Here is a 72,089-nt window from a genome sequence, read left to right on the forward strand (position 1 = left end):
ATCATTCGTATAAATTAGATCTGACACATGAAAGAGGGATTTTCTAAATCCTTCATTCTTCTCTACTGCATGATTCTGCAAGTTTCAATTGATTGAAAAAGACTGGGAAGAAGAAAGTTCAAACAACAGATAAAGTAGATGAGATCATGAGAAGTGAGGATAAGTCTTGGTGGAAATTGTGGGAAAGAAAGAGAGAGATCAAAAGAGAGGAGAAGAGTTTGTGGATCTATGTGCTTAAAAGTAAAATATATATATATATATATATATATATATATATATCACTTTCTCTAATTGCAGGGCATATTGTTTTCAGGAAACAATGAAAACGTCAAAAAGTCATTTCCCATATTTATTCATAGTTCTTGAATTGTTTCCTAAAATTTCTTTTCCTTGTTTTTCAAATTTAATGCACCGAACGCAAATTACATAAGTTTTTGAATTCGTAAAACAAAAAAAAGTATCGCAAAATGATACCGAACAGACCCTAAAACTTTTAAACTGTGAATTCAATTGAAGAAGAGTCCTTATTATCAGAAGATAAGGATGAGGACGTTGGTTTAACATAACTCATAATAATTCATAATAGACCATGCTTCATTTTGTGAAGGAGGGTACTATGCTCCATTTTCTTGCCCCTTCTCATTTTCCCATCCCTGTACGTTAGCTTTAAGAACCTAGCTTTCCTCCCAGATTAGTCCATCACCACAATATTTCTCAAGTCACAAACTCAAAATTTATTATCATTAAAAAAAAAAAAAGACCATGAGTTTTGGAGTTACAAATCAGAATTTAGCATATGCGGTTTTACTATAAAAAAAAATAATAAAAAAACAAAAAAAAATGTTTGCAACGCATACGACTTGAGTCTGAGTTTTCCGACTTTTACGTCTTCAAAGCCTCTTGAGCGCATTTTCTGCGCCTTCACACCTATCTATCAAAACCCACTCATTTCTACTGCAGATTTGCGCCTTTAACGCCCCAATATACGCCCTTTTAAGACATTGGTGCCTATATTAATTGGAGGCCTAATCGGATGAGTGGTCGAAAGTGGGCTCAACTCTGGGGCCTAAGCTTGACAAGGCTGATGGGCTTCTAATCTATTGGTTTTCATATATGGGATTCAGGTGGATTACATTTTGTCAAGTTACTTCTTATTGGAGTGTTTCTTGCTAGCAGTAGATGGTTTGTTGGAATAAGTGAGCATTGATGTCGAATGAGTGGTACTATCTTACGTACAATATTGCTTCTTATTTGCTTTACCTTGGTCTTTAACAACGGAACCGTATGTCATGTGCTGTTCTGACCTAAATTTTGAAAGATTAAATAGAATGACTTTTACTTAAAAAAAAAAAAGATGCAGAAAATATAAGTATAGGCTCCATATATTGTCACTCTACTATTTTCTTAATTCACTCTACAAACATTTGAATGATTAACAAATTATATTACCCAAATGCAAAATGACTAATAAGTACACTAATTTTTTAAAATTCAAATCTGTAAGGAAAATTATATACATAATCAATTAATTAAATACAAGAACTACTTAAATGCAAAATGACTGATAAATATATTAATTTTTCTAAAATCCAAATCTATAAAGAAAATTATATACATAATCAATTAATTAAGTACAAGGACTACTTACTTTCTTATTGGATAACATTAATTTTCATATTTTCCATCAAATTTGAATTTGTTACAACTTTTTGTTGCCTCTTCATCGTTAATTTGATATTTAATTCAAAAAGTCATTAGTGTTAACTTTATCAAAATCAACCACGTGGTGTGGTGTGTTGGTCGAGCGGCCTAGTCTGGAACCCCCAGGTCTAGCGTTCGATTTCCAGCTCCATCCCGTGGCCAGTAGATTTGAGGGACCTTGGTTGGATAAAACACCAAAGGTTCGTGCGTCTGCGGTGCACTGATTAGTCTGGCTAAGTTGGGATACACTGCATGGGTGTGTGTTGGTTCTATTGACCTCTTCCGCTTAAAAAAAAAAAAAACATTATCAAAATCTTTGCAATACCCCTTGTGAACACCGAAATTAAAAATCTAAAACACAAAAAAAAAAAAAAAGGGATCTCTTCTTCATTGCTTATAGTTGTTAAACTACTAGTTTTTTTTTATATGGATTGGAATAGACGAACGTTGAAACTGAAAGAAAAAATTAAGGAACTAGGGGTAAATCTGATTATTGTTTAAGCAAAACTGAATTGGGAAAGAATTGAATCGTGCTTTCATTGATAATAGAGGCCTCTTTATATAGAGGATCACAAGGCATAGAATCAGAGTTGTACAAGGAAAGATAGTCATACAATTAATCGGATATCTATGAATATCTCCGAGAATATCTCTAATTCAAAACCCTATTACAACTAGGTCAAGTAACATAGAGTTTAGGTCAGACACATATTCTGGATTTACTTAAACACTCCCCCTTGTGTCACCTAAACATGGTGCTCATCTCGTTGCCTCATTAAAAACCTTGCCGAGTAACAAAAACCCAGTGGGACAAAAAAACCTTGGTCGTAGAGGAAAAAAAGCATAACACACCATTCACATTTCGAGACCATACATGTAGACATCTCCCCCGGATGTATGCATCTCCCTCTGCTGACTACGGTCATAGGAGTTCAGATAACTTCCGGAAACGATGCTACCAATATGTTTCTCGAAAGTGGAATTTAGGCAATGACTTAGTAAGCAAGTCTGCCACACTATCATCAGATTGAACCTAGTTCACTTTGATCTTGAGGAGAGTCTATTGTTGCTGATTATCCTTGGTGTTGTCGCTATTGATGTAGCCTTACTTCATTTGTTCAAAACAAGCAGCATTATCCTAAATGCTTGTAGGCTCATATGTGGTAGACTTCAAACCACAATTGTTCGAACATGTGTAATTATGGATCCAATCCATATACATTCACGAACTACTTCATGAAGAGCAATAATCTCTGCATTGTTCGAAGATATAGGGACTAGGGTCTGTTCTGTAGACCTCCAAGATATCGTGGTCTTACCCATGGTGAACACTTAACTAGTTTAGGAATGACCTTTGTGTGGGTCAGAGAGATACCCAACATCAGCAAAACCTTACAAAACAAATGTCGTTTTGGGATGGGGATAGAGGATGCAGGCTAGTGTTGGCGATGTTCCTGGTGTATGATGTGTCCGATTCCATCGTCTCTCTGTAGGAATAGAATAAGCCCATATCAATCGTACATCTCAAGTACCGAAAGATATCTTTTACATCAATCCAATGGCGTCGTGTTGGCTCAAAGCTATATCTAGCTAACAAGTTCCCAACGTATGAGATGTCCGGTCTTATGCATTGAGCTAAGTACTATAATGCGCCTATTGTACTTATGTAGGGCACTTCCGCCCCTAGCACATCTTCGTCATCATCCTTCGAACGAAAAGGATCCTTTTCAGGATTAAGACTACGGACGATCATAGGGGTGCTTGAAGGCTTGACCTTGTCAAAATGCCTAAGCATCTATTAACACTATGCTCAAGTTCTAAACTGAGACATAATCGTGTTCTCCCAAAATCGTTTATCTCAAAATCGGATTTCAAATGTTCAGCGGTTTCCCTTAACTCTTTAATGGCTTCCAATAAAGATTATGTCCAACATGAACAACGATAAAATCCAAAACTTGTTATGGAAATGCGTGGGCATATCCCTTCCCAATCAAGTAGTCATTTTAGTGAGCGTTTCAACCTCTTTGTAAAATGTGTTCCGTGGTCTAGAGCCACTTGACTTGGGTATATGAAGTTCACCATGAACCTTCATGTATATTCCTTATCTAGATCCCCATAGAGACATTTGTAAGCTGCATGTTCAATTATTCGGAAACTACCAAACTGACAGAGTAGTGGAGTGCAATAACATCCATTACAAGAGAATATGTCTCATCGTAGTTGATTCAAGGGCGTTTTGTGAGAAGCCTTGCTCCATAAGTCAAGATTACCATCTCTTTTTCTCAAGACGCTTTCTAACGAAGACCTATTAGTCAATATTCAATAGGTTTTATGTCAGGAGTTGTTGGCATCATTGGCTCAAAAACCTTCCTCTTTGTTAGAGAATCCAACTTAACCTGGATTACATCTTTCCATTTAGGCCAAACTTCTCAACGTTGGCATTCATTCATCAACAGAGCGTGGTTCGATATCATCGGACTCAACAAACTCATGTGCAACGAAATGCACAACTACATCATCAATTATGATGAAGTTTCTATCCCACGTCTCATGTACACTAGTGTAATTTTCATAGAGCTCTATATTCTCATGAATAGGTTCTGACGTTGAGGCGTCCTCCGATAACCATAATCTAGAAGATTCTCATGAGATGAATTTTGAGTGTTGATGATCAAAGGATTGGAATGTGCCAAAATATCCTTTGAACCCATGGGCCTCCCTCGCATCCTAGTTGGGGCCATGTCCTATAACGCTAGAGTGTCACTTTCTTTGGCATTGGCGCCATGCCTACCTCCATGTAGGGTGGCGCTACGTCCTCTCGTAGGGATGTTCATCCTTGCAGACATATTTGTAGCAAATATGTGTGATCTCGTCACTTTAACAGGGATCGAGATGAGACATAGTGGGGACAAATCACGACAATTCCTGTCGTTTCTGCTAAACATTCGTGACTGTCTCATCAAAGTGACAATCCACAAGACATGCGGTAAAGAGATTGCCTAGCAAGGGCATTAAGTGGTGAATGATTGTTGGAATCTCAAATCCAACGTAGTTGCCAATTCGTCTGTAAGGACCCATAATAGAGAGTTGTGGCGGCGCAATTGACACATAAATGACACACTCAAATATGCGTAAGTACGATACTTGTACCTAGTCACTAGTTGTAACACAGAAGTAGATTGAGTGGCAGTAAGTCGTAGACTGTAGATACCTACTAGCATGACTAGTTTGCTATCTCACCAAGCATAAGTAACACCCTCTTTGGGACATCCACAAGCCATGGTGAGGCCCAACCGCTACTTGCATCTTGTAGCCCTATGTTCAAGCTATGCTACGGTATCCGGAAGTCGCAAATCCGTCGCCGGGAAGCCACCTTTCCGGCCTTGCTAAGTTGCCCTCACAAATAGGCTTTCTAGACTAGAATAGTGATTTTAGTCATCCCACATCTAAGAAAATGTAAAGGAGAAGCATTCCTTCACCTATAAAAGGAATGCCTCCTCCCACAACTCGGACAATCCCATTACATCTTTTGTAATCCCCTTTGGGTCGCAAGGCTCAATACACTAGTGTAACATTCAAGTGGACGTAGTTTCCCGCTAAGGCGGGAAGTGAACCACTATACATCTCGTGTCACTCTCTCTCTTAAGCTAACTAGAGATCCCACGGATCACTAACTTTAATATTGGCGCCGTCTGTGGGAAGCCAACACATTGGCTTCTTCACCTACCATGAGCTAAGTCTGCTTAGCAGAACTCAAAGAAATTCTTCCCTCCTTCTTTGAGCCATTTCAAATTCATTGGTCAATCATTTCTCTTTAGTCATTCTTGAGTCTTCATTGGTTCCCAGTGAGTTCATGTTTGAATTTGTGTTTCTTTGCGGCAACTTTTGCCAAGGCATGATCAAACACTACTCCAGCGGTACAATTAGAGTAGAAATGTGCAGAAACTTACACCTTGAGGGCCGGTCAAGGTTGGTTCACGCCCATTAGGGTCAGTCAACGCAGTTCAAGGTTGGTCAGCGCCCAACTCAAATGGTCTCCGCTGAAACCACTCAAGTTTGGTGGAAAATCTTCTCTGGACACCCAGAGATTTGCTCTGGACACCGGCCACCTCCAAGCATCATCCTCCGCCAGCTCCAATTGACAGCTCGCTGCCATGGCACCCAGGCACCTCCGCTAGCAAGCTTCGCTGCACCATTAAGCAGCCAGACCAGGTCACCGTCGGACCGCCAGCCCAGCCCAGCGCCGGCATGCCAGCGCCAGCTGCAAGCACTGCCTCCGTTGAGCTCACAACCATCACTGACTAACAGCAGCTACCGCCGGTCAAAGCACCACCAACAAAACCTCCGCTGAGCTCTAACCTTCGCTGAACTCAAAACCTCCGCTGAGCTCCGAGTTCCGCCGTCCATGCTCCGCTGATGATTCAAAGCTCCATCATCACTGCCCTCCTCTACTAGCCAAGAAAGCTGCTGACAAGCTCCACCGCTAGCCAAACCTCACCGCCGATCACAACCAGCGGCTAAACCTCCGCTAGGCACGGCCAAAGCTTCACTGGCACCACCAGCAAACTTCATTGACACCGCTTCACTACCACCGCCGACCTCCGTCCGGCAAAGCTTCCGCTGAGCTCCGTGTTTCCACCGAGCACCATGCTCCGCTGGACATCACCACCCATCAACTCTGGGCATTCAAACATCAACGAGCGGCTTGGGGCTCATTCCTATATTCTCCGTGCATCCACTCTGAATCTCGTTGCTTGGCACTGTGGTTTCACCATGGATTTCATCTGCACTCACAGACCAAACGAGCTAAGTCTACTGATGCTCTGCTCTTCTCCTACCTTTATTGATAAGCATGCATTGGAATTATAGTTGTACACCACGTGCTTATATGTGAAAAAGCATGACTATTTTACTGCCACATATCAGCAGCATGATGCACTAGGTTCTCCTTACCATGTGTTTATAGCGATGTACGTGTAGCTTGGAACACCACATGTCACGCCCCTAATTTTACACACATGAAAATCGATATATATAACCCCATAATTATATATGCGTGAACGTCCAGTCATCAATACGAAATACCTGAAATCTTTTTCCCTTAAACTTACACACATATTGATGTCCTGAACCCTCAAAGTTAATATACACTCGCATCCAAAGACTTATATATTACACAAGCTTACGAATTAAATTGTTAACAACAAAATAAAACGTAAAGGCTGCTCAGAGTAACTATACAACGGAAGTCCTTATCAAAGGTAAAGTCACAAAGATGGCTTCCTACCGTAAAGCTGCTAGCTCGCTGCCTCAACCTAGATTTTCCTAACCTGCAGGATTAACCCCTACACCGTTTGAATAGTGTACCGGGTTGCCACACAACAAACCCGGTAAGCTTTTGCAAGCCCGTATGAGTAACTCAAAACACACATGCACAACTCAAGCCAAAAACGAGGAAAACCTTTCAACTCGCAAATAAAGAAAACATACCATGCTTCCAAAAACAATACTCTTTTCCCAAAAGGAACAACGAAAGTCACACCGTGACAAAATCATATAAATCGTTAACCTAACAATTCAAATATGATAAATCGATCCAACCAGGATAAAACAATAATTAGGTCCAACCTGGACAAAACAGCAAATAGGTCCAACCTGGACAAAGCATCAACACAAATAAATCATACCTATTGTTAACCTAACAAGTAGAATATGATAAATCGATCCAACCTGGATAAAACAATAATTAGGTCCAACCTGGACAAAACAGCAAATAGGTCCAACCTGGACAAAACAGCAAATAGGTCCAACCTGGACAAAATATCAAATCGGTCCAACCTGGACAAAATATCAAATCGGTCCAACCTGGACAAAATAGCAAATAGGTTCAACCTGGACAAAATATCAAATCGGTCCAACCTGGACAAAATAGCAAATCGGTCCAACCTCGACAAAATATCAAATCAGTCCAACCTGGACAAAATATCAAATCGGTCCAACCTGGACAAAATATGTACCCAGGAGTCTTAAGTAACCTACTTAGATCCCTAAAGTACGATGGCAGACAGACTAGAGCTCTAACTGAATCGTAACCTGTCACCCGGCCAAGGTTCAATCTTACGATATAATATTGCCATGAGGATGCAACCTGCAACCCCGGATCCTTAGGCCAACCTGACCCTCAGATCAAAACGTCAAATCAAATCAAAAGGAGAAATCACAACCTGTGACTCTCAAATCCTCAGACCACCGGTCGTCAGATCAAAACGTTAAATCAATTCAAAAGGAGAAATCACAACCTGTGACTCTCAAATCCTCAGACCACTGGTCGTCAGATCAAAACGTTAAATCAATTCAAAAGGAGAAATCACAACCTGTGACTCTCAAATCCTCAAACACTTTTCAAAACAATAGAAATACCATTTCCTACCAATTGTTTTCCAAAAGCCACAACCCAAAACAATAAAAAGCATCGTTTCATGCATATTGTTTCACAAATCCACAACTAATACATGAATACGTATGTATATATATACATCCCATAATATATATTTATATACACACATAGTCATCTACTCAGAAATGTCACTAATACCGTCTACAGTTTGTAGTTAACCAATTAACTCTCAAAACAATAAGGTATTCCCGTTCGTGAATGAACTTCGTGAGATTACTCACCTCAGAATCCCGCTGCGTCTTCAATACAGAACCGAACTAACACTATCACCAACAACTCGTCCAATTCACCTTTTAGAAACACCTATTCACCAATGATCTCAAATCAGTAACAATTCACAAACGATTTAAGTCTGAAACCCTTGTTTTGAACTAAAATCCCCAAAGTGGCGCCAATCGAGGCGAAACCACATCCGAGACCTCCCAAAGTCTCCGGAATACGTCCACGATCGATGTGACCAAACCACAAGTCGATCGGACGCTCAAATCCTCACGGATAGCATAAATTGGTCGGTATGAAACTGCAAAAATCATAACAATTCCAAACGAACTCCAAAACTTGCATATTATATATCGAAACGCTCGTATCAACGAGTAGAACATATATAATAACATAAACAGTTCCTTAAGTGGCCGGAACACGGCTGGAACGCTACCACAGACGGTGGTGCACTGCCGCCGGCCAAAAACACATTATTTCACAAAACTCCCAACATCAAAAAGCTTCATCTAAGCATGCTTGTGAACTTTCATAACTGGATCGAAGTTAGAAAACAAGCTTAAGGGATCGAAAACTACCTCACAAGCGGTGAACAGTAATCCCAACTGAGTTGATCGAAGTTTCACGTGAATCGATCCAAACAACCACCAAGGATCAATCGACGAGGCCGTTCTGAGTTCAACCAAGAAGACTTGAAGCCTCGCCGACGTCGGAACAAGGATTTCCGACCGGGTCCGAAAACGTCAACCTGCACCGCCTTCTACCACCGCCACCATCGAGAATCGGTGCTAGAGGACACCAGAGGGACGACCAAACGGAGGAGACGATCCTATCTGGAAAGTTTCGTCGCCGGAGACCGCCGCAGTTCGCCGGAAAAGTCGGGTCGGATCGACCTGGTCCGGGTCGGGTCAGCCGGATTATTTCGATTCTGAAGGTGCGAATGAGAGAGAAGAGAGAGGAAGGAGCTGGTTTCCGAAAAAGGAAACAAATGAAAATAGTAAGTTTCTCCTTCGGGAAACTTCTATTTATACCAAAATGGAAATTTCTTCCAATGGCCATAACTTCCTCATACGAACTCTGATTCTCGCGTTCCACATGTCCACAAACTCGTATCGACGCGCTCTACAACTTTCGTGAAGGAAGTTTTTGGAGAATCCCTACGAATAAAAAGTCAACCTTTGGCAACCCCCTAAAACCATATTCTTCAATTAATTATTCGCCCGAAACACTTCCGCTCCATCCACGAGCCACGAAACCGTCCAATAGTTATAAAATTAATTCCGGAAAATCCTCGGAAAATAAATACGAATTTCTGGGGCATCACACCACATATATGCCTCTGTTCCACACAAACAAATTATTATTTATGAGTACACCATGATACATACAATACTAGACATCATGATATGCTACCATGGGAAACATAATTAAGTGGCATGTGGCCCTGATTTCTCTTAGCTCAAGTGCATGCATCAACTTTATCTCTACAGCAAAACCAAGCATCAACTTTATTTGACTAAACTATGTCAGATATATGCATGTACTCTTGCCTAAACTAACTAGGCTATACATGGGCACCGACAATCCACCTATATAGCTACATAATATATTTGCTCATCCCCCAGCAAAGGTTCGTAAACACGTTTAGTCGGTACTTGCCTCGTTTGCCTCCATGATGCATATACCCAAATCACATTTGTCTGTTAGCATGTTTATTGATATTGATGGCAGCCCCACTTCCATTAACTCTCGCCACATATACATATATTGATTGAGATTGGTATATGGGTGCTTTCAAAATGGAATAATGCCAAAGATTATCTCAGTAGCTCACATGTGCACTACACTAGCTTGCAAAGCTCAGGCGGCATGTTTACATAGTCAACATGTTTCAATTGCCATTCCAGTTTAAATTATGCATGAGTTATGCATGTGGTTGTCAAAATATGTGTGCTTACTCCAAATATTCAAATATTATCTCACCATTGATAAGTGGTCAGACTTTGAAAATGCATTTTTGCATAACTTTTGACCAATTTCATCAAGTGCTAGCATTCTAGCAACTGGGTATTCACTGATGCTTTGACGCAAATGCAGATGCATCTGATGCTTCTCATAATTCAACCCTTCATCTACACATGCTTATAAATGTCCATGTACTTAATGCCATGCATATATACAAAGCAACAAGATCACTATGGTTACCGGCCACCATGACATTCTAAAACATGCATGTGTACATTAAATATCTATGGCATATATATATTTAATCAATTCAATTATATGGAAAGAGTACTAATCACTTACTCTATCTTATGTTAAGGAGATATAATCACCGATCACATTTTCAATTACCGAAATCATCACCTTTCGACTAAGGTCCTTTGCCGGAGCAATGGAGCGTCATGCTTGGATAACTCCGCTAGCCACCAAATCGGCATAAGATAAGTCACTATATCTTATCTCTTGTGCTCTTGCAATTAGAGTCTTTGCCATGACTACATGTCTCCATGACACTTAAGGCATATCTACAAAAATGCAAAAATGATATTAGCATCCACATTACAAGTACATGCTATTCACATATGCCATGCTTCTATTTTAATTGCAACTCAATTAGATAAATATGGGTCACTCAAACAAAATTTTATTACTTGCTCTATTTGTTTGTCATGTTTCATTACAAGTACAAACTTTACGAGTCTGTGGTCACCACCAGGCGGTAAGGCAACGACTCATAATGACAATGACCGCTACGCGACATTGCAGTCAAGTTTCTCCTCCGAGAAATAGTAAAGGGACTAGTTAACACAGCCCACGGCAGCCATTGATCCGGCAGTTAACCCCGACGCTTGGGTACCAAAGATTGGGCTCGCTACCCAACACCCTCTGCTCCGTGCAGCTCCCCCTCAACAAACAATTTACCGACCATCCGGAGGTCCGTTGTGGCTGGGGAGTGGGAGACTCCCTGGCGGGCCTAGCAGGGGCCCAGCCGAAAGGGCAAAAGCGTTCGCTCCAACCAATTATAGATGGACGATGCACTCGCACTAATTATGCTTGATATACGGCACAAAGCTACGCTTTGGTATCAATCCGTGAGAACACCCTCCTTGATTGGGGACTTCGGGGACTTGTACATACAGCCCAGCATAATTAGCAACGGTCACGCTCATGCCTTAGGGCATCACCTTCGAGCTACCCGTTAAAGCCTCAGCGGCATCCACGAGCTCTCACGCTCTCGTCGCAGCGGTACCGCCGAGATGTCATGCTCTCGGCTCAGCGGTACCTCCGAGATGTCATGCTCTCTGCTCAGCGGCAACCTCGAGCTCTCACGCTCTCGCCGCAGCGGTACGGCCGAGATGTCATGCTCTCGGCTCAGCGGCATCCTCGAGCTCTCGCGCTCGTGCCTCAGCGACACCGCCGACTTTCGCCCTCGTGCATTCGCAGCACCCTTGAGCTTCCCCTCGCGAGCGTTCCGTTCACGCTTTCGCGGCACCCTTGAGCTTCCGCTCACGAGCTTTCCGCTCGCGAGCTTACCGCTCACGCCTTCGCGGCACTCTTGAGCTTCCGCTCCCGAGCTTACCGCTCATGCCTTCACGGTACCCTTGAGCTTCCACTCACGAGCTTTCCGCTCACAAGCTTACCGCTCACGCCTTCGCGGCACCCTTGAGCTTCCGCTCACGAGCTTTCCGCTCGCGAGCTTACCGCTCACACCTTCGAGGCACCCTTGAGCTTCCGCTCGCGAGCTTACCGCTCACGCCTTTGCGGCACCCTTGAGCTTCCGATCGCGAGCTTACCGCTCACGCCTTCGTGGTACCCTTGAGCTTCCGCTCGCGAGCTTACCGCTCACGCCTTCGCGGTACCCTTGAGCTTCAGCTCACGAGCTTACCGCTCACGCCTTCGCGGCACCCTTGAGCTTCCGCTCACGAGCTTTCCGCTCGCGAACTTACCGCTCACGCCTTCCCGGCAACCCACGAGCTTCCACTCACGCCTTCGCGGCACCCTTGAGGTTCCGCTCACGAGCTTACCGCTCATGCCTTCCCGGCACCCCCGAGCTTCTGCTCATGCCTTCGCGGCACCCTTGAGCTTCCGCTCACGAGCTTACCTCTCATGCCTTCCCGGCACCCCCGAGCTTACCGCTCATGCCTTCCCGGCACCCCCGATCTTATCACTCATGCCTTCCCGGCACCCCCGAGCTTACCGCTCATGCCTTCCAAGCACCCCCGAGCTTACCGCTCATGCCTTCTCTGCACCCCCGAGCTACCGCTCATGCCTTCCCGGCACCCCCGAGCTTCCGCTCATGCCTTCCCGGAACCCCCGAGCTTCCGCACATGCCTTCCCGGAACCCTCGAGCTTCCCGCTCATGCCTTCCCGGCAACCCACGAGCTTCCGCTCATGCCTTCCCGGCACCCCCGAGCTTACCGCTTATGCCTTCCCGGCACCCCCGAGCTTACCGCTCATGCCTTCCCGGCACCCCCGAGCTTCCGCTCATGCCTTCCCGGCACCCTCGAGCTTACCGCTCATGCCTTCCCGGCAACCCTCGAACTCCCGCTCATGCCTTCCCGGCACCCCCGAGCTTGCTGCTCATGCCTTCCCGGCAATCCTTGAGCTTTACACTCATGTCTACTCGACACACTACACGTTAATGGAACATTGAATTTTTCTACCATTTGTCGTTTACCGATTGCGACAAATCAAATTCTTTTCGGGTTCCATTAATACGAGCGACAACCAAACAAACACAACCATACGCGCGGTCATCGTTCACGAATTACAAACGTTTACCTTCGCAGCGCTCATGCAACTTACATTTATCATATGCAATCCATATGCTTACAGGCCCATACGCGTTCTCATGTTTATATGTCATAATCAATCGTACTCGGCACCATTCGCGTGTATACATCAACATGTATCACGGACCCCATACGTTCATATATGCCAACACATATCAATGCAACTCACATTTGTTGCCCAATGCAACGAGCATTCTACATATGCCTGTTTTTTGTCTTTGTTGTGCAGGTTAACAAGTCCCTTCTTGCTTACGGAGTTCGGGGACTTGTAGGGGCTCCGTGCCGCCCGATTACTTATGCTTGATGACTTCATGATTATAACTCCCCAACCAAGAAGCTCCTCTTACTTAGGGACTTCACCTACTAGCATGACTAGTTTGCTATCTCACCAAGCATAAGTAACACCCTCTTTGGGACACCCACAAGCCATGGTGAGGCCCAACTGCTACTTGCATCTTGTAGCCCTATGTTCAAGCTACGCTACGGTATCCGGAAGTCGCAAATCTGTCGCCGGGAAGCCACCTTTCCGGCCTTGCCAAGTTGCCCTCACAAATAGGCTTTCTAGACTAGAATAGTGATTTTAGTCATCCCACATCTAAGAAAATGTAAAGGAGAAGCATTCCTTCACCTATAAAAGGAATGCCTCCTCCCACAACTCGGACAATCCCATTACATCTTTTGTAATCCCCTTTGGGCCGCAAGGCTCAACACACTAGTGTAACATTCAAGTGGACGTAGTTTCCCGCTAAGGCAGGAAGCAAACCACTATACATCTCGTGTCACTCTCTCTCTTAAGCTAACTAGAGATCCCACGGATCACTAATGTTAACATAGACAAATTAGCATACCTGCATACGATATTGAATCACCCTAAGCGAATATGAGGAGATGGGTGTGCATTACCAATGTCCAGCCTACCATTTTCGAGAGACCATTTGGGTTTGTTCATGGGAATATGATGTCCAACATCAGTCCTAATGCAATAACCATCGAAAGTCTTCGATGTAAACTTTCTAGCATTTTCAAGTCCAATTGACGGAATAGGATGATCCGGAGAGTGAGCCCGTTGTCATATGATATGTGCTAGGAGTGTAGCATAAGCAGCATTTACAAGTGGACAATGGCATAACACGTGACTAGCATGTTTGCGTGTCAACCAACATCATGAAATATTTAAGCGTCCGCAAGTTGGTTGAAGCAGTCCACAGAATCCCCATGGATTCTATGTAAGAACAGAATGAGTATTTTCATATCCTTTGCATAAGACGGTCTCAGTCCTAAGAAACGGACTTTGTAAAATGAGCGAGAGACTTTAGAAGCAACCAATAAGGATTGTGGTTGGGCCTGAGCATCTGAAACGCTATTTGAAGCAAAGTTAGTGATGCCAGCATCACCTAGGGCGCCATCACCATGATGGACGCCATTCATGTTGTCATGGATAGGGATTGTGCCAGCCCTAGGCTAGTGGTGGAGCACGGCGGCCCCAGAGGCAGTGGCAGCGATCACACTTAGTCCAGGAATCAACTTTTGATTCATGCTTCGTTTAGCTCAAAAGAATGGATGTCCGTGTGAAGTCTTTAGTAGACGGATTATCATATCATGACTAGGATGACCTATCCTATTGTGACAAAGCCAATATATATTAAAATCCAAGAAATCTTCTCTCATAACTTTATTGGATTTAATAGCTCTAATAGTGACTTAGAGTCCACTAGAGAGACACATAAATTTCCCTAAGAGGTGTCTTTGTTGGCAATCTTTAGAGGTATTGCAAAGGAACTCATTTTTCGTTCTCTACATGCGTTTTTGCATGGAATCCGTTGGCTATTCATAGGTGCGATTTACCCTAGGAGCGTAGAGAGTTTCTGTGACAGTAATCAAGGTGTCATTTGGCAAGGGGAACTTGAGCTATTCTATGTCCTTAAATTAATACTGATGGCCCAACCATCGTAGTCACAAAGTAATATGCTCAGAAGCAAAATGGAGTCATAATGAAAAGAACTCGAAATTTTATTCATAAGTCAACGGAGTTACATCATTGTCTCTTTGACCAGAGAAAATCAAATCCAAAATGCTAGCAAATGCAAAACAATGGTAGTTGTCTAACTTCTTTTGATAACTCCAAAATAAATGTGACCAGGTGAGTAGAGAGATGTCAGTGGAGCAAGGCTCACTTAAGTACCACTAATCTCATAACCTTCCTAGACATCACACTTACTTTGGGTGAGCCTACTTTGAAGAAAGACTAAACCATTGGCATCAACTACAAAAATAGATGGAATTGCCTATTACATCTCTTGGAAAATAAAAAAGACTTACTCAAAATCACTAGTATCTGGATCTTGGCCTTTGAAGTCTTCAACCCTTAGAGCGAGATCGTCACCTTGATCTTCTTGCTCCATACAATTTGCTTCCCTTGCTTCACGATACATCTTGTACACGTTAGCAACATTCTGGGGTGCATTACATGCTTTAGGCCAATGTCCGGACGCTCTACACAGAAGACAAGCATCATCCTGGTCAGGCTCCCTTGATCGAGGCACTCCTAGAGTGCATTGGGGATGGCTATGATCCTTGGTGGCACCACCACAATAGCCGAAGGCTCTGCCTCTCTCTCTCTTCACACGTTGACCTCTACGGTTCCGTGCATGCCTATCTTGGAGGTTTCCTTCCTCTTTAGGGCGAGAATATAGACTAGAACGTCCAGAATAATTCCTTTTCTTAGGATTTCACTCCTAGTGCCCTCCCTTAGGGGCGTAACTATAATTAGACTCCAGAATTGGCTTTGCTCCCACAGGTCTAGAGTTATAGTTCTTCACAAGTATGTTGTCATGCTTTTCAGCTATATTCATGACTTTAATAAGCTCATGAAATCTTGCGATGTGTCCATAATTGACATCAATCGGATAGTTCTTGGCTATCATCAATGCAGAGACGGGGAAGGTAGAGAGACTCTTCTCGATCAACATCATATCAGTGATTTTCTGCCCACAAAATTCCATCAAAGACTTGATAAGAAGTGCATCCGAATTGTAGTCAAGTATAGACTTGAAATCACAGAAGCAGAGGCTATGCCATCTCACTTCTAAATCAGGAAGCAGACAGTCACAAACGTTGCCAAAATGCTGCTCAAGTTCTACCCATAGTTTTCTTGGGTCTTCCTCATTGAGGTACTCATTCTGGAGCGCGTCATGCATGTGCCTTGTCATGGGAATAATGGCTTTAGCTTCATTGGCCTCTCTCATAGCTCTATTCGCTTCAAAAGCAGAGCTTGTTAAGGAGTAAGCACATTCTGACTTGGCTCGTGGATTGTACTTAGGATCCCATCAGCCTTAAGATGCTGGCATACATCACAGACCCACTTGTGGTATCCTACGCCTGTTGTCACTAGTGGAGCAAAGCTCAACTTGTTCAAGTTACTCATCCTGTAAAACAAAAGTTTAGGGTTAGTTTCAGAGCAAAAAGGCTACCACGAAAATAATAGAATTTCTGAGCGTAGTTGCTTCCAAGAAATTCCATTTCAAGAGGGGTTGGATTAGATTGAAACAATGATTTTTGTGGTTGATCATTTCTTCTCAACAAGTTCCAAGCTTGGAGTGAGCACGAACCCCCACAGCTCAGCTTAATTAGGTCTCCCCTATGATGAAGAAGGGAGTTTGCAAGTCCTTGAGAAAAAGAATAAAAAACTTCAAAAATAGGAACTTTTAGTAAAAATTACCTCGAAATAGGTCGCTAGAAAATTTGGCCGAAAAAGTTGCTGGAAAGTGGCCGGAGCTAACGTGGCACCGGACTGATGACATGGCAGAATCTACTGATGTGGCTGCTAACGAGGCAGTGAGCTTGCTTCTGGGCTGTGTCAATGAGCCTGTTTCTGGGCTGCGTTAGTGGGCCTTCTTTCTTTCTTCTTTTGGGCTAGACCGCCTGCTTCTTTCTTCTCTTTTTTTCTTTTTCTTCTCTCTGCTGGTTCAAGGTGCAACCTATCCTTCTGGCCTGTTCAGGGACTAAACAACCGGTTCAGGGAAAGAGGATTCCGGTTCCTGGAATGTAGAATCAAGGCTGGTGGCGAAAGATGGTTGTCGGAGGCGGACTAGAAAAAGTCAAACCGAGTAGGGGATATTATGTTTCTTCTGGAGGCCAATTCGGTGTTTTTCTGGCCGGTTCTAGGGGTGGCATCGCCGGTTCTGGATTCCTGGGATTTGGGGCTTCAAGGTGGGCGGCGGAGGTTTCTGAGATTTGAAGGCTACAAATTTAGGGTTTCAGGGTTAGGGCTTCGTGCTGATAACGTGTTTAAGGAAAACTGAATTGGGAGAGAATTGAGTCGTGCTTTCATTGATAATAGGGGCCTCTTTATATAGAGGATTACAAGGCATTCAATCAGAGTTTTACAAGGAAAGATAATCGTACAATTAATCAGATATCTGAGAATATCTCTAATTCAAAACCCTATTACAACTAGGTCAAGTAACCTAAAGTTTGGGCATGACATATATTTTGGATTTACTTGAACAATTATGATTTTATTAGAAAACATTATTATATTTTAGTTTTTTTTTATTATTGGTATTAATTAAATGAGAGATTTTTGTTAAAAAAAAAAAATCTTTTTTAATTGGACATGTCATATAAGGATATTTCTTGAAAAAGAAATGAGTTAGATAAGTAAATTTAATAATTAAAATTAAAATGTAAGGTGTAATGAGCAAGTAGAGTGAACAAAGAAAATGGTAGGGTGGCAATATCTGCACCCGTAAAGTTTTATTCAATCAGGATTATATATATTTCATACTTTAGGATGACAAACCACATAAACCTGTGCCTGATCATTCCTATAACTTGCCTGATCATTCATGTAACTTATCAGGTGAATATTTTTCATCAGTAATACAATAAGATTGTAATCCAAGGGAACCATATAAGGTTTGCATAAAGAAGGGACTGGTCCACAGGGGCTTTCACAATCTGCCTTAATTGGTTTTGCAAGGACGATTGATAAAGGTGCAATCACTTGACTGATCGATTCCTACATCAAACATCAAGCAACAACATTAAGAAGAGAGGGAAAAAAAATACCAAACTTGAAAGAGAAATTGAGCATTCAACAATGCCAAATAAAAAGAGGTAGAGATCTTAGTAGAGCAATGAGACAATATAACAAGATAAATAAGAAGAAGGATCACAATTTGAAACTTGGGTGATGTCATTATTCCGTCAAGGATTTATATATACTATACGCTCATGAGAATTGTAGAATTGAAGCCATGGCTTTTGTGCTTATATAGTGATTTGACAGTGGAAATTACAAGTTTTGCTACAAAGTGACTAGCCTTTGACTTGTGTTTTTGTTCGGCTAAAAAAGAGGTGCGGCTCTTGCCATCCTACCATTTTCTTTGTTCACCCTACTTGCTTATTACACCCTACATTTTAATTTCAATTATTAAATATACTTAGGGACAATGATAAAAGAGGTTATTTTGAAATGTCTAATTATAATTCAGGTAACACAAATGTACATATGATAATTAAGGTCACTTCTTTACAACCTGCCACCAGAGTTAAACTTAATTACATAAACTGCTACCACAGCTCTCTCTCCCAACGATACCCAAGCCCAACTGAACCCTCATCCTTTCGGACTCAAACCGTTACCAAAATCTCTCTCTGAGATCAGAGCCAGCGACCCGTCGGAATCTTCACGCTCGGAATGCCACCGAGTCAAGCACCAATCAGAGACTTAGAAACTCATTAATAGCGAAGGGAGCAGTTCGCCGATGATTCCAGAGCGGCGCCTTCGAGCTTCCTCTATATTGGCACCGTTAAGCAGAGCCACAACTCCACGAGTAGCGACGCCATGAGCAGAGCGATGCCGGAAGTGAACCGGTCGCCATACTAGAAACTCAAATCGATCAAGAGATCGGATTGGTATAGGCCAAGTCCCGAGTTGCAACCATTTCCGCCGATCGCGAAACCGCCACCGCCTCAGACCCTCGATTCGCCGTCGCCGATGACATCTTGAGTTCTTCCAATCCACCGCCATGAGTTTCATCTTTGGCAAACGAAAAACACCTGCAGGTTCGTAAACTTTGATTGAATTTCTGGTTTCGTTATCTCTACTATCGTAAGAATTAGTTTTCCTATAGTTTGAATTCGTTGAAAATTTACATGATTTGTGAAGCTGTTCATGGAAATATTGCAATTTTTTTTCTTCGTTCGCTGTTTTTGGCAAAATTGATTGAAGAAATATTTTCTTGTTGCTTGCCATGACGGGGTAAGCTGCTCATTCATCGCAAAATTGATCTAATTTCTATTTTGTAGTTCTAGAATCACCAAAGCTGTTCGTGGAAATATTGCAATTTTGTTTCTTCACCCATAGGTTTCTGATTCATATCTGATTGCTTCTTATCTCTTCGCGTTTCGATTGATTTGTGGTATCAAGTTCGTTAGAGTGGATGCTATTTCGTTTGTGAATTTTGTTCATGCGGTGGTGAATTTTGATTTGATTGAATTACAGTGATCACGGTGGTGAAGATGTTGACAAAGTTTGAGACAAAGAGTAATAGAGTGAAGGGACTGAGCTTCCACACTAAGAGGCCATGGATCCTCGCGAGTCTGCACAGTGGTGTGATCCAACTATGGGACTACCATATGGGGACTCTTACTGATTTCCACAAATCAGAGCCTCTCTTTGTGTCTAGAGGTACAAATTTCGTATGTGCATGTGTATTTTCGGTTTCGTTGGCATTTGGTATATGCAATTGTTTTTGGTGATTGCGGTATCTGGTTTTGGTTTCTTGTCGTAGCAAATCGTATAGATCTAGGTTGAAGGAAATTGTAATTAGAAAAAATAGAAGAGGAATTTTGAATTGGATGCCAGGAGAATGTGAAATTGACATAAACTGAGCTGAATAGTAGTAGTGGAATGCTGAATTAATGATATTAATGTTCCAATTGATTGAGCACGTAGAGTGGTTTATCAGATTGAGACTATAATTTTCGTGTTTGTACTTGTTTTCAATTTTATCTGGAAATAGCCATACTTGGAGATGTAACACCTTCAAAAATATTTTAAAAATTATTAAAGAAAGATTCTAGTTGCAGCAAGAGACAATAAAGAATGCTTCTGTACCATGCCACCATTTTGTGAATCCATTATACATAAAATTCAATTAGATTTCAGATTTCATATGATGTATGTATTACATGTAAGCAATTATTATTATTATTTTTTTCATATGATGGCTACATAAATAAACGAATGAGCTCTTTTTTTTTTCTTAACATGTACCTTATGATTGATCTAGAAATGGAGCAAGTTTTATTTTCACATTGGTTGTAATGCTAGGCTTTTAGCTTAACTACTTTCATATCCAGTAAGATCTGTTTTTGGAAACTTTATGTTATTACAGTTTAGAAATAGCTTACCAATGAAACTAAATTGATTTAGTATGAGTATTGTTGGCAAACAAGCTCTCTTTCCTTGATTAGTTGATACCCATGTTACTCTTGCACAAATTAATTTACCCCTGGGGATAGGGGATTCTGGGGATAATTTTCAAGTTGACTTTATACTTTGAGATATGTATTGTATTCATGATTGAGTTTACTGCCTTACTTTTGTTTTCCCCTTTCCATTGAATTTTCTTGTAAGCATTACCACACATTTTTACCACCTGAATTGTCACTGTGGCATGCTGTAATGTTTGTTGTGAGATTGATGAGTAGCTTATAAGTTAAACTAATATTATGTATGCCAAACAGATCTGCGTCTACATAAAACCATGCCCAGTATCCTAAAAGATATTTCTTTGGCCTTGATTGATGGTGATATGGTTCCTCTGAAATTTACTGAGGATAAAACTAATAAGTTATGCATTCTTTTTCTAGGCATGAACTTCTTCTTATTGAAGCCTTATGAGAAGAATTAGAAGAAGAGATGGCTAAGGACCCCACTGTATGTGTAATGGGTGAAGATGTGGGTCGCTATAGAGGATCGTACAAGGTGCCTGGCTGATAAGGATGGGGATCTCAGGGTTCTTGATACTCCAAGCACATTTGAAATGAAACTTGGATTGTTAATTATGTATTCTTCTGTTTGGTTTCTCTGTAACTTTCAATTTGTACTCGCTACCAAGATATACAATTGCTCGCGGCATTGATGTTTTAATAACAAAAGGTGCTAATTCTATGCCACAACATAATTGGTCTTTTCAAATGAGCTCATTAGTTCTTGTAGTTTTCTTTTTAAAGATTGTCTGTATAGTCAAACTTACCCATGAGAACATTCAGTAGAAAGTGCTGATCATGAATATTACAAATAACAGTAACATAGCCAGTAACATGTGATTGACAATGAGTTGGCAAGTGACATGCGATTGACAGTTACATGATCAGTGACATGGTTAGTTACTTAGTTAGTGACATGTGATTAACAGTGACTTGGGCAGTGACCTCACTAACTCATTGACCATGTCACTGTCAATCCCTGGCCATGTCACTATTAACCTCAAGTCACTAGCAAAGTCACTGTTAACCCCAAGTTATTGGCCATGTCACTGTTAACCTCAAGACACTGGTTATGTCACTGGTCAAGTTACTGGTCAGGTTACAGTTGTTATACACATGTCACTGACCAAGTCACTGACCAAGTAACTGTCAAGTCACTGATCAAGTCACTGACCAAGTAACTGACTAAGTAACTGTCAAGTCACTGACCATGTAACTGACCAAGTAACTGTCAAGTCACTGACTAAGTAACAGTCAAGTCACTGATCAAGTCACTGACCAAGTAACTGTCAAGTCACTGACCAAGTAACAGTCAAGTCACTGATCAAGTCACTGACCAAGTTACTGGATATGTCACTAGCTAGGTTATTGTCAATGTAAGAGGAATGACCAAGTAACAGTCAAGTCACTGATCAAGTCACTGACCAAGTAACAGTCAAGTCACTGACCAAGTAATAGTCAAGTCACTGATCAAGTCACTGACCAAGTAACTGTCAAGTCACTGTCAATCCCTGGCCATGTCACTATTAACCTCAAGTCACTGGCAAAGTCACTGTTAACCCCAAGTTATTGGCCATGTCACTGTTAACCTCAAGACACTGGTTATGTCATTGGTCAAGTTACTGGTCAGGTTACAGTTTGTAAGGTTATACATATGTCACTGACCAAGTAACTGTCAAGTCACTGATCAAGTCACTGACCAAGTAACTGTCAAGTCACTGATCAAGTCACTGACCAAGTAACTGACCAAGTTATTGGATATGTCACTAGCTAGGTTATTGTCAATGTCATAGCCAGTGACATGCAACGTAGGTTTTTGAACATATACCTCGTGTCGGTTTTTGAACCCACAAAAACCCATCAACAAGCATGGCTATAACAAGTTTCTGAGAATAATCTTTTCCCACTAGTTGCATAAAAAGCATACAGTAAGAACAAGGGTGAATCACGTGGAAATGGACCCAAAAAAATACAATTAAAGGGAACATTTAGGAACGATCCTAACCTCTGAAACGTTAGGCATGCACTATATAATTCATTCAAAAGCCAATTTCCAATTAACATAAAAACAAAAGGAGTCCCAACTCCTAACTCCTAACTGAACGAAATAAAGAATCACTCCATTTATCATTAGACTTATCGATCAATATTTTACATGAACCTAAAAAACAAAAAAGAGTAAAAGAAAAGCAAATTGATTTCATTTCAATACCACATAGCAGTATAACACCCAACTTCTTGAGCTTGTCAACAATAGGCCTGCCACCTCTTTGGTCACACCCTTCTTCAGCACAACATGAGCTTTTTCCACCAAGTCTTTAGAGTCCTCTACTTCCAAACAGTGAAAGTCCTACCCTCCTTTATGATTTTGATCTTTGCTGCCGCGTCAAACTTCTCAAGCTTTATATCAAATGTGATCTTCTCAGAACATGTCTTCGTAATAACTGGAGGTCTTCCTTCAATCCTAAACATCCAATTCAAGCGAGCCAATTTAACTCAAATGGAAAAACACTCTACTGCCGAGAAATGGAAATATACTATAACCCAAAAGAGACTGATGTCATAGATATCATCATTACAAAAGTAAACTTTAGATTCTACTTAGCATGTACAATGGCATAAAAGCATATAAAATTTCGTGCGGATTGTTATTTTTTGTGGTCAACAGTAAAAACTGCCAAAAGGAGCTAAATTGCATCACCAGGCCATATGATGAGGAAACCAGAAAGAGCAAACATAGTTTACTTGTTTTTATAAAAGATTAGGTTACTGAGCAGTTAGGTTTGACTCTTTGCATTACTACCGCAAACCATCCAAAAATGCAAGAAATATTAGATCCTCCTGAGTTTTTTTATTACTTGACAAAATCTCTCCCCACCCTAACTAATAAAATTATTCATTCATCAGAATACCCAGATACTTGAAAGAAGAAACCTTTTCATGTATACAAACTTATCTAACATATCATGAATGTGACATGGATTTTGAGCTCTTGAGTTGAGGACTCAAACGGACACCTGCAGACACTAGCTCATTAAATTTATTATAGGGAAACAAATTAACAATTTAATTATGATAGATAAAAAAAAAAAAAAAACCTATAATTTCATAAGAAAAGGGAATTAGAAACTATAGTAGTGTTCACAAAGCAAAAATAAAACTCCTATAGCATCTTCCATAACATTAAGAAACTAATTGATCAACTATAAGCTATGTACTACTAGTGCAGAAATTAAGGAGAAGGATCATCATTGAAATAACAAGGAAACCCAACGATAGAAAGAGATGTGAACAGTTACGCAGTAGTAATCTGAATCCTACCTTCTTACTTCAGAGAGCCTACCAATCAGAACAAATACAATGGTCCTGCTGGCCTTTTGGGAAGCTTTATCAACCAGCTCACTTTAACTATTAGCAGAGCAAGAACAAATCAAAACTAACATAACCTATTCCTATCACAAATCAACCCATCGAAACATGAACTACAACAACAATTTCCTCAAGCATCCAAAGCCTGCAACACATCAAATGTTGCACCACAGCTTGAATACACAAAAAATTATAAATTTGAGACCTAATTTCCCCTCTAAGTTTTTGGCACTAATTTATACTGTGCCATGAATATCAACTGCAGCGCCTCAGAATTATCGGGATCATTACAGTACACAACCTAGAGTACCCCCTATCCCCAATTTTGGCATGAACATCTTCGAAAGAAGACAGAATACACGAAAACGAGTACAATTTACTGAATTGTATCATTCTCCTTCGCCCTCGTGGCATTTTCACACACCTCAAGTTCTTGAATCCAATCCCTAAACCAAATTCCCCTCAATTTCCCACCAACATTGCTCCTTAACTTTCCACAAAATTCACCAACCAAACAAAAAAGTCACACCTACTTCTTCAAATCACAGAAAATTCCAACCATCCACGCATTCAATATGAACTACAACACAAAAATCAGTACCGAATCTACAACAACATAGCCACAATATGAACTCAAAAACTCACAACCTCAAATTCAAGCGAGGCTAATCAAATATGAGAGAGATTGAGAGCATAGTATAAGAGCTCAAGCAAAGCCTGAGGTGTGGAATATACGAAAACCCTAGCTACGAGAAGTACCTTACTTCGATTTCGGGGTTTGCAGAGATCTCTTCTTGCCACCTGAGCTGCTAAAATGTTGACTGAGAGAGAGAGAAGAGAGAGAGAGTGTGTGTGTGTGAGATAGAGACCTCTGTATGAATAGGAGAACGAAATTCGCGATGAGGAAGAAGAAGTTGTAGGTATAGATAGAGTCTCAAGCACCGAATCTCGGCAACAGCTCCCGTCGTCTTCATGATTGTCGTCGCCTTCTAGTTCGTCTCTAGGTCGCTTTCCAGTCGGAGATGGAGGTCCAGTGGTCACCGGCGACTCGGCTCCAGCCGGAGAAAGATCGGTGCAAAAACACATCAACTCGGAGACGGCGAGGGGTTCGATGCAGAGGCGGAGAACAGTAGAGGGGAGTAGCCTAGGGAGGATTCTCTCGATCTGGTTTTGATATTGAAACACAAATTGGGTATATTAAATACTAAGGGTAAAATGGGAAACGAAAATATCACAAACTGACCTTTGTTAACATTACTTCATTATTAATAAGGACTAAATTAATATTACTAACAATTCATGATGGACCTTTTTATCAAGTGAGAAACTAGGTGACTTTTTTATCATTTCACACTCTAACGTGACCTTTTCCATCATTTCCTTCTTCTTTTTTTCTTCTAAAAGTTATGATTAGTCAATTTATTATCTAATATCAAAAATCACATGTATAAAACTTTGTAATTGTTAATTTGTTTGACCATCCAATGACAATTTCGTAGTTCCGACATTGTGGAGAAACCACTGATACAGTCTTGGTTGAATGTTCGACTCAAAATTTTATACTTGATCAATATGGTGTTTGGTGGATGAGAACTTAAATAATACAAAACCTATTTCTAAGCATCTATTTGAAGGGAACAATAATAATTCCTTATGGATTTCTCAATAACTAACACAAGTAATTAATATGGTCAATTATAAAATACTAATATGTTAATATGTACTAATCAAATAAAATAGTGGCCTTAATGTAGTTAAATAATAGTGTATTTCATGGTTCTGAGGTTAAGGATATTTTCGGTAATTTGGATTGTGTATTTAGTAAAATATTAGAATGAGTAATTAAATGGTAGGTGTATTGAGTAAGGAGTATGTATTGAGTAATTAGGGGTGTGTATTTAAAACTTCTTGTTCACAAAGGGTGTTGCAAAGATTTTGATAAAGTTAACACTAATGGTTTATGAATTGAATAACGAATTAACGATGAGGAGTCAATAATAAAAGACCAAAAAATGGTAAAAAAATTCAAATTTGGATGGAGAAGATGAATATCAATGTTATTTAATGAGAAATTAAGTAGTTTTTGTATTTAGTTAATTGGTTATGTATTTAGTTGTCCTTACAGATTTGGATTTTAGAAAATTAGTGTACTTATTAGTCATCTTGCACTTGGGCAATATATTCTTTCAAAAATTCAAATGTTTGTAGAGTGAACTAAGAAAATGGTAGGGTAGCAATAGCCGCATGCAGAAATAAATTGAGACTGCCTGCACCAATTTTTGGATTGAAATTGTATTTCTCATCAACTCTTTTTTTTTTTCTCTAATTTCTTTTCATTTGATTTTTGTAGTTTACCATAATAACATTTTTAGATGTTTTTTTATGAGAATTCAATTTATTTTATTCACAGGGTACTTGTGGTATATAATTCAAAATTTGGTGAGGTCTTTGACACTAAACATTGGCTTCCATTTGTAGTAATAAAGATGAAATATCGTGTTATCTTTCGGTTATGTCAAAGCAAATAGAGTAGCTAGTAGATCACTTTTTGCTAGTTGATGCATGGTTGAATACATTTATTTCGCAAAGACTCTTGATATCATTTCAAGAAGTTTTCTATGTGTTTATTGTAATCAGAGGTTTAGGCTCAATGTCCCTTCTTTGTATTCGATAGTTTCATTAATCAAGGCTTGAGGGCTGCCGAATCAGCCCTTTATTCAGAAAAGAAAAAAAAAAGAAATTTTTTCTTTATTGATTTTAGTCATGCGATCAAAATTAATTTAATTCATTATTTTCCTATATTAATCTTTTTTTCAACAATATTTTCCTTTATTATTGACACATGTGGATGAGATGTCAGTTAAAAAAAAAAGTAAAAAAACACCACCATATTTTCCAAAAATGAAAGCAATTTCTTACTAAAATAACAAAGTAATTACATTTATGATTTCAAAAATATATTTTCTTTCGTTTATAATTATATACGGGTTCATCCACATGTGTGAATAGTTTTTCTAGAGTTGCAAGAAATAATCCGGCTTCACAAAATTTCCATACTTGGAAAATTTATCTACACATCCTTAGATACTAAATGCACACCCTTACCTTAATACACCACTCATTTTTTGGAAAGATCCTAATGATGTAAAGAAATTACTTTTGAAAATCTCAAATATGCTTGCAGGATAGAAAAAAAGGTATCCTCTCAAAGGTAGAAAGGCCAACTCTCATCAAATCCAACATTTCTGGTATGCCTAACCATGTTATATTTTGCTTCAAATGCCTACAAAAGGTAACACACAGTATTAATAAGCAAGCTAGATCTTTTTTTTGGGGCTCAGATACAAAATGTCTTCCTATGGCCTGGAAACATGTATGTAATCCTAAGAAATTAGGAGGACTTGGAATTAGACCTGCTGCTTTCTTTACTAATGCAGCCATTGCTAAATTAACTTGGAAAGTCTTTAATGATAAAGACAATTGGTGGTCTCAAATTATAAGAAAGAAATATGTAAGGAAAGTTCCTTCCTTTTTCATGCCAAAAAGAGGCAGCTCATTAGCTTGGAAGGGAATTTTAGATGTAAGACAGCTTTCTTTACTAACGCAGCCGTTGCTAAATTAACTTGGAAAGTCTTTAATGATAAAGACAATTGGTGGTCTCAAATTATAAGAAAGAAATATCTAAGGAAAGTTCCTTCCTTTTTCATGCCAAAAAGAGGCAGTAGAGCTCATTAGCTTGGAAGGGAATTTTAGATGTAAGACAGCTCATTCTCAAGAGTGTGTTTGGATGAGGGAAAAAATAATGGAATTTAATTGAAAGTGAGGATTTCATAATTCCTAAAAGGCAATTCCCTCATTTGACATTATCAGATTGGAAATTTTAAATTTCTCTATGGAAAAAAACGAAGTAATTCGTTATTTAAATTATTTACTTCAATTTCCACCAAAATAGGTGTCATTTACAAATTCCTTTGAAGTATTCAATTTTTATTTCCAAAACAAGACTTTTTTCTATTTTATCTTTTTATTTGTTTTAAACTTTCTTAATTTATTACACATTTCAAATCCTAAATAGATGCAACCAAACAATAGAAATTGCAATTAATGGAATTTTAGATTGATGGAGTTAAAGATTCCATCATTTATAAATTCCTACGGATTTTATAATTTTCTCATCCAAACGCAGGTATGAGATGAATTATAGGCAATGGTAAGAGTATCAACTACTGGACTTTCAATTGAGCTTTTGATTTTCCTTTACAAGAACTAGTTGCTAAAGACTGAAAAAAAATATGACCAATTGGAATGAAACTGTAGCTGATTACTTACTTGAAAATTCTTGGAACAAAAATAAAATTTTTCTCTACTTTAATCAAAGTATTTGGGGGATTCCCATTCCTGTTTCAGAATAGGAAGATGAGTATGTTTATGGACCTTCCTCAAATGCAAAATTCTCCATTAAATCTGCAACATGGTTGCAGTATAACAATATGGGAAAAAAATCATAAAATTGACCTCATTAATAAAATTGTGGAAACTTGATATTCCACCAAAAGTTAAGCTTTTTGGATGGCTTTTACTTACGGGAAGGCTAAAAATAAGAGATAGACTATCTAGATTTAGGATGATAGATGACAACTCCTATATGCTATGTGTAATACCCAAACATTCGTTAATATTTTCTAAGGATTTTTCGAAATTAATTCAGTGGTTGTTGGTACGAGTACGTAGTTCAAGGATGAGGATGAAGTATTTCGCACGAATAATTACTCGAAACGTTTTATTTTCAAGGAGTCAAAGTGTTGATATTTTATTCGTTGAGTTTCTCTGAAAACTTGCTTCAAAAATGTTGTAGAGCGTGTCGATACGAGTTCATGGATATATGGAACGCGGAAATCGGAGTTCGTATGTGAAAGTTATGGTCAACGGAAGTTTCTACTAATTTTGAAAATTACTATAAATAGAGGATTTCCTGAAATGATTTCCATTTCCGTCGTTTTTCCAGAAATTTCCAGAACCATTCTCTCCCAAAATTCGGGCCGACCCGACCCGAACTCGGAAAACAGACCTGGCCGACATTTCGTTCTCTGGCGATCTCCGACGACAGCGTTAGTCTAGATCGATTCGCCTCCTCATCCCGGTCCTCTCTGCGGTGCTCTATATGGGGTTCTCACCCACGGTGGCGCATCGAGGATGCAAAAGTCGAGCGGCGTCCAACCCTACTGGTTCTTTGTGCTCCAGCGACGGCAAGGCTTGAAACCGGTCTTGTTCTTCTCGTGGAAGCTTCCTCTTACGATCTATGGTGGTGGTTTTGGACGATTTGCACTGGAGCATAGTCAACTCGAGTTTCCAGCTTATGAGCTTGATTCCAATAGATCTAGGCCGAGTTGGTTCAAATTCCAGGTATTAAAGTTGCTCCAGTTGGTATTATCTCCATTTTGAACAGTTGAATTGTTGTGGTTTTGAGTTTGGTCGACGGCGGTGTACCACAGCCTGTGGCGGGGCTTGGCTGCATTTCCGGCCATGTCAGGGGCAGTTTCTGGTTTTATATATCATTTACTCATCAATATGAGTGTTTTGATATATAATACGTAATTTTTGGAGATCGTATGAGCATGTTATGGTTTTTAGCGATTCTAATTCGCTCGGTTTTCGATCCGTAAGGATCCGACTGTTTGATGGACTTGTAGCTTTGACTTATCGATTGTAGAAGTATTCTAGAGACTTTGGGTAGTCTCGGATGAAGTTCTGCAGGGATTGGGGTTACTTTCAGGGTTTTAGTTCAAACAGAGGTTCGAACCTTAATCGCTTTGTGTTTCATGTACTGAGATGAGACCGTATGTGACTAAGTACTTAACAAAGTATTCTTGGAAAGATATTTTATAAGTGTGATATAGCAATTCTATATAGAAGACGCAGTGGGATTCAGAGGTGAGTAATCTCACAATGTTCATTTACGAATAAAGTTACCTTATCGTTTTGAGAGTTCTTTATTTAACTGCAAACTATAGTTAGTATTAGTGGCATTCCTGAGTGAATGAATATGTGTGTGTGTGTATATATATACACATATTTACGTGAAATATGTATATCTTTATGGATTGAAGAGTGATTTATGCAATATGAATTGATGGGTTTCATTGTATTGTTTTGAGGCGTGACTTTTTGGGAGACAATGTTTTGGGAATTGGAATTGGGAATTTCCATTGTTTGGAAAGTACCAAGATTTTCTGTGAGTTGCTTTAACGAAATTTGAAATGTTTTGATCTGATAACCGGGGGTTTGAAGACCTGAGAGTCACAGCTTATGTTATCTCCTTTTGTTTTGCTTAAACATTTTGGGTTCAGAGTGACTTGCTTAATGTTTTAAATCTGACGACCGGGAGGATCCAGAGGTCACGGGGTGACATCTCCTTTTGATTTGGTTTAACATTTTAGGTCTAGAGTGACTTGCTTAATGTTTTAATCTGACAACCTGGGGTCTGAGAATTGAGAGTCACAGATTGTGATTTCTCCTTTGAGAGTTGAGTAACATTTTGGTCCTGAGTAACTGTTTTTAAATGTTTTTATCTGAAGATCGGGGACCTGAGGATCCGGGGTCACTGGAACTGACGTCAGGCATATATATTAGGACATCACACCTTTGGTCGGGTGAGTGGATACAATCAGTTAGAGCTCTAGTCTGTTGTCATTGTAGTCATAAGGAGTAACTGGGAGTTACTTGATGCTCATGAGTATGCGTTTTAAAAGGGAGTTTCAAGGATTCTTTCTTTTAATGTCCAGGGTGGACTTTCTTTTCATATTTATTTGTCGGGGCAATAATTTATATGATTTGGTCACTGAGTTGACTTTTATTGTCTAGGTTGGGCTGAAGTATCATATTTGAATTGTTAGGTTAACAATAGATATGATTTGTTGTGTTGTTGATTTTCATTATCTAGGTTGGATTGATTTATCATATTTTAATTGTCGGAGTTTCAATTAATATGATTTTGTCACGGGGTGACTTTTGTTGTTTCTTTTGGGAAAAGAATATTGTTTTGGGAAGCATGGTATATGTTTCTTTTCTCGAGTTGAAAGGTTTTCCTCTTTTTGGTGTGAGTTGTGTGGTTTTCTGTTTTGAGTTTACTCATACAAGCTTTCATAAGCTTATCGGATTTATTGTGTGGCAACCCGGTGCACTATTCGCTGGTGTAGGGGTTAATCCTGCAGGTCAGAGTAATCGTGGCTGAAGCTAATTCTGATAGTTGTAGCTTTACGGTAAAAAGCTAATTTTGTGACTTTACCGTTGTTAAGACTTCCACTATGTAGTAAGCTCTAAGGAGCATTTATTTATTATTTTGTTGTGGTAATTTAATTCGTAAACTTATGTAATATTTGACTCTATAGAGCGAGTCTGTATTGACATAGTGGGTTCAGGGCATCAGTATGTACTTGGTTTAAAGGAAAAAAAATTTCTAGGTATTTTGTATTGATGATTGAACCATCACACATATATAATTATGAGATTATATTGAATTTTAATTGTGTTCAAAATTCAGGACATGACACTATGTGATAGTCATAATGAAACTGCTAACCAATTATTTGATTACTGTGCCTTTACCAAAGAGGTCTGGAGAATAGCAGGAGTAACTACCCCAATTGACTGGAAGAAAGGCTATTTAAAAGTCTTCAGAGAAACCTTCATTCTACATCCATATGATAGTAAAGCTTTAGCCAAATTATCAACTCTTTGTTGGTAGATTTGGAAAGCTAGGAATGATGTTGTGTTCAGAATGACTTGTGCTAACCCCACTTCTGTTGTGGTAATCTCGGCTACAGTTTTGAACATTTCCATTAATGAAAATTCTCCAAGCACTAGAGGAGATACTACCCAAAACCATCCAACCACTATCATGTGGCAGTCTTTTCCTAGTAATTGTGTCAAATTAAACTTTGATGGATATGTAAACAGGGTCTCTTCTGCTGGGGGATTTGTCATTCGAGACTCCGATGATAATCCTCTCCTTGCAGCTAGCAAAAACTTGAGGAATGCAACTGTACCAGTGGCAGAAGTAACATCTCTTTGTGATAGTATTATCAATACTTAGCAAAAATGTTATCTCAATGTCCAAGTAGAAGGAGACTCAAACCTTGTCATAGACTCGGTAAATGGTGTCATATCTCCACCTTGGAGGCTTATCAAAGTTGTTCAAGACATCTAAAATATTCCTGCAATGTTTATTTTAGGCCTCATCAAAAAGCCCGCGGATCAAGTGGGCCGATGGAGGCCCGCCGGCCGTAAGGGCTAAAAGCCCGGCCTGGCCCATTAAAAAGCCCGCAAAAGCCCGCCTCGGTGGGTAGTGGGCTGGCCCGCCAAAAGCCCGCAAAAACCCGGCCCGGCCTGCCAAAGGCCCGCTTGACCCGGCCCATAAAAGCCCGTAAAATATTATATATATATATATATATATATGTGTGTGTGTGTGTGTGTGGAAGTTCTTATACTTGTATATAGAATATGTGCATTAGTGCATATATATATATATATATATATATATTCTACATATCGGTTGACCAATTCGATCGGATTCGAAAATATGGTGAAATTGGCTAAATTTTTTACCACACTCATAATTTATTGTAATAAACTCATCTAACGGTCGGTTTTTCCATTTTCTTTGAATTGATAGGGGTTGCTCTTTGGAGTGTATGATATATAAATATAGGTTTATAAGAGTAACTAAGTTTGACCTAGTGGATCGAGTTTGAAACGAGAACCAAATTGGCTGAATTTTCTACAACCACCATAAAACATTACAATCTCTCCATCGAGCGGTTGGTTTCTCCGAATTCATTTTCCACTTCATGGTTGCTTTAGAATGAACCTCAACAATTTAAATGTAATGTATAAGTCATACAACTTTAGGAGGAAAATTGGTATAGGCCAATGTGTTTGTAATTAAAATTAATTTTTTTTTATCTTATGTCAACACACATCCATCGATGGAATATTTACAAACGTGATGTGAAAAAATAAGCACGTTTCGCAGTCGTCATGCCATCGGTCAACTAAGAAAACATACAAGTGACGACAGTTGACCAATTCGATCTGATTCGAAAATATGGTGAAATTGGCTAAATTTTTTACCACACTTATAATTTATTGTAATAATCTCATCCAACGGTCCATTTTTCTATTTTCTTTGAATTGATAGGGGTTGCTCTTTGGAGTATATGATATATAGATATAGGTTTATAAGAGTAACTAAATTTGACCTAGTTGATCGAATTCGAAATGAGAATCAAATTAGCTGAATTTTTTACAATCACCATAAAACATTACAATCTCTCAATCGAGCGATTGATTTCTCTAAATTCATTTTCCACTTCATGGTTGCTTTAGAATGAACTTCAACTATTTAAATGCAATATACAAGTCATACAACTTTAGGAGGCAAATTAATATAGGCCAACATCTTTGTAATTAAAATTGAAATTTTTATCTTATGTCCACGCACATCCATTGATGAAATATTTACAGACGTGATGTGAAAAAATATGCACGTTTCGCGGTCGTCATGTCATCGGTCAACTAAGAAAACATACAAGTGACAACGGTTGACCAATTCGATCGGATTCGAAAATATGGTGAAATTGGCTAAATTTTTTACCACACACTATGCCAAAAAGGTAATCATATGACACACATCAGACGACAGAAGCCTAATTTTCTGTCGTCTCAATTTTTCAGACGACATAAAAATGTAACTATGTTGTCTGAATACTCACTGAAACACACTTTTTTCATTTTGAATAAGAGGGTGGCATTCAGACAACATAATAACGTTGTTAGCTCAAGATAGAAATATAGCTATCATTTTCATTCATCTGAAGCCGAGAAGGTAGTCATATTCAGACAACGGTGATAAGAAAATTCTGTTGTCTGAATATAAATTGTTGAAATTTTGGAATTCTCCCTCCATGCTCGTTTGACCATTTCCCTCTCAAAATGGTCAAACCCTAGTTGAGTCAAGAGACCAGTAACATTCAAACAACAGATTTAAAGAAATTGTGTTGTCTGATCAATTTTTTAATTTCGGTATTTTCTTTTTCCTTTGAAAGTCCCATGTGCTTAAGCCTGATATTTTTTTCATTTGGTCTAAAACTCTCAAGTCTCGAGTAGAGTTTCTCTTTGGGTCACCCACTCACCCCTTCTCCATCACTCTTCCGCTCTAGCTGTTTCTTTCCCTCATCAGATCTATGAACGAGGAACTAGTGTAGCTTTTGGATACTCGAATCCAAAAGGCCCAACTACATTTTTTTCTCTCTTTACTCGCTAGATCACCCGTTCGTCCAACCCTAGAATCGTAAAAAACTAGATTAGTTGCAGTAGCCATGGCCATCTCTGCCATGGAGCCAAAAGCCGTGAAATCGAACTTGGTCTTCATCCTCGACGACGGCTCCCATACACCCACCTCATCACTCGCCGCATCCGATCCCTCTCCGTCTTCTCCCTCACCATCTCCTGCACCAGCCCCCTCAAGGCCATCACCGACCTCAACCCCAGCGTTGTCATCCTCTTCGGCAGTTCCCATTCAATCCACACCGACGACTCCCTCAGCTTCCCAGCCAGGTTCACCGAGTGGGCCGAGGCCCACAACTTCTTCGTCCGCGGAATCTGCTATGGCTTGCAACTGATTGTGCAGAAGCTTAGTGGGGTGGTTAGGGCTGGGAAGAAGCAAGACTATGGCAAGATGGAGATTGTAGTGGAGAGCAATTCGGGGATTTTCCGGGACCAAAAGGGTTGGGGATAGGCAGGTGGTGTGGATGAGCCATGGGGATGAGGTGGCTAAGTTGCCCCAGGGGTTCCAGGTGATGGAGTAGAGCTAGCAGGGAGTGGTGGCCGCCATTGAAAGCCCAGAAAGGAGGTTCTATGGGCTGCAGTACCACCCTGAGGTATTATTTCAATGGACTTGTTATCATGTGCTTTCAACATTTTTGTTATGTATGTTGCCGAATTGGACTTTGATGAAACCCGCAATGTTTGTTATGACTTTCATATCTAGTAAATATGAATGGTTTTTGGTTCTTTCTGATTTCCCACAGAAAAAGTCATGTAGTAGAGGTCTCTGTTTCTATTTCAAAGTGTGTCACCTTCTGTGTGTTATAATCTGATGGAAAGGAATGTTAGCAATTGCTTTAATGTTGACTGTTTGTTTTTTTTTTTAAGTTTTCCTTGATTGAAAATTTCAATTGTTATTAGCAATTATAACTGCTTCAGTGAATGAGATTCGTAAATAGGGAATGGGAAAGAATGGGTTTTAGGAAGAGAAATGGGTCAGGGGGAGTATTTTTCTCTCATTCCTTTCGTTATTTGCAGATAATCTCAAAAAATGATAGTTTTTTAATTGCCAGAATGTGTGTCAACTCCTATAATGTATGTTCTTCCTCTGAGTTGGGATTTCAGACTTCAATAAACCTAAAGATCTGTAAGTTGAGGAACTCATTACACTATTATCTTAAATTGAGTGAGTGATGCTTGTCCCATCTAGATTAGATTGATAGGAGAAGGTGGATTCCTCCTGTAATTTGCAGATGAAGTGTACACCCTCTCTCTAGTCGAGTTTCCTACCAAAAGAAGTTTGCTAAGCTTGTTGTTAAACTTTCTTTCACAAGTTACCCCAGACACTGCGTTGTAGATTCAATGCCATGCATCATTGTTAAACTTCTTTTATATATCCCTTTCAATTGTACTTGCTACCTGGTTTGACTATTACATTTTACTTGGAGATTATTTGTTATTATTTTAGAATAGCCTATTCTTGAGCCTGTATCTCCAGACTTGCTATGATTGTGTTTGTTTCCTTTTCCTTTAGAAGAACTGGCCATGTTTCACATTTCTATCAACTCAATTGTAAAACTGCAAGTATGCTGCATTATCAAAAGAAGAGTGGGAAGAACAATTCGCAAGTATAAACTGCAAGTATGCTGCATTACTTGGAGATTATAGTTTTGTTCTGAAGCATAAACAACGCAGGTTGTTAAAGTGAAATAAGCCATCTCAAGGTCTGCTTCATTCTCTATTATATATATCGATCTTATTTGCTTTACCGGAAAAGAAAAAAAACATTTGGGGACAAGCTGTGATTAATTAGTGATCTTTTTTATTGGCTTTTATATATTGTTTATAATCAACATGCATTTATGCAGAGTGGATTTAGATTATGGCAGCACTCACAGTTCTTATTTTAGTATCTGTTTGATAATCTCAAACCATTTTATGGCTCCACTTTTTCTAATTTTTGGTTGTACACAATGAGACATGGTAGTTAATTAACTGTTATAATTGTCTGTTGGATCATTGTATGGAATTGATCAAAGGTCTTTTGCTGTTATTAGCTGAGTTGATTGAATGAGTTGCGAGAAAAAGATTGGTAGAATAAGATTAGTGTTTCTGTCTTAGTTCGATGAGATCAAGTTAGATATTTTCTGCTAAAAAGCAATTCTTTTTGTTTTTCTTTTTAAATAGATAGGGTGTTGTGTTTAGATTCATCAAATGTAGGTTCTTTTGGGTAAGTAAAACTCCTTTGCTGACAAAGTCAGATATCACCAGATATTTAAGGGATTGTGAATATGAAACAAACTTAGTCCTCTGCTTCGTCTTCTTCTGCTTTACCAAGCCTTTTCTCTACTCTTTTCCCAGCTTGCCATCACCTGGGTATGTACCTTCCACTATAAATAATTGCTTCACAGGCAGCTGGACCTTTATTTCAAAATTTCATTTCTATTTGAACATTATGTCCACATTAAGAAAGGGGGAGTTCTAAGAGAGAAAATATTGATTACTGTTATGCTTGATTAATATGATTGCCCTCTTATTTGTGGTTTCTGCTTCAGACCGGTTTTCCTTATACTTTCAACTGAATTCATAGACCCTTTTTTTGCATGTTCATGATCTTCATAGCTATAGTTTGTGTTCGATATGAATTATATGATAGATTTCTATTCTTAAAAGCTGTATGCTTAATTTTTCTCTTTGTCAATTGCATCATTTATTCTTCTTTGTATGATATCCTTATTTCTACTTTTTATTGTATTGCAGGTCTGTTAGCAAGAAGAAATAGGTGAGATTTCATGTTTGTGTGACTCAACTTAAAATATAGTTTTACGATGGGTATTCTAAGTGTCTTAACTCTTTTCTTATTTAATTCAACATCATACTTATCAAATATAATACAAGAAAATGAAGTATTTCTCACATACAAATAATATGGCATCCAGAAAGAAAATATCTCAAGAAGATTAAATGCAAATAGATTAGCAGATTGAAAATAGGTGCTTCCTCGGTTCATACACAGTAGATCATACATAGAATAATTCATATTCCAGTTGTTTGCTTTTTTATTTTTTAAACATATTCCAGTTTATTGCTTTTATAATTCATGTTTTGTCGTCTTTCATCGGTTATGGATTTATGTTTTGTGCTCTCTGCTACTTTGTGTGTGTTTTTTTTTTGTTTTACTGGAGAACAGTTTTTCGGTGTATGTTTTAGTAGTGAAGTTGAGTTTTGATGGCTTTGTATGGCTCTTCGATTGCTGGTTGGTTTCTGATATGAAATCACTACTCACTGAATCAGTAAATGATAGTTTTTTTTTTTTTTTTTTTGGTGATTTAGGTGTCAAGTGCTGGGTATGGTCGCAATCTGAACTGTTCAAAGGTGCAATCATCCATCTTTGGGGCTTCTATCTCAACCTGGTCGTCTTCTTTACAGTTGAGTAATCAGCTCTCATTTTTTTTTTTTTTTATTTAGTTTGTTTGGGAATTCCAGGCTATGTTCTCCTTCCTTAATTTCGTTATCTTGCATACCGACTCCTTTGAACATCTAAAGCGTTGCTCTTCATTAAAATGAGTTTCCTATTTTCTGTCCTGAGCTTTGTTTTTGTGTGTCTATATAATTTAGGATGTTGATCGATATGGGCTTCACTGTTAGCATCATTGTTCATTAGTGGATTGCTCTGTTTCAAATTTAGTGTGGTTGTGAATATGAGATTTATATGAAATTAGATTAACAGCCAAATCAGAACTCCATAACGTTACCAAGAAAACACTAAATTTTAATTTCTAGCATCTATTTATGCATGTCGACAAATTTATAAGAAAGCACATGTCAACCTTCTTAGTGCGGATCCCCGAAAACTTTTAAGGTCTCTCTCCTCATGGATTGGAATTTTCTTCCAAGAGTTTTTTATGGGTTTAATTTCTGAATTAGAGTTCCAATTTCACTTGTGTTTAATTTCTGAATAGTTGATGGTAAAACTCTTTCATTCTCTTTTATAGCTTTATCTGTAAAAATTTGCTGATCGAACAAAACCCACATCGTTTCTCTGGTCATTTCTCAATTCTTCTATGACTACTTTCACATATCCTGTGAATATCTTATCAAGTCTTCCAAAAGCATCAGCATTATTCGAAAGGGAAGGTATGGTGCTTGGACCCCAAATAGACTAAACAGTTTATTTGATTGGAAATTAATCTGTCTTTGTTTTCTTGATTTGAAATCTTATTTGTTTTTCAGTTGAGCTAATAGAAGCGTTTTGTTTTGTTTTTGGGTTCTTCATTTCATGTAAAGTTTATGGTACCTTGAATTCTAATTATATTGATTGGAGATGCCTTATTTAATTTCAGATTATTCTGTTAATCACTTTATGCTTCTTTCTTCATATGTATTGAGTAGCTTCTGGTCCAAAATCAAGTATTTACAGTCTCACATATTAGAATATAAAACATAATTTACACAGAGCTTGGTATGGTATGAAATTTTGGGCACATCAGGTTATCAAAGTATGGTTATGATGTTAATTTGCTTCTGTATATATATATATATATATATATATATATATATATATATATATGCGACTGCTCTCTTTGACATAAGTTGACAAGTTTTGATCAGAGGCTGTGCAAAATGTAACTATATTGTCATGTCTTTTGAGCCCAATGGCCTTGATTATGGCTCAAATTCAAGGTACAGAAAACACATTGAGAGCTGATAGACGATATTGGGTCTTAGTGCTCAAAACATTTGTTCTTCATTTGCGTATGTAAATATCTGGTTAGATTTCTCTGTCATGGAACAATAGTTGCTGGAATGTTTGGTTCTCATTCAAAAATGTATCAAGCATGCCCATGTTTTGTTCTTTTGATGATATCATTAGCCTAATAATTGTTTGGGTTTTGCTTTATACCTTGTAGTTTCAGCATATGCAGTGAAAAATTCTATGCAAACTCTGAAGGCAAGTGATTGGCATCTTGAAGGTGCTAGGAGCATTTAATATATTCTACAACCAAGCCATGGGAGGAGAAGAAAAAACAAATGTCCAAGCTCTAGAGTACATTGTAAATTATTTTGCTAGTTAGCTTCAATAGTTAGGTCTCATGGAACAATTAATGACTATTGTAGATGTATTTTGATGGCTGTAATGACATTGGATTTTTCAGAATGAATGCGAACATCAAAGAATGGCAAGAGCAAACTTATATGTGTCATCTGAAATACAAGGCAACAACAAACTTGAAAAAGAATATGTTGTTGGAACAGCTGAGAAACAATAGAATAGAATCACAAATAACTATCCTCTGATATTGATTAAGACAACATAAAATTGTCGCTCAAATGTATATAGAACCACAAATAAGTATCCTCTTATATTGGTTAAGACAACAGATAGTTGTTGCTCAAAGGTACATAGAACCATAAATAACTATCCTCCTATATTGGTTAAGACAACAGAGAAATGTAATCTTAACTAAAAAAACACGACAAATATTTGTTATATTTAATAGACATAGACAACATAATAGTTGGATTATTTGTTGTTTTATACACATTCAGACAACATAAAAACGAATTATAAATGTAGCTACAACAACAAATAACTGATGTTTCTTATATTTTCAGACTGCAGTTATATGTAATTGAAACATACTTAAGACCACAATTATTTGTAGTTTATAACCATTACAGACAACAAATAAGTTCTCAACACCTAATACTTTAGTTCATTCATACCACAGAAAGATCATGAATACTGTCTTTGAAATGGCTATTAAACAATAGAAGATAAAGATTGTTGATGTCTGTTTATATATAAGGTAACACATTTCTGTCGTCTGAAATCTTCATAACACACACCTTTACATGTGAGGAATCAATCAGACAACAGAAGACCAAAAACATGTCTGTCGTCTGAGTGCAATCAGACGACAGAGTTTATCTGTCGTCTGATTGCACAAGAGACGACAGCGCCTCAGACGACAGAAAATCATGCAATCAGACAACAGATAAACTCTGTCGTCTGATTAACTTTTTGGCATAGTGACACTCATAAATCATTATAATAATCTCATCCAACAGTTAGTTTTCCCATTTTATTTAAGTTGATAGAGGTTTCTCTTTGGAGTGTATGATATATAAATATAAGTTTATAAAAAATATTATATTTAAAGATTTATTTGTAAATAAAGCCCGCAAGGCCCACCCCGAAAAAGCCCACAAGGCTTAGCCCGGCCCTGCCACGCCCGAAAAAGCCTGCGAGGCCAGCATTAAATGGATGGGTTTGGATCCTTCAATTTACAATAAAGCCCGGCCCAAGCCCGCTACCCGGCCCGTTGATGAGGCCTAGTTTATTTCTATCACCTTTAAACATGTTCTTAGGGAAGCACACTTTGTAGCAGTTGTTATTGTAAATTTATGTCATTATTCTTGTAATGGTCACAGCTGGACGCCTGGACCAAGATGGTCCCAAGTGCAGGTACTAGAGTTCTTTTATTTGATCTTGTAAATTATAGTTGCCCAAGAGGGTTCCATTTATTTTCATATAAAAAAATATACACCACTCATTTGATTTCTTATTCTATGATTTTATTAAATACACCCACTCATAAGTCATAACTACCATCAAATTTCATAATACTAATCAGGGGACGATTTCCATGGCCACCTATTTTATAGTTAAAATTATACTCTATATATATATATATATATATATATATATATATATATATTTTATCATATCAACAGCTAGCATTTTGTGAGTCGAACTCACAATCTCCCTTACAAAGGAGAGACTTATGCTACTAGACCAAATGGTAGTTGCCTATACTCTATATGTATTCGTAGTTGAATTAAAGACATTATATTATATGTTTTTAAATATGTGCAATATATAATATCAAATTAGATAATCATGCGTTAATATGTATTTTTTTTTCTCTCGTAATCTTTAAATACTTTTAATTTAAAACAGATCTGTAATGAGTTTGCATTTACTTGATAGAGTTCGAGATTTTATCTATTTCCTATTCAAGTCTAGTAGCCCTGCTAATGATTATTGAATCTAATGAAATCAATATCCTTTGAAAAAAAAAGTTTCCAAATTAAAAATCCATGATAACTATCTCATTTTAGAATATCAAATCATCCCCTTTATTGTCTTTTTCTATTATTCATAATTACATGTACCGATTAACTTCTACCCTGATGAATGGAAATTTAAATAAAAAAATGTCTGATCTAACTATCTTGAAGAGTAAGCATACTCTTGTATAATTACCAAAACTAAGAATTTCATGGTTTTCACCAACATATGCAACACGGATAGCCATCGAGATATTTTGAAGCGCACACAATTTGTTCCTGCATATGCAAATATGCAACTACGCCATGTACAACGGTATCATACCAAACCCAGGTGGTTCACCGAGTTTCCAACTCGATGAGAAAAAGAGAATTAAAAGTCAAATATATGAACAACAAACAATGACTATAAAACAAATCAATCTGGTGGGGTGGGTGAGGCGGTAGGTGGCGTGGAGTGGAGGTCATGATCACCATATGTCCATATATGATAGAAGGTTTAAGATGTTAATCTTCACTTCTTCAGGAACCTTCTGATCCATGTCCATAGTTTTATAAAATTTGTTGAGATGGCATGCTTTTAGAAAACAATGTGTGAAGAATTTTTGTCATTTGACATTGACTGAGTGACAATTTGAATTCCAAACAACTGTCTGGAGCTAATCATTCTTAACCACTATAATTACCAATTCAGAGTGTATCTAGAAACTAAAAGTACTCTAAAGTAAGTTTTGTTTATAAAATTATATGGAGTGAGTGATACTTCAAAATAAAAGTAAGTCTAATCCTTCAAACGACAAATTCCTTGTTCAATTTCAACTTGATTAAACATTCAATATAAAAAGTCACCAGTAATTTAGTGTACATTTCCATATGGGGAATGTACAAATTAACGGAATGAAATTAAGTGAGAAAAAAATATAGAAACTATAAAATAAACCCAGAAATAAACAGATATAAAAATGAAACCATTTGGTATTATAATTATGGCAGAAAATTAAATCAGCACAATTCAATATGGTATGCCATTTAATCCTCCAAACATGAGCATTTTTGGCCCCCAAATTACAACTTTTACACATGAAAATAAGGAAAAGAAAAGGAAAGACCATTTTGCCTCTTTATCATATATTGACCAGGAACCAACGACCACGATCGCCCAATTAGGCTGATCATTTAATCCGACGGCAGAGTGTGATGCCATCCCCAACTGGAAGCATGCAAATCTCAATTCTGGGGTCTGCAGCAAGAGCCTTGTTGAGCTCGATCACAAAGTCCCTGTAGTACCTGACGTACTTGCGGAGAGGAGCATCAGGTGGTGCCACCACAGACCCGTTCCATAGGGTGTTGTCGTAGCCGATCAGGCCTCCGACCTTGACCAGGTCGATCAGCCTCTTGTGGTAGTTGATATAGTTGTCCTTGTCCGCGTCAACGAAGATGAAGTCGAACGATCCATGGTTCTTCTCCTGGTCCATCAATAAAATGTCACTTTCAATACCAAGAAAGAGCAGTGAGTTAGGGTTTTATAAGAACACATCGTTTATATTAAACATACGAGTTACCAATGATTAAGACACAAGTTAAAATATGTTTGATCATGGATTATAATGTACGAATTGTACATGTCGGAACTTGATCTTAAAGAAGTGACAAATTCAACTTTTTTCTGATAATATATTCTCTATGAATCTGAATCCTGACAACATAACATGTTAGACCGGTTTAACTTATCACGAGTTGAGTACTTGAATTCTTACATCTTCGATCATATGATCGAGAACGGGGAGGGCAGGGCCTTCCCTGAAGTCAATCTTATGGGCAACACCAGCTTTTTCGATGACTGGCAGACCCAATTCATAGTTTTCTTTGTTGATGTCCATGGCCAAGATCTGTGACAAACCAATATATATTAAGTCATCATTTCTAGAGAAAAATATATTGTTCGTATATATGATCGATTTTGAGGGATGAATTATCGACCTTCCCATCTTCAGGGAGAGCAAGGGCTGTGGCCAAGAGGGAGTAGCCAGTGTAGACACCAATCTCCATGGTGTTCTTGGCATTGATGAGCTTGAGAAGCATGTTCAAGAATTGACCTTCATCAGCTGAAGTGGTCATGATGTTCCTGTTTTAAATTCAATTTCCCAATCATCAATCTCAAACAAGAAATCAAAGAAATGGGTATCTCTGTATTATTGAATGAATCAAATTGGTTGATGAAATCAAACCAAGGATCAAAGAAACAAACCATGGGTGCTTTGCTGTCAACTCTCTGAGCTCCTTCATGGATTCGGGCTCTCTTGGGTACACACTAGTCTCCAAAATATACTACAAAAACAAAATCAAACCCGAAAACCCAAATCAAACAAAGCTTTCAAAATTATATTCCTATAAATTCTGAAGATTTTGATTCAATACATAGCTATAATCCAATTGTAGTGGAAGTAGTACCTGGTAAAGAGCGTCACTTTGAAGAAGGCTTTTGTGGCCAACTTCCTGGTGCCTGCTTTTCTGCTCTTCTCCATTTGCTGCCATTGCTGTGTTAATCTTCCTTGCTTTGTGAATATGATTAATAAAAAGGTGATAGCCTTAAAGGTGGATTAAAGCCTGGATTGCAGAAGAGGAAAGACCCTGGTATATAAGGAAGGAAATTATGCGGTTTGAACCGGATGGTTGGTTGTACCGGCCACCAAACCGGTCCGGGGTTGGTGAGGTCCCTGGCTTTGTGTGAGTTTTGGAACTCCAAAGTCCAAACAATCAAACCCATCATACCTTTCTCTTGGGGGCCCACTGATCTGGTAATGGTGTTAGAACATGGGGGAGACTTTGTGGAGTGTTGTGGTTGGGACTTGCTGACACTAAACTGAGTTCTTATTACGTCATTTTTTTTTTTACGAGTCGTAGGTGTTGGTTTTTATTTTTATTCTGACTCCATCCATCTCCATATATATAACCACAAGTATAAATAGGATGAGGAAGATGGTTAGAGAAATCTGGCTTTTGGGAATAAAAGAAGCCCCGTCTTAAAGTTGTAGACATGTTTCCATATGGAAATATTGGTGGTGGTCTACAAACTCTAAAATACAACCTTTATATCTCGAGAAATTCTTACATATGGAAGACATGTCATGTGGCTGGTACACTCAGCCAATCATATTTCTTAAGCAAACCGTTATATGGCACGCCTGTCCTACCTAAGAATCTCTCTCATAAGTTGTCTAATCCGCTTCACACGTACATGGTAGACAAGATCCCAATTGTTTATCAATTGCACAAAATAGAGGATAGGAATTGTAATAGAAAGAAACTTAGATGTCAATAGACGAAAATGAAGAACATGAGAAAGAAGAGAGCGATTAAGCGTTAAACTTTATCTAAAGAGTTCAATTTTTAATAGGACTCCTCAATGCTTATAAAGATTCTCAAGTCCATACATTTTTGAATTTGATTCTTAAAAAAATAGTAATAGTATAAGAGAAAACCAACAGCATGCTTCAGCCCTAGATGAGATTTTGAATCAATCAAATTCACGTTGTTGATTTTACAAACAATTACAGACGGTTATACATATTAATGATAGAGTCTTTCTATTTGTACCCAGCATATTTCTAAGTAGACCCAGCAATAATATTTTATGTCAAATTGTTCCAACTTTGTCCTTGTACGGTGAAAAAAAATGACCACGTGTGCTGTTCCTCAACTAACCGTAGCCGATGGCTCTTTCCCCTCACCTCCAGCAGCATTTTCTTCCTCCCTCTGTGAACGAAAACCATAAGGCAAACAACTGAACTCTCCAATACCCAATCAGAACTGCGAAATTCAACATATGGAGAATTTCAAGCGAGAGATCAATTCAACCACTGAACTCTCCAGTACCCAATCAGAACTGCAAAACAAAGTCGTCAAACCAAAACAGGGACGTTACAATTCTAAGGCGCAAACCAGCATTCACCTCTGGTTTTAGTCTAGGCTGTTATACACTGACTTTTGGATAAAGCTGTTATACACTTACACATATATTCCTTTATTCAACTTTCCTTTGTCTTGGCTTTGAACCTTCCATTTTCTCCTGTTCTGTATTCCCATAGTTTCCTAAAGCCACATTAACCCAGAGAGATAATTTTTTTTTTGAGAAGATTGATCACTCTCTATATATATCTACACACTATCAAAAGCTCCCTAAGAACCCAGAACCATAAATCAGCAACACTCACTCTTTGATATCACTTTTAAACATGGAACCATCTACACACATCGGCGCAACTCCTCGGCCCACCTCTGCTCCACTATCGGTGGTCCCCGCCGCCTGCAAAGGCACGCTGGGCCGACACCTGGCTCGGCGGCTAGTCGAGATCGGCGTTCATGACGTGTTCTTCGTCCCTCTTGGACCACCTGATCTGCGCGTGTCGTCACTTTCACGGTGGATGGGCTCATCGTCTTGAACGCTATCGCCGGTGCTTGCAGTGAGAACTTGCCGGTGATTTGTATTGTCAGTGGGAGAGATCAATTGCAAGAGATCAATTCTTAGTCTTGTCGATGTCTTTCAATCTGGTTGCTGGGCTTGTAACTCAAAGCAAGGCTGGTTGCTGGGTTTGTAACTCAAAGCAAGGGTAAAGTTGGAAAGTACATGATAATATTTTAAGTGTTGGATATATTTAGATATTTACTGGGTACATTTAGAAAGACCCTTAATGATATTATTCTTAATTTGGTGCTGGATAACTTCTTTCATGTGTCTTTGACATTCTTATATATAATTCTGTTGCTGGGTTGACGCTGTGACATAGTTTTATGATTAATAATAATAACAATTATACTCAAATTTGTAATACATTTCACGAAAGGCGTAGCTATCTAACCATAAAAAATAAAATTATATGCAGATTTGTCATAATCGACATTCCATAGCAGATGATTATATTGTTTTCCATTTAAAAAGCAGAAAAGAAAAGGAGTTGGCTGCCTACAATGGTGGATTCTTTTGGAAATAGGGTTGGTGAGAATGCTCGAGAACTTGGCTGTTTTACGGATAGCAACATGTGACCTCTTTCCTCTCCTTTTCCACTTAATCATTTTACTGCTGCTGTTACACGTAAACAGCTCCAGTCATGTTTAGCTACTCAATTGAGTCGGAACCGTTCGTATTCATTGTTGTAAATTGCAGTTTTGAAAGTCTTAACGATTACTAATTTGGCTGAAATTTTGCAGAGATGATCTATATATTATGACCTAAAAAATGAACGGTTAAGATATAAATGTGTAATCGGAAAGTGAGGAAAAATGAGAAATTCGTACCTAATCCGCACCCAGGAAACGTTGTGTGTGTGTGTGTGTGTCTATATATATATATGTATGCTGGCATGACAGCGTTAGGGAATGGTTCTTGTGTCCCTATCCTGTGAATTTAGTCCTCTTCAGATTCTTCAAAAGGCTCACCAACCCCATTGTTTGGCCTTTTGGTTAAAATTACAGATATCTCTCTATTCTTATTTTACTTAAAGTATACTCTTGTTCAGTTGAGACCTTTGATATTGACAAATTAATTATACAGGCCTAACTGATATCTCTGATAAGGACAGCTTCAAGTCGAATTTAGAAGCTCAATGGCTGAATGCCTTTCAACTACTGAAAAAGGCCATGATCACCACACCAGATTTCACCGAAGCTCGTTGAATTGGAGTTTGGGAGGCTTGCAAGAAAGGGGCATGCCTTTCAACTTTATAGAGGCATGTGAGTTGTTGCCTTGTGCCTCTGGAAAATATGGAGCTGTCTACCGATGAAATTGGGCTCTTCGGCACTCTTATGGAAACCAACATGTCCTTGGAAGTTTGGAACTGATCATCAAAGTCTAAAACATTGGAGTGAAGGGTTAGCACCTTGTAGAGCAGGCAGAGCAGCAGAAATGGCTAACCAGGTGAATAGATTATTAAGTACAATATAAAAAGGGAGCTGAGAATACGGGTGTAGATATATTTTCTAGAATGATTGAAGAGTTGGGTAAATGCCATGCCATTTTTTTAAATAGAGCAAGTCCATAGCTGTTTGGGAAGTAGGTATTCAACCCACACGAATCTCAAGCCCCATCAATAATATGGTACAACAAGAATCTCAAGTCACTATAGTCCTCAAGCCCCATCAATAGAGAAATAAGAAGGGCAAACAGAAGTTGCAGCAGTAAGATTTTGCATAATGAGAGGAGTAACCGTAATAGATTGGTCTTGCACTACGAAGCACAGACAAGCATCATCTGAAGGGTGAGTAAATTGGCATACCCCAGTTACCACTAAACAATCGGCTTAGAGGAATAGTTAGTGCAAAGAGTTAGAGGTTAAGCTGCTGCTATTGTTATTGAGATGTGCAACACTAGTGGCTGTTGAGTTGTGCAAATGCTAAGCTATACAAGGAAGAGGTTGAGGAGGATTTTGAAGATTAAACTGAAGAACCCTAAGTTTATGATTATTAAACTAATTTGCTGTTATGAACAGTCAACTATAATGCAGAATAGTTTATCGAATTGTCTTACTTCAGAAGCTATGATACCAAGCTTTTGTTAATAGTGTTTCCGGGCTTTAGTGTGCAACCCAGCTAGCCATCTCAATCGGTGTGGATGGACTTGAGGATTCCCATTAATAATTTTATTGTTTCTGCAATCTGCAAAACTCAAGGTCGACAAATAACAATTGCCAGTTTTCCATTCTTAGGAAATCAATTGTTGTTCCTATAGTCCACAGACCAATGCATTCTTCAGAAATCTTGTTTGTTCCTCCTGTTATGGGATTGTTATATTTTTGCTTAATTTGATGAAGCTATTACAGAAACATTAAGCCTTTACTTCATCACTCAACAGTTAATAAAGCATTCACAATCTCAAGGGGCAAAAATCTCATCTTTATACTTTTGAATATGATAGAACATGCTAAACTGGTATATCTTCACAGATCAAACCTACAATAGTTGAATTCAAATAGCAATTCTTTTCCGAAATAAATCAAAAGAATGTAAAAGAAACAAAGGGCCTGTGATCTAAGGAAACACAACAATGATCATGAAAGAAAAGTAATCTAAAAGTACCTGACAAACAAAATTGTTCTATATCAGCTCCCTCTATTGAACCAATTTCCTAGGGTGATTGCAATGACACCAACGAGCTAGAATGTGTCGAAAATATTGATTCTTGAAACTCTTTTGCTTTTGTAGCCAATGCATTTCTTATAACAGAAGCCTTCCTCTCAATTGAACTCTCCTCCAAACTCGAATTGTCCCTATGATACTGAGAGCTCTGATCATAGACAGAGTAATCATCCAACCCAGCAGACATTGCCGAATAGTCCTCCCTCATCAACAAACCATTATGTAGAATAGAACAAGCACCAATATAAGCAACAGCCATCTTCATCTCCTCGCGAATCGGTATGCTCAAAACCCCCCAATTCTTCAAACTATCAATAGCTCTAAGCCCCGAAAGCCGCATTCTACTGTGTGCTGCATTGAATTGCTGCTCATCCGACCCCGGCATTGCATCAACAAAGGGCACCATAAGCCAAGGAAGCAAAGGGTACCCTTCATCTCCAACCAAGTACTGATTCACCGGCACCCCATTCACACTAACCGGATCCGAATTCAGTAACTTCCCACCCTCAATATCTGCATACAGAGTCGAACTCTTCAAAACCCTAGCATCGCTTTTATTCCCCCTGAACCCAGCCACAATGCTGAGAATTCTGGAATTAGCATCCACCATGATTTGGGCTGCAACTTCTTCTTGATCAACCCCATTACTTCTCACAAACTTGAACCGGGTACAGTCAATCACACCGCAGCAATTGGGCAACCCGGTGTGGGTTTCGAAACCCGAAGACACCGATTCAAGCTCAGTCTTATTCGGAAACTCAATCCAGAACCGGTAGTTAGTGCAGAGAACACGACACAATTGCTTGGAGCAAAATCTCGACACAGACTCGGAAACCCGGAACTGTCTTGATATCTCCGGGTAATTGGCTCCGGTGGCCAGGCGGAACAGGCCGATTCCGAGGCGGAGGTCGGCGGAGAGATTGAGCGGGGAGCCAATCGGGTCCCGGCACTCGAGTAAGGGCTCGAGTAAAGAGCAGAGCCACTCGAAGGTTGAGGAGGTCATTCGGAAAGAAGTCTTGAAGGAGTCGGGAGTGCGAGGGAGAGGGAGAGGGAGGCCGAGTTGGGCCGGGGGAGTGGGCTCGGAGGAGTCGAGACGGGCCCGCTTGCGTTTGCGGGAGAGGGAGAGGAGGGAGAGGGTGGCGGCGATTTCTTGGGAGGAGAGGAAGTGGTGGACGGCGGGGAAGGCATGGTTGGGGGAGGAGGAATCGGTGGAGGGATTGGGGGAGAGGACGAGGAGGAGGAGGAGTTGGGAGATGGAGGAGAGTAAAGCTACGAGGGTTGAAGATTCCATTTTTTTTTTGTGTTTTTTGGGGGTTTTGATTTTGGAATTTTTTTTTTCGCTTCTTGGGAATCGTGGGGGTTAAATCTGGGAGAGGGAAATACAGAGGCAACACCTGCCTGTTGGTAATCCTACATTTGGTGTTTTTTTACTATTTTTAGTAACTTTTCTCTAGTTGTAAGAGGATTCTTTTTTGGGAAATCTGAGGTTTCAAGAGTCTCTATGTTTGAATTATATGCTCTCTTTTTTTCGATAATGAATTATATGCTCTTTTGAAGAGGTACCATCTATAGTGTCAATAATACTTATTTTCTATATAAATTGTTTCTATTTTCCTCATTTATTAGGATTTAAAGTTTTTTTTATTGGAAAGGATTTAAAGTTTAATGTTTGATTATTCTAAAAAAAAAAAAAATTTAATTTCTAACCTAAAATTAAGTACTAAATTCTCTGTCAGTGAGCCGTGACCAATTGTTTAGGTAGCTTAATTAGAATCCTAGTGGTCATAAGTTTAAATTTCACTGATATCAGAAATGAGGTGGGAAATTACATTATTGTCTAGAATTACAAAAAAAAAAAAATTTAATTCTCTGGTTCAACCTTATAGAAAAGCTTGAACATTGCATAAGCATCGAGCGTTAGGCATGTCCAATCTAGAATGCAAAATAAAAAATTTCTCATTTCATGTCTTAGGTACTAATCAATAATTAAAAACTAATTGATATGGCATATTGATTTGTATGTTAGAGATATTCTCATCAAGACATTTCTTCTTAGTCTTTTGCTTTGTCCTTGTCCTTTCATCAGTCCCAAACAGGAAGGGGAATTGCTAGGCAAGTGGTAATGCTCACATTGTTTTGTACACCACTTGTACATGTATATGGACCTGTGAAGAAGGATGAATGTGACTCGTAAAAATAAAAGAACGAAGCATATGATAGATAATATGTTCTATTGTAATGAATGAACATTTGGGTTTTATCATTATTAATTTTTTTTTTATAGATATGGTCGAAAATAGACCTTTTGGTTTTGTCATATCATAGAGCATATTCCAGCTTGGATGTAAAGTACAAGTTTAGAAACAATTATTATAGATTTTCCGTTCAATCAAAAACAAACAAGGAAACTTATCATAAGTTGATAACCATATTTATCCATGATATCTGGAGCGGTATATATCGATCTCATTAATAAGTCAATCTTTGTGTATTGTAATCTGCTATGTACAAACTTTTGCTTATAAAAAAATAGAGAGAAGGAAACTCCAACTTTGCGTTTGCTTTGAAAATGTCTTGATTAGAGTTAAGGAGGATGCATTGTATAGACATATTAAGATACTCTTGTATTTTCTTACTTATCAGTCAAAGACGAGATTCATACATTATCTATCTGGAAATGTGGATGAAATAGTCTACCAGTTACTAGTAATTTTATAGGGAGTTACAAAGATGAGAAATTGAGGAGTACGTAGCTCCTATACAGACAAGGCCCAAGGTGAGGAATTACACATTATTAGCCATCTTTTTTTTTAGTTGCCAACCTTTTACGAGTTAGTGCACTGATTGGCTTGAGAACTTTTTTTTTATTTTTCTTTTAAATGGATTGGCTTGAGAATTTTGTCCGTCCAAGTTTCAACCAAGTTAGAATCTGATATGCCATAAGACGCCGCTTGTGGGATACATTTAATCCCTAAATTCCAAGCTTAATGCCATCGAATGCATGCATTATGACACTAGATCGGCCAATTTGTGTATTGGATAAGGGTGCTATTGCCCTATTCCAGCTTTCTAATGCCCTATTTATTCCAAAATAATTAGCTAGAGAAAGTCCAGACGTGACGGATCGATGCTAGTAAAACTAATACTCTTTCAGAAGCCATGCTCCTGATGACAGAAATCATGAAAGAATAAGGAGGTTGTGAGTAAAGGCGCAAATTGACCAAAACTATTGAGAACTCAATTAAGGCTATTCAGGAATTCGAAAGAAGGAGGAAGATCATAACAAAGACGTACTTGTGTGCCTTGGGAGATTAAACGGGGACTCCCAACGAGTGCCACTTTTGCTTGTTTCAACGCTCTGAAACCCTACCTTGAGCAGCTAGGGGTTATGAACTTTCACGACTTGTTTGTATGCATAGTGTTTGGTTGGAAAGCTAGAAGAAGACTCCAAACTGCTACATTTTTGCGTGGATGTGAATTGGATTGAGATTGGACCAGATCAATGCGTCAAGAAAACACAGATTAGTGAATATATAACTAATTATCCTCATTCTGAAAATTTTCTATTTCTTTGGATTATGTGCATCGAAGAGGGAAATGTTCATTGTGACATGACGGTACTGTCTCTGATTCTCACCACCATCATCTTTTGCTTTGCCTTCATTAACAATTGCAGCTTCCATAGAGAAGCTACTCTTTCATATTCTTTTTTTTTTTTTAGCAAGATCGTAATCTCTTCTCTTTTTTTCTTTACATTTTTGTCTCTCGACTACCATAGTAAGCTTAGCATGAGGAGACATGTCCCATTTTTGATAACAAACTATCATGTCAAGTACGTTACCTTATATCATTTGATACTGTATCAATTGGTTAATGGGTTAGCTCAAAGCTATCGCTTTTGACTTTTGAGTAGGTTGGTCAACCCGGTCACACTTGTTTCAATGTTCCGTTCTCTTGAGTCTATGATGACTGATAAAGCAGGTTAATCTTGGTGTTGAACATGTTGTTTTTTCCCAACCTTGAAGCCTAGCGCCATCCTCACGGGACTCAGGCCGGCAGGCAGCACTGCCGGTATGGCTTATCCCCTCCCCTCCTCCTAGAACCGTCACGGAAATTTGACAGAGGTATGTCGTTGATAGCAATTTAAGACTCTATCTACGTATCATATTGATAGTTTTGTGAGTCTGGGTATCAAACTGATCGGTGCACAAGAGTTGATGGACTGATGGTGAATTTAACTCTTAATGGAATGGAAGGAGAGGAGATGACTTCGGCAAGTACATAATTGCCCGTTCAAATTTAGCGAGTACACTCGCAGCACACTGTTCCTCGGTTTCAATTCGATCGTTAACGGAAGCTAAATTCAACACCCAACCTTAACAAATTAACTAATCCCACTCACGCACGTCGCTCGCGCGCGGAATTTGACTATGGTGCATTTGGACCGCGGTCCATAGCAGAATTCTCGTGGATATGTTCGGCAATTTTGTAGTAAATACAATTCAATATACTTTAACTGTGTACTCAGGAATATCTTTAGCTTAATGGGTTTTTTTTTAATGACCTTACGTACATTTTGGATTCTAGCCGGCTAGAATTGCTATTCTATTGAGAATGCAGTGAAGTAGGATTAGGGCTTTCATTTGCTTGTGTTTTACACATCACATTCTGTCATGAGAGATAGAGGGGAACAGATACTATGAACAAAGTTGTTGATCAGGGCTTTTCTCACAAATTCATTGACACAAACCAAGAGCAAAAGAAATCCTTGATCTAACATGTGGACAATCCATGATGTAGAACCAGATACTTGTGATCTCATTGTTGTCCATAAAATCGATGAGTACTAGAAATTGTGCATCACATTATCCTGCTATAGATCATGGAAGCAATTAAATGTATGTGCATGATGATGGTGCTAGTTATTAATCACCATCAAATGGTATAAGGAGTAGTCTAATTTCCATAGGCATTCCATCTTCCATTGCCTTATCCATTAGTTAATGATGAATCTTGGAACTAGATTTAAATCGGTGTTAACCGGCTATCTGTCTAGCTTTGTGGCACCGCCGCAAGTTGAATGAATTTGAAATTTAAAGCAGTTATGATGGTGATGGCGTTTGTTGGTGGTTCTGCTTTCAAACCACAAATTAAAATTACAATATGTAATTCATTATACGTGGTTTTGCCTTAGTGGTACGGCACACATAAAAATTAAAGCATAAAGCGAGGAATGTAAAAGTTGTGTGCTCATTATGTGATTTAACATCTTACGAATTTAATTTATTTAAAAATAAATGTTGATGGAATAATTTTATGGGTTGAAAAAATGACTTTTAAGTTTTAACTCTAAAATTATTTCATCAATATTTAAAATAATAAAAGTCATTAAAAAACCTTCTTGACATGTTATATTACGTAATAAGTACACAACTTTTATCCTAAATGAGAGAATCTTATCTTCTTCAACTAATTAAGAATCTTTTAGCTTAGAAATCAATTATACATAAAGTCAAAAGAGATGAGGTACTACTGCATAGAGATTTTTAATTAATAAACATGTAGTCTAAATATGAATTACTTTGTGATGTCCTAATAATTCGTATTTATTTCTGAGGATTTTTCGGAGTTAATTTTATGGTTATTGGACGGTTTCGTGGCTTGTGGATGGAACGGAAGTGTTTCGGACAAATTATTATTCGAAAAGTGTGGATTTAGGGGGGATTCAAGGTTGACTTTTGGTACGTTAGGATTCTCTAAAACTTCATTCACGAAAGTTGTAGAGCGTGTCAATACGAGTTCGTGGATATGTGGAACGCGGAAATCGGAGTTCGTATGAGAAAGTTATGAGCGTTTGAAAATATGGAAAGTTACTATATGTAGGGGTTAATCCTGCAGGGTTGGATAATCGTGGTTGAAGCTGAGATAGCGCCTTTGCAGCTTTACGGTAGGAAGCCATTTTTGTGGCTTTACCGTTGATAAGGACTTCCGTTGTGTAGTTAACTCTGAGGAGCATTTACGTTTTATTTTGTTGTTGACAATTTAATTCGTAAGCTTATGTAATATATGACTCTACGAAGTGGGTCAATATTGACATAGTAGGTTCATGGCATCAATATGTATTTAGTTTAAGGGAAAAAAGTTTATTGGTATTTGATATTGATGACTGAACAATCACGCATTATGAGATTATAAATCGATTTTTATTTGTGTTAAAAATCAGGGGCGTGACATACTTTGTGTTTCAAACTAGAAAGATGCGCACTTTTTCCAATTAAGTTGCAGTAATGTGGAAAACAAAAAGAGTGGTTTTAATCTTTGACTTTGGAATAACTTAACACATGCAAACTCATAATTAATTGAAAATAGGAGATATGAAAATATCTAGTGGGTTTGCTCTGCTAGGGTTGGGAGAGCGCCGTCTCCGTCTCCGACCTCTCTATACCTTTCTCCATCATTGATGGAGTATTGTTCCGATGTCGCCTTCGGTGTCAGTTCTCTCACGCACGGCTACAATCGTTCCCTATATCGGGTCATAGTTCACATCTCGGCATGTGGTAATCTCTCCTTTTCAGATCCATTCTGACTGTATCTATGTTCACTGGGAAGAAGCCATGGCTGTGTTGCCTTCCCAAAGCACCGAGAGTCGGGCATCTTCGGCCAAGTCAGGCACGACTTAAGTCGCCGGCATGCGGCTTTGGTTTGGAGGCGGTGTGGCTGAGTGAGGGGCTCGAGAGGGGCCAGACTTCTGCTCAGTTTTCCGGTGCATTGGAGAGGCGGTTGTCCGGTAGCGTTCCAGATCGAGTGGGTGATCTGACAGTAGAGTGAATCAGTGCATGAGGTCTGGGCGAATATGGTTTCCGGTAGGTGATAGTGGTGGTAGTAGGGAACTTCTTGTTTGTGGGGCTGGGATGATCTTTCTCCGACCAAGAGTGGTGGAGCAGTGGCTGGGGTCGAAGTCAGGGACGGTCTGGGTGCCCAGAGGAGAATTTGTGGGCCTTTTTTGGCTGGGCCTTCCCTTTTAGACCTTTGCAACTGGTGTATGAGCCCAATGCTGTTAGGGTTCTTATTTGGGATCCAGGAGATTTCTTATAGGCCCAAAATTTCTCAGCATTTTGGAATAGGTTTTTTGGCTACTTAGGTTGAAGATTTCTCTCTATTCGATGTATTATTCTGCATGGATTAGGCAAGATCGGTCACACTACCACCGGTTACCTTGATAGAAGTTACCCTCTATTCGACATCTATCATTGCGTGGAAGTATGGTTGACCATACTATTGGTACCGTTTTACATAGCCCGGATTATGTCTGGTGCTTCATCAAATGCTTAATTGCATCCCTTAGTCTAACTATTATGTTTTATTTCCGACGCCTAGGTTGCATCTAACTTTGTTCTTATTATTTTATATTTTGATGTAGTTTCTACATCTATAAATTGTACTATTTCTTCTTATTATTATTAATAAAGTGGCTGACTACTATAAAAAAAAAAATTAAAAAAAAACATAGGCAAATTCATTATATATAGACCCTATTGGTTGGTCTATGATATTATTTAGCATTAGCAAATAGAAGAAAAAAATTACTTTTAACTCTAAAATTATTTCATCAACATTTAAAATAATAAAAGTCCTTACAAAGCCTTCTTGACATGTTATATTACGTAATAAGCACACAACTTTTACCCCAAACGAGAGAATTTTATCTTCTTCAACTAATTGAGTGTCTGCAATGGGGTGAGCCGGTGTGGATGGGCTCGGCGCAGTGGTTTGCTAGCGGTTGGAGTCCGATGTTGTGGAAATTGGAAGCATGTTGCGGTGGCCGAATTCTTTGTTTTATTAGGTTTTGGCTTTTGGTTAGTTCTAATAAGTCTCTCCTCAATTGAGCGAGGGTTTGGTTGTCTTGGTTTCATGGTTGTGCCATTACTATGGTGTCTTTTCCGTGGACGAGTTGGTTCAACTCTGGTTTACTTTTGTTGTCAATTTGCAGACGAGCGATCCTTTACACGTGATCTGGTACTTTTTGGACATGGTGTTGAAGAGGACGACGTCTTCTGTGCTGTTTACTACAAGATATTACTGGGACTTTCGGGATCACATACTCAGGGTAGCCTTGGAAATTGGTGTTTTGTGGTTAGAGTTTGGTCTCATTGGCCTGATGGTATCTATAACCACGGTTTTTTGGGGTATTAGCTAATGTCTCCCCCCCCCCCCCCCCCCCTCCCCGCCCCCCTCCAATGTATGCGTTTTGGTTGATTGAATGAAAGTTCTATCTCATTCTCAAAAAAAAAAAAAAAAAAAATATCTTCTTCAAGTAATTAAGAATCTCCTAGCTTAGAAATCAACCATACATAAAGTCAAAAGGGATGAGGCACTACTGCATGGGGATTTTTACTTAATAAACATATAGTCCAAATATGAATTACTTTGTGTTTCAAACTAGAAAGATGCGCACTTTTCCCAATTAGGTTGCAGTAATGTGGAAAACAAAAAGAGTTGAAAGGAAAACCATCTTTGGCTTTGGAATAACTTAACACAGGTAAACTCATTATATATGGACCCATTGGTTGTCTGTAATATTATTTAGCATTAGTAAATAGCAAGAAGACTTTGTAGCTAATGCTATTGCAAATTTAGGGCATGATGCTGCTTCTCCTATATCTTGGAGTGATAGGGTCCCAAATGAGGCTTCTAGAGCCTTATTTTTTGACGTTGTAAACTTTGGTTGCCCAAGAGGCTTCCTTCTTTAAATAATTTTCTTTTCTTAAAAAAAAAAAAAATAGCAAGAAGAATTGAATTTGCATGTCCTCTAGATAGTTTACTAGTAATAGTGCATGCGCTTTGCCGCGGGATTTGTTGTTGTTAATAATTTACAATAATGACAGATATGAATGAAAATGACTTGATTCTTGATCACAATGATAACATGTTTCATCTCTCTAATATTGTTTGATTTACATTATTGCAGTTTAGAATAACATTCTATCATATATAGCATTTTATAACAACATCAAGTATTGCAGGGAGCAGAGAATGCTAAAGTAAACGAATAGAAATGATGTAGCAACTGCCCTAAGAGTCAAGTAAATGAATTTTAGAGACACCTAAGGATATTGAATATGCCAAATTAGCTTTGAGGATATTGATAAATAAAATCACTTAATGCAGAAATTATACTGTTCTAGAAAGTAGATTGACATATGTGTAGCTAGACATATCAAGAGGCAAATTCTAATGACATCACATAAGAAATGATGAAGTTTATTTTTGTTACTGCATAGTGGAATAAGTTCAAAATATGATATAGATGTTGCAACATCAATGATGAGTATATATCTAGTTTTAGTTCTAGCTAGACTCACGTTAGAAGCTGTGTTAGCCAATATCCCACAACATCACTCGTATCTCTTCTCTCCTGCATTTGCAAATTGAAATAGGTTTTTACATATAGTTGATATAACTAAATTAATTTCATATTCTTTTTTTTTTTTTTTTGTCTAAAACATAATTGTGGCTATAATCAATATTACACATATATAGTCTATAAAAAAAAAAAAAAGAGGAAAAGTTATTGAGAATTAATCATATACTATTACATGCTCCTTATCATATGGATTAAGAAGCTTCTCCATTGAAGCTTAACTTGGCTTGTTGTACTACTTGAACTCTATCTGACAATGGTTTATCTGGAAAATGAAGAAAAGCAACAAAAGCTTAGGACAGCTTACCATTTGTAATGTACGATCAAGAAAGCATTTTGAAGACTTGGAATAGAAAACTGAAAATCAAATATCCAAATTCATGTTCTGCTTCCTTAGATGAAAACCGATTGTATGCAGAAGTGCACAGTATGAGATATTAACAAAATGTTAATAGAAAGAAAAGGTTTGGTCAAGTCTATTGAATTCATTGTTCTTGCTAAGAAATAGTCAGCCATATTTTTCACTTAATGAAGGATATTGTTTTGCTTTTCTATTTACTTGCATGCAAAGATTGCAATACTCTGAAATACTGAACATAATCCTCCTAACATGTAAAGTAGATTGAAAGTTCTATATTTGTAAAACCAAATCAAGCAATCACATGCACTTGTATCTCAGGCATGTTTTGATATATCCCTGTGAACTGTCTCAATGCCTTTAGCATAAAAAATAAGTTCACTCTATCTAGTGCTTTCACATGGAGCTGTAATTAACCAACATACCACTTCTTGGTGAGGAGGAAGCATAGCTGATAAACTTTTTCTATCTTCAAAGTAACCAGAATTGGAATCATAGCACTAATTTCATATGTGACCTCCTGTCCAATTTGAAAGGGCTCTTCCCTAGTGCGGCCTTTTAGAAGAACAACATGCTGCAAGGCACAATGTACGCTAGTAACAAAGTACAATGTGAAACACTCCAATTTAGCAGTAATATGAAACTCTGTAAAACATTGAAGCCAAGAAACTCAATGACAAAAGACAATGGCCACTAAAGCACTTTAGTTGTTAAAATTGAATTTCGCTAAGCAGACAAAATGCAGGGAAGTAACTAAATTGATTACACTGATATCATAGAAAGTGAAAGAACAGTCTTCAAATTTTTATGAACTTGAAATAACTAGAGCAGTTGATTCTCTACATTTTAGCATATATGATTTGAATAATTTGATGAAGAGACATCATATTGTCTTCAAGTCTATCTATGCTAAAAATAAGAACCTACTAAGGATACCATAAATTTGTTTTATGCTTGATTAGTTAAATTTGATTCCACTTATGTCCTTGTGTTTGATACTTGAATTCCAGGTATGCCCCTGATCTGGACAAGGCCAAGACCATGTTCCTTTACTTCGTCAAGGCAGAGATGTCGACGCCGTGTGGCTCATCGGCACGGACGGTGCTCACCAGCTACTACAAGAGCAACCACTTCAAGTGCCAAGGCTAAGACCATTCCAACAACTGCACCAGCCTTGACCAGACCATTTTATGTAATGACAACAACCAAAGCATGTATTACCAGCTCTTTTCCGACCTACTCCACCGCCACCAAGTCCTGAGGCTCGGGGCTGTTTTCTCCTCGGCTGTTCTTTCGAGTCATTTCGTTCCTTGAACGAAACTAGATCAATTTCTGCAATGACATACCTACCGAGAAGTTGGATCCCCTAATCACAGACCCTAATTGCCACACATCAATGGCTAAAATTCTCTCCTCGCCTAATCCTGATCTGGCTGACAAGATCAGCAGCATCTGTAGCCTTCAACTATGGAAGGGAATTGTGTGCCAGCTCTCGCCTAAGGCCAAGTACATTAATTGAGATCGTTGTTAGGTCCATGACGCAGTACGTACCAGCTTTGGAGCAGTACAGTGATGGGAAGCTTCCATTAGTCGGCACCATGTATGCATATTGGGCATCAGGGTGAACGCTATGTATGTCTGCAAGCTCACATAAGGTTTTCAAGTTCACATCGAAATAACACTCTGATCGGACGTAGCATTCACCTAATGCCCAATATGGGGTATTTTGAGTTTATACAGTTGGGTGCAGGAAAGAATGGGAAAAATTCAACATTACTCTTTCTCTCTTCCACTCTCAATTATGCTTCCTCTCATCTCTCTCTGATTCCAATTCCCTCTCTCTCCTCCATTCTCATCATCTCCCTCATCCGTTTCCTTAATGGCTTTGCCGTTTTACGGTTATCTCTTCCGGACCGAAGTTAATATAAAACTGAGCTAACTGAATGTGTTTTGAGTTTTACAAGAGTCTTGTTCTTGAGGTGCTCGATCTCTGGCTTCTTGTTTGTCATGATGAGGACTTCAAGCGGCTTTTATGTTTGTTTAACTCTGTGTTAATGTCTAAGATTGGGCGGTAGCCAAATCTTGGTCAACGATGGTTCGAGGGGTGAACCATTACTTGTGATATTCTTGTTGCTTCTGCTATCTGTCAAATAAAATACAAAGGGCGTCAAAGGGAGACTGCAGTGGGTGGTCTTCTCTTCTCCGATGCCTGAGTTAGTCAATGTATTTATGTTGACAGAATAACAGTAGGTAAGTAGTAAATGCGTAATTAATGAGGAGAGAGGAGTTGACCTTTTATAGGTGGGGAAGGGGCTGACCTCTTCCTTGTTTTCGATGTGGGACTGATATGCTTCAGTTCCCAGATTTTGATGCTTCAGTGAGGCGATCTTAGCTAGGTGCTTGGAGGAGCGTCAGCAGTGATCTGGGGGTGAGCGGGGCTCAGGTGATAGCCTGTTTGGTTGTGTTTCCGTAGGTCACACCATTGATAGTTGTTGGTACCGCTGGCGGTAGTATGAGCATGCTTATTATAGCTAATTATTAGGGCTGCACATGGATTGGGTTGGATCGGTTTTGACTCCAAACCATCTCTATGCCAAAGTGAGCGGTTTAGGCATTTTGGAAAACCGGTCATAAAAAAAAAAATAAAAATTAAATACTTGTTACTCCTCAAACTTTTCCCTGAAAAACAGTTTAGTCCCTCACCTTTCAAATTAAACTGGATAGTCCTTATTCTTTCTAATTCTCACACAACAGGTCCAAAACAGGTCTACAATGACTATTCTACCCCCAAGATCCTTTTTTTTATTTTTTTCTCTCTCTTTTTCTAACTTTTCTCTCTTTTTTTATTTATTTTTTCTGCTTCTCTCTCTCTCTCTCTCTCTCTCTCTCTCTCTCTCTCTCTCTTCTCCTTCTTTCTTCGTTCTTCATTCTTCTCTGCTATTTTTTTTTCCCCTTCTTACTCTACTCCATATTCCAATTTAATTTAATCTAGAGCCAATCCTCCCCACAAAATTCCTCCACCTCTCCAAATTCACACTCCCAAATCCAAGAGTAACCCCATACCCAAATTCACCTCCAGCCCCCTCCCCCTTTCTTTTCTCTTCTCCTCGGACCGGACCCAAATTCCAGCAAAATCACCGCAGCCGGACCCCAGTTGGACTCGTCGCCGGCCATCGAAGCTTCCTCTCTTCCTCCTCCTCCATCTCTGGTAAGGATTTTAGGTGATTAGGCTTGGATTGAAGCAAATCGAAGAGGAGAGAAAAACTGAAAATTTTCTATTTCTTGGCTGGGTTTTTGGTTTCTGGTGATTTTTCGGCTGGAAACCTTGGTGAATCTTGTTGTTGGAAGAACACTGATCTTGTGGGTATGCTTATTGCAGTTTGAATCGACCGGTAAAGGAGAAATTCGAAGGTGAACAGTAGTTCGCCGGAAATCCTTTTACTTAGGCTGTTTTCTGGCCTTTTTGTTTGGAATTGGACATTCTTGCAGGTATCAAAGTTGTTGGGCTCATGGAAGAGCAGAGAAGAACGAAGAAAGAAGGAGAAAAGAGAGAGAGAGAGAGAGAGAGAAGCAAAAAAAAAAAAATAAAAAAAGAGAGAAAAATTAGAAAAAGAGAGAGAGAAAAATAAAAAAAGGATCTTGGGGGTAGAATAGTCATTTTAGACTTGCTTTGGACCTGTTGTGTGAGAATTAGAAAGAATAAAGACTATCCAGTTTAATTTGAAAGACGAGGGACTAAACTGTTTTTCAGGGAAAAGTTTGAGGAGTAACAAGTATTTAATCTAAAAAAAAAAAAACTCAATCCGACCCAATCCAATCCAATTAAAGATGGTTTGGTTTGGTCGGTTTGGCGGTTTTCACCTATATAATATTAACATGCTATTTATGAAAAAATTCAATCTCAAGAATTGAAATTATGTTAAATTATCTAAATTTAAAATTCAATAATTAAAATCCAAAACATATAGTCCAAAACTAAAACCTAAATTAGATTCAAAGTGATTCACTTATTTAACGACTTAACCATCAATACTAGCTTAATATGATAGTATTAAAGGTCAAAGAATGAGAGATTGAGAGATCAGAGATGTGATATGAAATGATCAAAAAAATTATAGCGATTATATACTAAGGTTTTAGGCCTTTGAGCCTTGAATTCAATATGATAGTATATCATTTGAGAATAAAGTTATAACTAGAGATTTAGAACTTAGTTAGAACAAACCGGACAAATGAAAATATATTTATTACGTGTGTGTGTGTGTGTGTGTATAAAATAATAATTAAAAAAAAAAAAAAACGGTTTCTCTTATGTTTCAAACATACCGGTCGGTTCGGGTTCCGCGATTTAAGTACAAGAGAAACCAAACCAACCCAGTTCATAAATGGTTTTGTTCGGTATTGAACCAATTTTCAATTTTTAAAGTTAAAAAACCTTAACCAAACCATATTTATTGGTCGGTTTTGGCTGGTTTACCGGTTTGTACCATGTTTTGCACACCCCTACTAATTATGCTTGGCAAATGCTCATGTAAGTACAAGTCCCCCAAGTCCCCAGTCAATGAGGGCAATCTTGGTTGAGGAGTTGCGTCTAGCGGTTTGAAGCGTTACTTATGATAGACTTATGAAAGCATAATTAGCGTTAGTGCGTTGTCAACCATGGATTTATTCTGAGCAAACGCTTTGTACCCTTTTGGGTGGGCCCCTGCTAGGCCCCCTAGGGAGTCCCCCACTCCTCGGCTAAGATAGTCCTCCATTTGGCCGGCATATTGTTTGTTAAGGGGAGCTGCGCTGAGCAGCGGGTGTTGGGTAGCGAGCCCAATCTTTGATACCCGAGTGGCGGGGGTCAACGTGCCTGATTAGGGCCCGCAAAGACTGTTGACATGTCTCCTTACTTGCCCCGGAGGAACAGATCTTGACTGCAACGCTGCGTGGCGGTCATTGTCATTATGAGGTGTTGCCTCGGGAGTTGCCTCAGGCGGGAGTCCCTCCGCTGGGAGGTAGTAGTAAGAAGTATTGCAGGAACCTTCTTGCTTGCAAGATGAAGGGGAGATGTGCCGCTAGCGGTGTTCGGTTTAGTAGAGACTGCCTCATTTGCAAGATGAAAGGGAGAAGTTCCGCTAACGGTGTTGCGCTTACCAGAGACCGTCTCGCTTGCAAGATAAAAGAGAGAAGTTCTGCTAGCGGTGTTGCGCTTAGCGGAGACTGTCTCACTTGCAAGGTGAAAGGAAGAAGCTCCGCTAGCGGTGTTACGGTTACAGAAGACTGTCTCACTTGCAAGATGAAAGGGAGAAGCTCTGCTAGCGGTGTTGAGCTTAGCGGAGACTGTCTCATTTGCAAGATGAAAGGGAGAAGCTTCGCTAGTGGTGTTGCGCTTGCAAGGTGAAAGGGAGAAGCTTCGCTAGAGTTGTTGCGCTTAGTGGAGACTGTCTCACTTGTCGATTGGTATGCCTACTTCTTGACTGTTACTTCTGAGAGACGCTTCGTCTGATAGCCCTCGACACGTGGCTGTCATGCATTGGGTTGGAGTGTGGGTGTACGCCTTCTCAGCACACCCGTCTCTTCTCCATTAATGGGAGTAAATATTGTTTTTGTAATTGAGGCAATGCCTCAGTTAATCCGGATAGTGGGTTAATCCGGATCATGTTTTCTGAGAGACGCTTCGTCTGACAGCCCTCAACACGTGGCTGTCATGCATTGGGTTGGAGTGTGGGTGTACGCCTTCTCAGCATGCCCGTCTCTTCTCCATTAATGGGAGTAAATATTGTTTTTGTAATCGAGGCAATGCCTCGGTTAATCCAAATAGTGGGTGTGATCAGGGGGCACGTGTAAGGTTTTCATGTGAAGTCGTTTTTCAACGGAGGGCCTGGATTTGGTTGATGTTGACATAAAAGAGGGGTAAACCAAGGGGTTTTTGACAGTTTGTGCACTTCAAACCTAAATCGTTGTCCTCAAGCTTTTCTCTCTGAGAGTTGAGGAGTACATTCTACAAGTTGAGTGAGGGTGGTGACTTTAGAAGAGAGAGACTCCTAGAAGTGAAGGCACATGTTCATGCGCACAGAGTTCCCATTTTTCAGGTTGGTGATCTGAGCCTCGTGTTTATTTGATTGCTCGTTGTTTCTATCACTTGATACTTTTTGCCCTCCGAAGTAACTGTTGCAGTTTTGTGGTGTGTCTGAGGGTCTAGAGGGGTTTGGGGACTGGTTTAGGTGTTTGCGGCAGGAGGTTGATGATTATGGATTTGCTAGATGGTCGAATCTAGGTTTTGAGTGTATATACGTTGTTTTCTTGTTATCTGGGTTTTCTGGGTATGGTTGTTCTTGGTTAAAATCTGACATAGGGATAGTTTAGATCGTTTTGGAACAGACTAACTTGGGTTTTAGGGTGTTTGCGATGGCTTGCGTCCTAGAGATCTCGAGCAGTGAGGATTCTGGTCTGACATGTCACTCAGCGGTTCCGATAGGAATTTTATTGACACTTGCGTCCGTCTGGCCCTGCAGGAACCTCACTGTCGGAATCGGTAGACATCGAACCGCTTCAAACTATTATGTGGGAAGTAGCTATGACTCGTGCTGGGCGCCCAGAAACTTCGACGGCGAGAGAGGAAACTGCTGCCCTCGAGCAACGTGAGGATAGGCTGGCTAGCCACAATGCTGCGAGTGGTTCCACGCATGGGGATGATGCCGTTGAACAAGATATAGAGTCGGCTTGGGTTCTTTGCGACGGTACTTCTGTTAACGAGGCAGGAGGACCGATGACTCCGTCCGCGATCAGAAAGTTGAAGCAGGTGTTCCACCTCCTTAGAGTGGTGAAGTTGAGTTCACCAAAGAAATACAAGTAGGTGTCGTTTCTATCGGCCGGTTATGCCGCTGTGCACTAGGTTGTGTTCCTCCAGGGTGTAACATTTATGCTACTACCCAACCTTTAGATTCTGCTATGCTAGTTTGATCTCGCCTTTGGACAAATTTGCATGGCGCTGAACTCCCTTTGGCGGTTGTCTGGGTGCGAAGGGCCTACCGTGGCAGAGGTTTTTCATTTTTACAAGCTTGTATACGTGAAGCGCCAGGGTTGTAGCGGACAAGTGAATCTGACCCGCCTTCAGGGGGCGATGAAGTTGATTGAGAACTTCAAGGATTCCATGTCACCCTAGCGGTCGACCTTCTGCGTTGCGACCGAGGGCTGGGAGTTCGACATAAGGGTGAACGAGCAAGCGCTGACGTTTAGGATTAAGTCGGAGTTCCAACCTATCTGAGGTTGTCGCTAGTTTCCGCTGAGCAATTTTTGCTGTTTTCTTTGTATAATAAGTATCTTTTTTTTTTTGACCTCATCTCAGTTTTCTTCTTTGTGCAGCGGGATTGCGGTTCACATTGACGTGTGAGGAGCGGTGTCGCATAGCCCGGATTACAAGTTGCTGGAGGAACAGCAATCTTCTTGACCTTTGCTTGCTCACCGATTGGGAGCTGTTGGTCGACTTGAAATTGACTTGTGCCCTTGGTAAGTGTCTCCCGCCAACCTGTGCCTTTGTTAACCTGTCCTACGCTAACTTGTTTTGTTTGCTTGTTTTTTCAGATCCCGTTCCTGTTAACAAGGCCAGCCGCGACATGTTTGACAAAGCCATGGACTGCGCGGAACTGCAGAACTTTCTTGAGGGCATGTATGCCGCTGGGCTGAGAGCTAAGCAGACAGTCATTGACCCTCAAACTCCGGTGCCGAGCCAATCAGAGGTTGAGGTGGTGATGTCGATGCCCCGCCATTCCCATCTTGCTGCCATTGGTCAGACTGTGGTACAGCCCGAGTCTCGCACCGAGAGTGGGGCGGTTGGGGGGAGCAAGACAGGTGCTGCTCCAGAGAAAGCCAGGGGGAAAATGCCTACTCAGCAGCATGGACCCCAAAGGGAGAGGGTTGTGCCACTAAAAGAACCTGTTACTGATTACACACATTTATATATGTGTAATTATATCTAAAACACTAGAATTAAGCTAATCCTCATGTCAATTATTATGTAATTAATATACTTTTATTTATTTTGTAGAAAATAAGTGGAGTTACGAAAAGCGTGAGAAAATGAGGCGAAATTGGAGCTAATTGGAATTATCGACAAAATGGTGAAAAAGTCAACATTAGTCAACCATGATTAACTCGAAACGAGGAGATAGAAACCGATCACCCTAAAAATAATTTGGGTGGAGGTGCCTCAATACCAGAGCAAAAGAGAGAGAAAAGAAAATATATAGAATAATAGTGAGAGGGATTAATTAAACAATGTTCAATTAATTAAACAAATGTTTAATTAATTAGATAATTGTTTAATTAAAGGAGGAGGCACGTGGGCTGTGCATCAACAGAATGAAGATGGCTTGATTAACATTAATCATCTCCACCAATGACCATGTGACACGTGGCAAGAAAAAGAAAAAAGAGCAGTTTCCCAGCCACCCACACGGACCATTGCTTTTTTCTCCTTTAATCACAGCGATCCATTGCTAACTCATTCTCGCCTCTCCCTTAAAAACACACGGACCACAGCTCACTTTGGGGATACCTTCACACATGTGCAACCATATATATATTGGAAACCCTATTCCTCTATTCTCCCGGACAGACCCGTAACCACAGTGGCCGCACACTCCACAAAAAACCCCAGATCCCCTTTCTCCAACAGTGCCACAGCACACACCACCACCCACCTCCATTTATCATTCCTTCCCATTTTCTCTCACCCATCACCTCACACCCTCTCCTCTTCTCTTCTTTTCTCTAATTTCAATCTTTTGGGATTAGACACTCAAGACCTCAAGAGAATCATCATCAAGAGTACTACACCTTAATTTGGGTAGTTGGGTGAAGAAATTGCTTGATTCACACTAGCTCATAGCTAGAAGTGACCAAGCTAACTCTCCCATCTCTTCCTTATTATCTATTTCATAATTTTTATTTACTTTTGTTGATAGATTCTTGTATGGGTTGTGAGTAGTTCAATTTTGGGAGTTAGGGTTGTGAAGCCCTAACTCATCTTGTATAAATATTGATGCTTTAATTTTAATAAATGCAATTTCCATTGTGTATGCTTTAAATCCGAATTTATTGGTCCTTAGAAGCATGTTTCTAGGCTTTGTCACCCTTTGAAATTATGTTGTGGGCAATTGTGATGAATAGATTGATAAATTGACAACTTATTGGTCTTGTTGCATCTAGGATTTAAGTGTGGTGACCATTAGCTAGCTTAATTGTAGCTAAGCCTGCTTGGGTCTCTATTATCTTGCTCTCTAGGCCTCTAATTTTGGATATTGCGGCCCAAATTAGAGAGTTGATTGTGGCCCTAACCGGCATAATCGATACACCGAAAGGATAATTGGTTTAGTAGCCTTAACTGGTACTAGATACGGGACTCAACACATATAGGAAATGCATGCATTCGTGAAATTGGTATCAATATTTGCAAGAGAGTTAGTGTGAATCACCCGACACTTCCATGTTTCCATTAATTTGAAATCCAAATTTAATTTCTTGCTTGATAATTAGTTGTTTGCTTTTATTTTAGTTTGCATTTAATTTAGTTAATTCTCCATTCAAAACTTCCAAGCAAAATTCTATTTTCCATTGTGCATAACTCATTTGGGCTACAAGTTAGTAACTTTGATTAGGCTTAGTGTGAGCTAAGCCGAGCATTGCCGAGGCTTGGTGCCTTGTGAATATTATTTTACTTTATTTTATTTTTATTTTTCATCGTATGCTTTTGAGTCACTCTAGTGCCAATTACCTCGGTTAGGTCCAACACCTAATCCTCGAGGTACGATAATCAAGGTTTTAATACTTCCCTTACTTGACAACGATTCGTACGCTTGCGAGAGTTTATGAACCAAGTCAGTTACCATAGGGGCCTTCGAAGCCTAACGCCAAGGGTGCCACGCAGGGGCCCCTCCAAAAGAGACGGCGGCAAAATGTCGCCGAATAAGGTGATGAGGAGGATGACTCTAAGACAATCGGAGCCAGCCAGCAGAAGAGGGCGAAGCAGGCTTCACAGACGGAGACAGCAGCAGCAGCTGGGGAAGTGACGACCAGTGGGCTAGACTCGTTCAGATCTGGAGTTTCTGTTCCATCTTTGTGAGCGGCTCAGGTTTTGGAGGGATGGATGAGACGGTGCGCCCGACAGCCCTTCAACAGTCGCTATTTAGCTCGGCCTTCAAGCATTTGTCAGTCGGGCTTCACGAGTTATTCCTGGTGGCGTCGAAGTCGCCTGCTACCCGTCAGCTGAAGGAGGAAATTGAAGGTCTCCGGAGAGAGTTGGGGGAGACATCCAAGAAGCTGGCGGACATCGAGCACCTCCTGTCCAAGGTGGATTATGACTTGGTAGATTTGCGAGGCAAGCTGAATGTCTTCATTAACAGGGATGTGGAGCTGAACAACCGGGTGCAGCAACTGCAGCACAAAATGGCTCTGCTGCAAGAGCAAGTGGGCTCCAAGGGCCGACGTGTTGAGAATCTTCAGCGCAAGGTCGCCGCCAAGACAGCGGAGCTGAAGAAACTGGAGGGCGAGGTTGCCAGACTGGGAGCTGAGAGGACTCGTGCCGATGTCGCTACCGTAGAGGCCTACAAGCAGCCTCCAGAGTTCAAGCATACTCTAACAAAGGTGGCGAAGGCTGGTGCAGCTGCCAACTTCGATATGCTGGATAAGAAGGGCATCATTGACTGGAGCAAAACGCCTCGGCCAACCGGGATATTGAGTCAGCCGCCAGCGCCTGCAGGTGGGCATGCCGTCAATCAAACTGAAGGTGTGCACTCTGGTAGCGGCGAGAGCAGTCAGCATCCGGCGGACGAGTCTCAGCAAACTCCAATGCCCACTCCTTCGGATGTGTCCCGTGCTAACTTTCTGGCGGCACACACCCGGGCAGATGGCACTATAGCGATGCCCAGTCCCACAGCTCCTGGGTCGGACTAGACGAGTCATACGGTTGTCTAGCCCTCGCAGGTTGATGATGAAAACGCTGTTGCCGGTCCAACCAACCCATGAAGACATCCTTTGCTTTTTGTTGTTTTTTTTGTTATTGTTGTTTCCACTGAGGCGTTTTTTATCTATACTTGGACAAAATTTTTGGTTGGGGAGTCCCAACCTAGATTTATAATGAAAAGCTATTTTCGTTGAAATTTTCTAAGTGTGATTTCCGCTGATAATATGTTGGCGTTGTTTGAATGTTTGTATACCGCTAGAACTTTGACTTATGCTTTTGTTAATCAATGAAACACTAAAGAAATTAAAATTGTTCCAAGTGCATGATGTAGCGGACGTTGTCCACTGACTGTTGTTGCCGTTGCCAGTTAACTTGTGCTATGGAGAACAATGTTTTGAATAATTCCTCGTTTCATTGATAGCTGAGAGATAAACATTTACAAAAGAGGGAGAGTACCCGCTGGGTAGCTTCCCTTAGCTAAATATGGTACAAAAATTTAGTGAAGTCAAGATGCTTATGGGTAGCAGCATAACATTTACTTGTAGTAATACCGGAGGTGTTCAGTATTCCAAGGGTGGGTCGATGTGACGCCATCCGTGTCCATTAAGTAGAAAGTGCCGGGGCTGACGACTTCTACTATTTTGAATGGTCCTTCCCAAGTGGGACAGAGTGTCGTTGGTGGTGGAATGACTTCCTTCATAACCCAGTCCCCAAGTTGGAGGTTCCGGGTTTTGACTCTGGCGTTAAAGAAACGCGATACTCATTGCTTGTTTTGCAAGTTGTGCAAATGGGCCTTGTGGCTCTTTTCCTCGAGGAGATCCTTGTTGAGGTTGATGCCATCGTCGTTGGTCTCGGAGCAGTAGCCCTCGACCCTAGCGGTAGATTAGGTGACTTCGATGGGTAGGACGGCCTCAGTCCCGAACATCATACAAAACTTCCGATAGCGGATGTTGGGGTTGTCCGGATGGCCCACAGAACTTCCGGTAGCTTCTTCGCCTATAAACCCTTGGCATCATCGAGATTCTTTTTAGCAGTTTCTTGATTATCTTGTTTGCCGCTTCAACTTGTCCGTTGGTTTGGGGGTGAGCCACATATGCAAAGCACATCTTGGTGCCCAGATTAGCGGTGAAAGATATGATATCCTTGTTATTGAACTGTGCTCCGTTGTCTGTGATGATGGTATGCGGGACGCCGTAGCGGCAATAGATGTTCTTCCAGAGGAAGTGAGTCACCTTGGCGGTAGTTATTGCTGTCAGCGATTCCGCCTCTATCCATTTGCTGCTGTAATCGATGGCAACAATGATATACTTGAACTGCCCTTTAGCAGTTGGTAATTTGCCAACTTGGTCGAGGCCTCAAGTTGAGTGAATCCATGAATCGATGATTATCGATAGGGGCTTTGCCGGGGCATGAGAGAGGTCAGCGTATTGTTGACACTTGTGGCAGGACTTGGAGACTTCTCTGGCGTCGTCGCCGAGCGTGGGACAAAAGTACCCCTGCTGCATGGTGCGATTTTCCAGAGACCTGGCACCTAAATGATTTCCACATTCCCCTGCGTGTATCATTGCCAGAATGACATTTCCCTCCTCTGGGGTCAAACACTGGAGGTTGGGATGGGTGAACCCTTGGCGGTAAAGCTTGCCATTTTGTATGTTGTAGCGGGTTGCCCTCCGCTTGAGTTGCCATGCTTCAACCTTGTCGGTTGGCAGCATTCCATTGCGCTTGTATTCGATTATTTCATCCATCCAACTAGGGTTGACTTCAATGTTGAAAATTTTCGCTAGGGTTTTGTTGATACTTGGCTTCTCAAGACATTCCACCCTTGTGTCTGCTGACTTTAGTGTGGTTGAGTGGTTGCTAATCTTGCCAGTGAATCAGCCTTGGCGTTCTTTTCCTTGGGGATTTGTGTGATAGTGTGGAATTTAAATTTCCTGAGGAGAGTCTTGACATATCCCAAGTATGCCGCTAGTTGTTTGTCTTTGGCTTGGAAATTGTCCTTGACCTAGTTGACGACTAGTTGGGAGTTGCTGAATATGTTGACGATGTCAGCGCCGGAGTCGATGGCGAGGAGCAAACCTGTAATGAGTGCTTCATACTCTGCCATGTTATTTAAGGCTGTGAAATTGAACTTCAATGCATACTCCATGTTCAATCCCCCTGGTCCTATTAATATAACTCTGGCACCGCAAGCCTTGGCACAGGTGGAGCCGTCCACATGGAGGTTCCAGTCTGACTCCTGTTTGAGTATTGGTTCCTCAACGGTTATCATTGTCGTGTTGCATTCTTTTGTCCTGAGGCTGGGTTCATCTTGACACTCAGTGAGCTCAGCGATGAAGTCTGCCACCGCCTAGCCTTTCATGGAGGTGCGTGGCTTGTACTCGATATCAAACTCGCTGAGCTCGATAGCCCATTTGCTGAGGAGTCCCTAGTGTTTAGGGTTCTGCATAACCTGCTTTAGGGTTGATTTGTCAAAACATGGATTGTGTAGGCTTGGAAGTACTGGCGGAGACGTCTAGCCGCAACAATGAGTGCAAGGGCTAGCTGCTCTAGGGGGGTATACCTAGTTTTAGCGCCGTTCATGCCTCTGCCGGCATAGAACACCAGGAGCTCGTCCTGTCCCTCTCTTCGTGCTATGGCGCAGCTGACCGCAGAAGGGGATACCGCTAGATATATGTAGAGTATTTCGCCCTATACAGGAATGGAGAGAAGTGGGATTGCCGCTAAATATTCCTTCAAACTTTGGAACGCCGCCTCACAGTCCGGGGTCTAGTCAATTTCCTTCTTATGGGTCC

The 72,089-nt window shown here is 39.6% G+C and overlaps 3 protein-coding genes and 1 long non-coding RNA gene across 4 annotated transcripts; 2 read left to right on the forward strand and 2 right to left on the reverse strand.

The window, feature by feature from the left end:
- Positions 1 to 18,736: 18,736 nt before the first annotated feature.
- LOC112174564 (coatomer subunit alpha-2) lies at positions 18,737 to 21,363 on the forward strand. Its single transcript, XM_024312352.2, has 3 exons — positions 18,737 to 19,242; positions 19,682 to 19,867; positions 21,055 to 21,363. Exons 1-3 carry the CDS (start codon positions 19,206 to 19,208, stop codon positions 21,093 to 21,095), a joined length of 264 nt encoding a protein of 87 aa, XP_024168120.1. The 5' UTR covers positions 18,737 to 19,205; the 3' UTR covers positions 21,096 to 21,363.
- Positions 21,364 to 35,984: 14,621 nt separating this feature from the next.
- On the forward strand, positions 35,985 to 39,365 carry LOC112169471. Its single transcript, XR_005802103.1, has 4 exons — positions 35,985 to 36,089; positions 37,126 to 37,147; positions 37,699 to 37,793; positions 39,276 to 39,365. It is a non-coding gene; the product is annotated as an uncharacterized LOC112169471 (long non-coding RNA).
- Positions 39,366 to 42,387: 3,022 nt separating this feature from the next.
- On the reverse strand, positions 42,388 to 44,054 carry LOC112174665 (caffeoyl-CoA O-methyltransferase). The gene is made up of 5 exons (XM_024312463.2): positions 43,891 to 44,054; positions 43,688 to 43,767; positions 43,420 to 43,564; positions 43,197 to 43,328; positions 42,388 to 42,905 (listed from the first exon to the last, which is right to left on the reverse strand). The coding sequence occupies exons 1-5, from the start codon at positions 43,972 to 43,974 to the stop codon at positions 42,612 to 42,614; spliced, it is 735 nt and encodes a 244-aa protein (XP_024168231.1). The 5' UTR covers positions 43,975 to 44,054; the 3' UTR covers positions 42,388 to 42,611.
- Positions 44,055 to 48,393: 4,339 nt separating this feature from the next.
- LOC112172500 (protein ALP1-like) lies at positions 48,394 to 49,939 on the reverse strand. The gene has a single exon (XM_024309868.2). It carries the CDS (start codon positions 49,859 to 49,861, stop codon positions 48,560 to 48,562), a length of 1,302 nt encoding a protein of 433 aa, XP_024165636.1. The 5' UTR covers positions 49,862 to 49,939; the 3' UTR covers positions 48,394 to 48,559.
- Positions 49,940 to 72,089: the final 22,150 nt, after the last annotated feature.

This window comes from Rosa chinensis, chromosome 6 (genome assembly GCF_002994745.2).
Source record: "Rosa chinensis cultivar Old Blush chromosome 6, RchiOBHm-V2, whole genome shotgun sequence".
Lineage (NCBI taxonomy): Eukaryota > Viridiplantae > Streptophyta > Magnoliopsida > Rosales > Rosaceae > Rosa > Rosa chinensis.

Coding starts and splice junctions, on each gene's coding strand:
- LOC112174564 (XM_024312352.2), top strand. CDS start 19,206: ATGAGTTTCATCTTTGGCAAACGAAAAACACCTGCAG. Junction 19,243..19,681: donor CAAACGAAAAACACCTGCAG/GTTCGTAAACTT, acceptor ATTGAATTACAG/TGATCACGGTGGTGAAGATG. Junction 19,868..21,054: donor GCCTCTCTTTGTGTCTAGAG/GTACAAATTTCG, acceptor TTCTTTTTCTAG/GCATGAACTTCTTCTTATTG.
- LOC112174665 (XM_024312463.2), bottom strand. CDS start 43,974: ATGGCAGCAAATGGAGAAGAGCAGAAAAGCAGGCACCAGGAAGTTGGC. Junction 43,768..43,890: donor AAAGTGACGCTCTTTACCAG/GTACTACTTCCA, acceptor TTGTTTTTGTAG/TATATTTTGGAGACTAGTGT. Junction 42,906..43,196: donor TCGATCATATGATCGAAGAT/GTAAGAATTCAA, acceptor TTGATGGACCAG/GAGAAGAACCATGGATCGTT.
- LOC112172500 (XM_024309868.2), bottom strand. CDS start 49,861: ATGGAATCTTCAACCCTCGTAGCTTTACTCTCCTCCATCTCCCAACTC.